The 72,089-nt window shown below is 38.1% G+C and overlaps 3 protein-coding genes across 6 annotated transcripts in view; 1 reads left to right on the top strand and 2 right to left on the bottom strand.

Annotated features, from left to right (window-relative positions):
- LOC105051075 (ATP-dependent Clp protease ATP-binding subunit ClpA homolog CD4B, chloroplastic) overlaps nucleotides 1-1,314 on the top strand; it is a 20,723-nt gene extending 19,409 nt beyond the window's left edge. For both annotated transcript variants that reach the window (XM_010931355.3, XM_029266438.2), the window contains one exon: nucleotides 1-1,314. This exon is cut by the window's left edge and continues 125 nt beyond it. In XM_010931355.3, the coding sequence (XP_010929657.1) occupies nucleotides 1-1,048 (1,048 nt within the window). In that variant the 3' untranslated portion in view covers nucleotides 1,049-1,314.
- A 1,338-nt stretch (nucleotides 1,315-2,652) lies between these two features.
- LOC105051074 (serine carboxypeptidase-like 45) lies at nucleotides 2,653-5,979 on the bottom strand. The gene is made up of 10 exons (XM_010931354.4): nucleotides 5,648-5,979; nucleotides 5,360-5,461; nucleotides 5,151-5,246; nucleotides 4,448-4,540; nucleotides 4,276-4,355; nucleotides 3,875-4,156; nucleotides 3,647-3,771; nucleotides 3,345-3,437; nucleotides 3,128-3,245; nucleotides 2,653-3,023 (listed from the first exon to the last, which is right to left on the bottom strand). Exons 1-10 carry the CDS (start codon nucleotides 5,898-5,900, stop codon nucleotides 2,874-2,876), a joined length of 1,392 nt encoding a protein of 463 aa, XP_010929656.1. The 5' UTR covers nucleotides 5,901-5,979; the 3' UTR covers nucleotides 2,653-2,873.
- Nucleotides 5,980-38,847: 32,868 nt separating this feature from the next.
- LOC105051073 (coiled-coil domain-containing protein SCD2) lies at nucleotides 38,848-70,433 on the bottom strand. 3 transcript variants are annotated; one of them, XM_010931353.4, is made up of 17 exons: nucleotides 70,015-70,433; nucleotides 64,217-64,386; nucleotides 62,912-62,987; nucleotides 62,712-62,753; nucleotides 62,568-62,630; nucleotides 60,580-60,629; nucleotides 60,477-60,504; nucleotides 58,144-58,218; nucleotides 57,913-58,023; nucleotides 57,755-57,815; nucleotides 44,873-44,989; nucleotides 44,637-44,758; nucleotides 43,744-43,813; nucleotides 41,736-41,777; nucleotides 41,465-41,505; nucleotides 39,675-39,801; nucleotides 38,848-39,233 (listed from the first exon to the last, which is right to left on the bottom strand). In XM_010931353.4, exons 1-17 carry the CDS (start codon nucleotides 70,339-70,341, stop codon nucleotides 39,118-39,120), a joined length of 1,638 nt encoding a protein of 545 aa, XP_010929655.1. In that variant the 5' UTR covers nucleotides 70,342-70,433; the 3' UTR covers nucleotides 38,848-39,117. The 3 variants fall into 3 exon arrangements, with proteins under 3 accessions (XP_010929655.1, XP_010929654.1, XP_073099283.1); XM_010931352.4 differs by lacking the exon at nucleotides 70,015-70,433 and adding an exon at nucleotides 65,418-65,963; XM_073243182.1 differs by lacking the exons at nucleotides 38,848-39,233; nucleotides 70,015-70,433 and adding exons at nucleotides 39,267-39,537; nucleotides 65,418-65,964.
- Nucleotides 70,434-72,089: the final 1,656 nt, after the last annotated feature.

Genomic DNA, 72,089 nt, shown 5'->3' with positions numbered 1-72,089 from the left:
AGACATACAGCACATTGTGTCTTCTTGGACTGGAATACCTGTGGAGAAAGTCTCAAGTGATGAGTCAGATCGCCTCCTTAAGATGGAAGAGACCCTTCACAAGCGTGTTGTGGGCCAGGATGAAGCTGTCAAAGCCATAAGTCGTGCCATCCGCCGAGCTCGTGTTGGGCTCAAGAATCCCAACCGGCCAATTGCCAGCTTCATATTTTCTGGCCCAACTGGTGTGGGAAAATCAGAGCTGGCAAAGGCGCTGGCTGCCTACTACTTCGGCTCTGAGGAAGCTATGATCAGACTGGACATGAGTGAGTTCATGGAGAGACATACAGTCTCCAAACTCATCGGCTCACCTCCTGGTTATGTTGGTTACACTGAGGGTGGTCAGCTAACTGAAGCAGTTCGCCGTCGCCCTTACACTGTTGTCCTCTTTGATGAGATAGAGAAGGCTCATCCTGATGTCTTCAACATGATGCTTCAAATTTTGGAGGATGGGAGGTTGACAGATAGCAAGGGACGAACTGTGGATTTCAAGAACACCCTGCTAATTATGACGTCCAATGTCGGCAGTAGTGTGATCGAAAAGGGAGGGCGTAGAATTGGATTTGATCTCGACTATGATGAGAAGGACAGCAGCTATAACCGAATCAAGAGTCTGGTTACAGAGGAGTTGAAGCAATATTTCAGGCCCGAGTTCTTGAATAGGTTGGATGAAATGATCGTGTTCCGGCAGCTGACAAAGCTTGAGGTGAAGGAAATTGCTGATATAATGCTGAAAGAGGTCTTTGAGAGGCTGAAGGCTAAGGACATAGAGCTTCAAGTTACAGAGAGATTTAGAGACAGGGTGGTGGAGGAAGGTTATAGCCCAAGCTATGGTGCAAGGCCTTTGAGGAGGGCAATAATGAGGCTTTTGGAGGACAGCTTGGCGGAGAAGATGCTTGCTGGAGAGATCAAGGAGGGAGATTCAGCCATTGTGGATGTCAATTCTGATGGGAATGTTACAGTTCTTAGCGGTGCAAGTGGTGTACCAGAGCCTCCAGCTATTCCTGTATAAAGTGTAATAAACAATGTACCATTTAAATGTCGAGCAGTTTTATGCCAATATTGTCAATCTTTGTGGAGGCTTCCATGATGCAGCAGCAGCGGCAGCAGCCCAATCATCCTTTTTGCTGGCCTTAAAGTTTGTTAACAACTTAGAACATACAGTTCCACGAATATAGTAACAGTGAGGTTAATGTGTACCAAGAAGAGCAAAGTAGCTCGACTTATGTGACTGAGAATGGCAGAATCAAATCGAGGTATTTCTGTTCTTTATCAAAATTGTGTTGTTTCCTGTTTCTCTTTTGGGACTCTGTACGAACTGGCTGGATTTTATGCAAAGTAGATGTGAATCAAATGCCTATACGAGTCACCAGTGAAGTATGTCATTGATCACTTAAATCTTTAGGAGGGATGTCCAACCTTGCAGCGTTTTGGGTTTGGGACCTTTCTTTTTGAACTGCACAACCAATCATTCTTCCATTACTATGGTGCATGCAATAATATCTCGTGAGGCCTCCGTATTGCAAGCATCAGGTGCAATAGGTCTGCACAAATCCCACGGTGAAGAACACGCCATGCGACCCCTTGTATTTCACCGATTTTTGATTGTGCGCTCTCCGCCATGTATATGCTCCGGGATTTGTTCTGATTCACTTGCATTCGGTGCATGCAATAATTTCTCGTGAGGGAGGGGCCGGAGCCCATCCCATGCCCGTCCCTTGGTTTTATTTAGGCCAACATGTTCCTTCACTCAGTCCTATGTATGGTGCAATGGCCTGGTGTCAGCATACAGGGAAAAAACACTGTCTGCTTTAGCTGCAAGAGAGATTTGTCAGTGCCAGCCCATTACACTGTATCACTGGAGTCCTTTGTCTCTAAAGAAATTTTAGTCAGTGGCTGTCTTTATTGGTCCTTTTTGGCTAGCCACTTAGTTTCCTGTTGTTTGATATATATATAAGGTGAAGACCAGAAAAATTTGAAATCCAAGTTGGTGCATTTGTAGAATGCATCAACCCTCTGTTTTAAGCAAATTTGAAGTCCAAGTTAATGCACTTCTGGAATGACGAAGTCTTTGATAACAAATCCTTGTTGCCTACGCAAGCTAACAAGATGCTGGAATTGGAAAAGTTTTGTTGCCCCACCAGTGGCCTGTTCCTTTGAAATAGACCAGTCTACTAAACAAGGACGCAAGCACGCGCACTATTTGTTGATGCTTATTTATTTGTATTGATTTATTTTGCTGACAAGGTGCCGTAGCATGTTAAGATCTGTACGCATAAGCATAGTGAATGTTTTCCTTTTGCTAGGGGCATTGGACAAGTTATTTTCCAGGGAATGTTTTCCTCTTGTTAGAGGCATTGATTAGAAAATTGCCTCAAAGTTGGATATCTTTAATGAGGTTGATATGGTAGTTTACTCCCTCTAACATTAATGATTTGCTAACCACCAATGCAGTAATATCGCAAAGGAAAATGACCTTTCTAACTTGGATGACCTCAAAAAAAGAACATCTATTAATATTCTACCCAAAAAAAAACATCTATTAATAATGAAACTTCTCACTGTGATTGGAGTTCGCCCCTTCATACCTTTAATGAATCAGATTCAAAAGGATAATTTTGATTCAACTGGTAGCCATGAATGGATTATCCATCTTCATTGAGGCAATACTGCCATGCAATGGAAGTTGGTAGCTGAAAATAACACACATTCTGCGTGTTCTTCACACAATTTCTCCAACTCCCAGCTCTAACACATTGACAAACCAGGAAACGAATTTTAATCTCACTTACATACACACTCTTTGAACTACTGAAAAAACCAGGTGATGGAGTATGTCAGAATGTCTCAGGTAGCGGTCTGCCCTGTAAAAAAGCTCTGAACAGAACAAGAGACCTCTCAGGCTGTGAGAATGGAGCTTCATGAGAAGCTCCTCTAATGGTTGCAAAGGTGAGGATATCCCCATACACTTGAGTCCATCCACCAACCTGTTGGAGTCATCAAAAAATTTCAGAGTGGGAAGCATTTTAGAGGAAATAGATAGAACTTAGGAATCTTATTTTTCTTGAGAACAAATGGTGTTTGTGTGCACCTGTTTATCCTCAAACCAAACTCTGTAAGGAACCGTCGTCTTCAGTTTTAGTTCCTTCGCCAATCGTTGCACAAGTGTTCGACTACCCGTCAAAGGAATGACAGAATCCTGATCTCCACTATAATGGAAGAAAACATAGCGTAAGAAGATGAAGAAGAGATTGTAGTTCATAATCCATGTTCATGTTTTTTATGTATTTGAGCATTTTATTAGTTACCTGTAAACCAATACTGGGATTCCAGACCTGACAAGTGAGCCTACAACCGAAATTGTGGGTATTTCCAAGTTAAGCAGCTCATACTCAAGAACACTGAAAAAGCACCAAAAGCATCATTAAGAACTAGTACTCTGTAAAGACATGAATGAAACAAGGTAATGAATTGCATCACTTCACACAGATGGAATGATATGATCAGCACCACATTTGGTAATCATGTAATTAACTCAATGATGTCTCAGACTAAGTTAGGTCATCTGCATAGAATTTTTAGGGAAGGTGAAAGATTTAGACATTAATACCTGCTACAAACTGACCATTTTGGAACCCCGGTAAGGCGAGCATGCATGGCATCTTGAACATCTTTGCGGTTGAGATAGTTCACTGTTTCATCCTCCACACAAACATCGATATGCTCGGGAACTTGCTGCACCAAATTTACAAAGGGCAGTTTGAGGAAAGAACAAGTGACAAAGATGAGCAATCATGACTAGCATCAATTTTTTCAATGCAAGAGGTTTTAAACTTACTTGAGGACTTAGAACCTTGGATTGTGATAGAACTGATGATATACAGACATCAAGTGTGACATCGTATTTGTCAACAAATCTGCTTGTTTCTCTAGTCACTTGGCCCATCACTCTTGCACAAACCGGGCTTAATGAGCCTCTATAGTACTCGCTTACATATCGAGAATAGTTACAAGCATATGTGAAGATTCTATATGTTGAGTCTGATATCAATCCATGGGACCAGAAGAATTCTGCTCTTGAATTGAAGTCAGTGGAGAACTCAAGAACTGGATTGCCCAGCTGCCAAATACAGTGAGAAAAGGAGAGTTGGTTTCATTTTAAGCACAGCAATGATATTGAAGGGCATTCAATTATCTTTTTGAAACAAATGAATCAACTGCCCAAAATCTATTGCTTACAGCAATTCCTTTGAGATTGAAAACATTTTTCTTCTTGTTGAATAGAACCATGAGCTCCGCCAGTTGAGGAACATAATGACCTGATAAATAATAACACATGAAGTTATGGCTTTATCAAAATTTATAAAAGCCATCACAAGGGAGAGAGCAGAGATTTATGATGTTATTTTGCCTGCATAGCTTTCTCCTGTGATATAGAGATCCCTGTCCTTGTACTGTGGGAACTTGGTGAACCAGCGCAGCAAGAACACTAGATTATCCCTGGCTTCAGGAACCAAAACAAGCAATAGTTTCAGAGATCCCGTACTCTTCAATTTTTTCTTTCACACTATAGATAAAAGACCAATTTAGGACTCTAGTTCACAGATCTGCGTACTGAATGCCAAACCACTAAACCCTTTTTTTTTGCGAGTAAACAATGGAGCAGATGCATCTATCTTGTTTACATTGGGCTACAAAAAAGACCTAATTGTGGAGGATCAGGGAAAAAGGCAGCAGCTATGAAGGAACCAGCACACTATATAAACATCACAGCAACCAGAAAAAAAGAAAAAGAAAAAGAAAAAAAGAGCCTCTGATGCCCTTTAATTCTGCAGAAGCCACTCTATATGTTCATAGTTAATTCCAAATGCTCTAGTGAACACCATGTCAGTAATCTAAATGACTTTTTTTTTTTTTCCTTCAAAAAGTAGCACAGAATTTGTTCATATATATATACCACATGGACAAGCTCAATGTAATCAACTCCCAACAGAAGGAAGAGAGCAGGTACTTGTGGATCCATAGCTACATTTTGTTCGAAGCTCATCAGCTAGAGATATATACTGAAAAAAATTTAAATGGTAGGGGTCATAAATGAGTAAAAACTGACATACCTGTCATCTTATCATCCACACCATCATAGTAGGAAGAATCAGTGGCATAAGAGAAGCCAACTCCAGCTGGGGTCTCCAAATACAACATATTGGCCTCTGCAAATCCCAGTAGAAGTTCTTCCTTTACTCCCCACTCCATGAACCGCACCCAAGACATGCTACAGTAATTGCAAGAAATAAGAAAGACCATGATGTTAACAGTTTGATACCTTTGTTCCAGCTAAACTCATTTCTCACCAGCACCTGCCCACTTGGCCTAAAAGGACCATTCTCAGAGAATGCCCCAACCCCAACAGAAGAGCAACCAGGGCCTATAAAGAGAAAACAAGAACATAAGTAGCTTAAAAGAAGGAACTTTGAACTTTTCCCCCCTCTCTCTTTTGCTTTTATATCAGTCACATTCAGAAACCAAGAGGAAATTTCCTTCCTTCCTTTGCTCAGTCTACAACTGATATTTGGATCTAATACACGCCCAGCGAGCTTGCAGTTAGCATTACCTCCATTCAACCAGAGGACCAGAGGCTTTGTGTATGGATCTAACTCAGCTTCAGCAAAGTAGTAGAAGAGAGCCCTCTGCTTCCTGTCATCCACTGTGATGTAGCCTGAGAACTGCTGGAAGCTGACCTGTGGTTGACCAGGGAGCTTGGTGATCTTATCTTGGAGGGAGAGATTGGATTCTAACTCCCTAGACGAGCATAGCTGGAGGAGAGCTGCAGCCATTACCATGGCCTTCCATGCTAGAGTGTGCATGTTTCCAGAGATAGAGAGAGCCACACACACACACACGGAGAGAGAGAGAGAGAGAGAGAGAGAGAGAGAGGAGTGGGGTGGGGTGGGTGGGCTGTCGAGGGGGGGTGTGCCGTGATTAGTGCTGGCTTGAGACCAAGGGAGGCATTAAATAGCAAGAACTCTTGTGGGATCTTTTTCTTTAGTTTTTTTGGTGCCTTTAGTTTTGTTTTTTAGCCCTCTTTTGTTTCTGGACCAGCCGTTGGTTGAATAAAAAGACTGGAGGAGGCTGTGTGCACTTGTGCTTCTGCCCGAGTTCAGTGATAATGTGGATGGTATAGAAAATTTTTTTGAAAAATAAAGGTATTCTAAAGGGATCTTGGGAGAGTAGGCAGTCACCTGTACTATAATTTTGTTGTATCTGATCTGATGGTCCAATACTTATAAAATAGGAATACCCTTTAACAGATATATAAAAATAAATAAATAAATAACTTCAGGGTCACATGATTGTTTACAAAGAGAAAAACTTGTCTAATTGGAAAGTTGGCTTTCCTGCACCAGTTCCCTTTTTTCCAGTTGGTCAGAGAATGGGTGGAGCATGCACCAGTGCAGATTTGCAGGCAAATGACCAAAGGCAAGAGGCTCTTGTCAGGAATAAACCCTTTTCCTCTTATGGGTCTTGTCCAGCACCCACAAAATTTAGAGCTATTGACTGATTGATGGCTGATGAGAGTACCAAGCCCATTCTAAGATGAGGGAGGATTATGATCATCCAAATATCAAGAAATTCTCTTATCATCCAATCTCCAAAGAGATTCATACATATAATATTTTATTTTTTTATATGCATTCTTCTTTTGTTCTTTTCTGTACAGGTAATGATGTAAAAAGAGACAGACAAAAGGAAGTTTCTATGAGATAAAATGAGTATACGTATCCATTCCCTTTCCAACGCAAGAGCTTGTAATTATTGTTGAAATACCTTCCAAGAAAGAAGTCCCCTTTTCTTATGAAAGTATACGAAAGGTAATCTAAAAAGATGCCACTATTATGCCTTGCCTCCAAGGATAAAGGATAACAGGAGATACGGTGTCCCCCAAGAACAACCATGCTCTAATTTAAATTCTCCATGTTACTGCTATTTTGTTTCCCAGCTTATGGGAAATATCAGGGAGATGAGTTGATAACAGAGCTGATCATTGTTCCTTGGTAAGTATTTTAAACATATATCTGTGTTATGTCTTACCCCTAGGTTTGGGAAGCTACTTAAAGTTGTACTCTTGAAGGATATTGTATCAACTATATTCAAGGTGACATAATTTAGGAGTAATGCTGCATGTTTCCAATAAAGTCGAGAATGATCTCTTTCCAAATGGCAAGAAGAAATTGGTGCAGCCAATTTATTTGTTATCAAACACGGTTGGTTGTTTGATTATAGGGTTGCCAAATCAATAGTTGCGAGACTAATAAAATTTTTTGAATATACCTCGTAAGTACCCCAAAGTATTTTTCTTGTTGTATAATATTGATTAAAGCATATATCTTAGATAGACATCCCCCCTCTCTTTCTCTAGTTTAGGACTGGTAAATTTATAAGGATAAAATTTGATTTTTAAGACTATTGAGCTGTTATATCATTTTTTTAATAAACAAGAAAATAAATACTCATATTTTGAATTTTTTTTTTTTTTTTTTGTGTGTGTGCCTGGAAATTGTCTGTTGTGGTACCAAGTAAACCAAAATTTTAGCTGCAAAGATTCCAAAATCCTGAGAGAGGTAAAATAAATGCAGAATATCTATCACCCATCCTTTCAGCATCTCCACGGACAGGACTGGAGCACTTGTTTTGTTTTGGCTTGCCAGCGCTAGCTGGTAGTGATACATGCCACCTTTCCCTCCACCCTCCCATTCCTTCTCCTTTCTCTCTGTTCCCTTCTTCCCTTTTCTCTGAAGATGGGAAATGGCCTGCAAAGGTGGTGAGACCTCTGCCCCCCATCAGAGGAGAATTCCCCTGGTAGCACAAGGCATTGGGAAAAGGTTTTTTGGCTCTCCCTACATCCCTTCCCCACTAGGATTACTGACAAGGGTCATGCACACATGTGAAACCTTGGGCTTTGGGAATTCCAAGCCATATGGTCCTAATCTCATCTGGTCCTGTTAGTTTGTGGGGAGGGGAAGGTACCTTTGGTTTGGGCTCATATGGTAGTAGCCTTTAGCCGCTTCTTATAGGGAAGCTCACAGGTCTATAGACTGCAGCGTCTGAATGATTAGAATGACATTGTTGTTGTTCCCAAAACTTAACAAAATAGTAAAAAAATACAGGGATTAAAAGAAATCCTCAAAGAGGGTGAGGGGCATAGCCTTTATCATATGTTCCTCCTATGTTCCAATTTGGCTTGTGAATTTTGTAAGTGAAACCCTTAGCCTCAACAATTGTTAAATAGGAAAATTCTTGAATAGGTATAGGATCAACTACTCCATATGAGCACCACCCTTCCTCTGTTATCCTTCATTATGATAGCTGTTACTCATACCCATTATTGTCTTTGACTAGACCATAGCCATCACTTAATTTCAAGAAAAATTCAGCCTATTGTTGATTGGTTGAATATGACCCATAACTTCTGCAATAATGATAATTCATATTGTCACACCCTAAATCCGGAACATAACACGATCATGCTATCGAGAGATGGAGCCTACGATAACATGAAGCCAATCCATCATAATCATCTAAAATCTATCAAATAAAAAGATTCAATTCCATTATTCATCAAATAATTGAACCAATATTGGTTCAGAGCATCTAAATCTAAAAGCAAGTACCAACCCAAATCTCAACATTCATAAATAACTACAAATCTGTGATCATAAAATAAACTAAACTTTCGCTACCAAATTTTCAAGCTTACTATGCAGATCTTCAAGCCTGGATTTTCTTCACCGGTCCTAGCCATTTCTCTATATAAGAGAAAAAATAAAAAGAATATGAGCTACACTAGCCTAGTAAGTAGAACTTGCGCTTCCTTATCAGATCAAGTATAAGTTTTTCATGATAATACAATATTTAGAAAATAACAGATAATACAAAATAAAGCATTTCATAGAGCATATAATAAAACGAGTCATAAACCAATCATGTATACATAAAATCATGTATATTTTACAATCATGAATCATAAATCATTTTTGTTATGTATTCATTTCAAGTTTCGAAACATTACTCTCAGATATTCGTGCTAAGGTCACTATTATACCCATGACAGGGCCATATTTCTTAATCGACAGAGTTCTTAATTCATGTGTCAACTTTATACCTGCTGGCAGGATCATATTTCGTATGGATACTAGCTCCGAATGTCGATCTTCCCAAAAAAATTCATTCATAGCCATCTGAGAGTCTTTTTGAAATTATTATATCTTTTTTCTTAAAACATACATATACATAGATAGAAAATAATAAAATTTTATGCTTCATAATCATGCAATTTTTTATAAAATATATTCATGCAATCAATGCTCATAATAAAATATACTTTTTCATATCACATATGCTGATCTCTATTTTATGAAAAATATGACTTCATCAATAAGAGATCATATGTATGAAAATCATGAAGATTTAAAAATAAATAAAGAGCGTAAGATCCACTTACCTCGTTCATTTTAGATCTTCAGACTTCGTTGGAAGAATCAGCTAATCCTATTTAAAATATCAAATCATCATCAATTTTTATTTCATAAATATAATAAGATTAAATCATAAGAAAAGAGGACTGTTGACCGGATGTGTCGGACTATCCAGATACCAGGATAATTCAGGGCCTCTGATCTGAGGGTCAGATTTAAGTGATTTGATCGAAAAATTATGAAGCACGGATTAGATCAAGATCAATCAATAGAGTTTATTAATAATGAATTTGAAAGATACTTTAATATAATCAAATGAGGTTGACATATAGCATGGATATCACAGCAACTTCGGATCACCTTGTTAGAGTCAATATGAGCCCCTAAAAGATGAAGGCATGACTCAGTACAGGATTCATAGACTTTTTTAGAGAGAGAGTCAATCATGAGAGAAAAAATAGAGAAAGTAGAGAAAGAAAGTGGAGATAGAATCTTTGTATCTTTCAAAAGTGGTAATTATGATTGAGATCATCAGAGGTCATATCAGGACGACTTAATATGAATTAACCATGATTGATATTATCAATTTTGAATAAGAATCGGATCGGGATCCAATCTACTGTATGAATTTTGGAGCAATCTCAGATCATCATATTTTCATTTTAAATTTATCCTAGGGTTTGTGATGCAATCAGAGAGAGAGAATGATCCTAGAGAGACAAAATTCATAAAAAAAGATCAAAGATCTAGAGAGAGAAAATAGAGAGAATTTAGAGAGAGAAGGTAAAGAGAGGAAAGAGAGAAAATTCTCTCTTTTTTTTTAATTTTTTTTCTTTTCCTTTTCTTTTTCTTTTTCCTTCCTTTTTCTTTTCTTTTCTTCCCGTGGTCTTCCCTGGCCAAAATAGGGGACCGACAGGTCCTCTCCCTTTGACCGGCCATCCGAACTACAGCCGGCACGACGAAGGCCAATGGCAGGGGGGCAACCCTCTCGAGTTCGGAGAGGCCAAGGCCGGTGGTCGGCAGTGATCGCCGGCGTCGGAAGATCAAAGAGAAGAAGAGACCAAATAGGAGGTCCCTTCTCCGATGAAATCTGGAGACATCCGTCACCGACAGTTGTACACAGAGGTATGAGAAAAAAAAGAGAGGAGAGAGAAAGAGGAAGAAGGGCTTACCTCAGCCTCTGATGACCCCATCGGTGAGAAATTACGGCGAGCACGAATCGAGGGGCCGCGGCTTCAATCAGAAAAATCTGAGAGAAAATACCGACGATCGTCGGTGATTGCTATGTTTTCTCACAGAGGAGAGGAGGAGGGTTCTTATAGGGCTCATCTTAGGGTCCTTCAGTGGCCCTAGAACTTTGATTTTCAATCAGAACCGAGGAAGGAGAAGACTCCGATCGGGAGTCTTCTTCTCCGATTTTGTTTTGTTTTTTTTTTTTTTTTCTGGGTGGGCTTAATGGGCTTTAAGCCCAACAGGCCGGGTTATCACACATATATTTACTAAGAGTTTGCTATTGTGAAGATAGATTCAATAGAACTTTCAAATTTTTTTTTCTACTAGTAAAGGATCTCATTTCAGAATTTTTTTTTTCTTAATCTTTTGAGAATAATACTTGAGCATGTTTTTAAGGTGGTAATATAATGCTATGTATTTGCTAAAGTGAATGTAATGCTTTGTAAATGTCAACCACTCTTATAATTTGTATTCTTTTCGATAGAACAATGGTTGCTCAAGAAATTTAAATCACTGAATGAGACCTACAATTCATTGATCAGGACATCCATATGGTTGTCTTTTCTCTCATTGTCAAAATGCTCCATCAGTCCATTTGCACAAACCTGCGGTCTCCTTGCACTTTATGTTTTGATAATACCCATATAAACTTTAATTTACTAAATCGAAGATCATATTTGTCCTGATCACTGCTTGGTTATTTGATAGAAACACAAAGTTTTCAAAACTTCTTTTGACAATTGTGAACATGGAAGCGAAGCTTGGACATACCTGTTGCTGCAAGATTGGTTCAAGGCGAACATGGTTGAAGGTAGATTCCTTTCGATTCGGGAGCTTGGCGCCGATCCGATGATTGGGATGTCAAGGAAAATGTACAAGAAAAGTCTACTATTACCGAAGATTCTCTGATAAAGGATCCTCTGATACTTAAGTTAGCTAGAGCTTGAGAATAATAGATGAAAAAGAGAGACAGAGCAAGAGCAGATTTATTTTTCAGACTAGAGCTTACATGAAGATCCTCTTGTTACCTCTTTATATAGAGGTGTTGCCATAGGTCATTAGGCCGTTAGACCCTAATTTTCTAGATTGCTGGGTCTCAATCTAATAGGCTATTAGAATAGAAAATCTATACACTAACCTATAAATTAAAGTTGTTAGTCATGGATATCAGTCATAGGTCATGCCCATGTTCTAAAAGCTCTTGGAAGATTCCAAGAATTACCCACATGGCTGAGTAGACTAACAGCTTAAGGTCGGTAGCCAAGGCTTTGCCTTAGATGTGTTAGCACCCATGCAAGTCATTGAGCCCTATTTCTTATCATTGATTGGATCCCGATCTTGGAGTCGATAATTATCCGATCTGGAGGTCGAACAGAAGCTGATGATGTAACATTGCTTCGCCTTAGTCTTCTGGATCTCTCCTTGACAGTTGATGTAGTCTCGTTAGATCATCGATAAGTGCTTGGTTTGTAATTTGAAGAGGAAAGGTCAGGTCGAATGGCAGATAACCTCTACAATACTTACTCTCCACTTCTGAGTCTGAAGTGATTTCACTACTTCGGATGAAGGGCATAATTAGTTCTATGGTTAGTCATCAGTTGTTGATCTGATCTTTGTCCTCGAAGTATTTATTCTGCAATATCTGGTGAAAAAAATCTCGAGACCTCATTAATACATTGCTTCACCATTACCACTATAATTATGAAGGATGGGGAGTTCAAGGCATCGTGACGTAATGGTTTAGAAAAGAAAAAAAATCTGAGGATTACTTACAGGCTCGTCGGAGTTTGCCACATGTCAGATGTTGGTAGGCCTTGTGCTGTGCGTCACGGATCGACCTGCATGGTTCATTCTAAAGGCGGTGCAACGAAAAGTCATGCTATTTGATGGTCTTAATGTGCATGATCTTTAATGCTTACAATCCCCAAAATGATATTTTGTTGAAAGGGATGCTTGGGGTACTTTTTCCTAGAAGGTGAGACTTCTAAAGCCATTCGGGTTGTGACAACTGATGCACGGCCTAGGAGGTGAAGGGGTGCATCCCTACCAGGATCCCTTATAAATGGAGGGAAAGGGCTACTGTTTGCGGTCAAGTCCTTTTTTTTCAATCTTCATGATGTCATCACTGTAGTCTTCCATCGAGGTACAACAGCCGCCAATATTTGCTACACCATGGAGGGGTTCTCTCTAGTACCCTCTAGCTAGCTACAAGGTGTCTGGAAGGGGTATGTCTGCAGGAGTAGCATCTTGGCATGGGAGGTATCGAAACCATCATCACTGTGGAAGATGTGGAATCATGGCTGCTATTGATCTAGATGGTGCTGCTAGAGACTAATCACCTCGCAGGATTTATCATTAAAATTCTATCGTCCTAATGCAGACTTTGTCAAGAGTGCAGCAGCATTGGCCATTGGTCTAGACGAAGAGCGAGCGATGACTCAGAGGGTCTTCTCAACATCGAACCCTCCAGAAAGAACTTGAAAATTTCCTTAGGGCTGTCATTCCCTCCTAAGCAGGCTTCTTAGTCTGAATGGGTCGATCCTGGGGGAAGCCAACCCCAAAGAACCATGCCATCCTTGATATTCTTTGATATGAACTAGTGACTACCAAGAAAATTTTCTCAAAGTGGATGTCGTCGGAGGATCTGTTGATCAAGATCTTGATCTTGCCACGGAGCCTACGCCCAAGGATGTTGATTGAATTAGTACTTTTTGCTTTCTTTCTCGTTGTAGTGAGATTTCTTTGAATGGAATGAAATAAATTTCTTTATCATTTTATAATGTTTGTATTGAATGATCTCAGTCTTCGGGATTGATTGTTTATTTGTCTGGTATGGTCATCGACTCGATCGACCAATCGAGCTAGTGGTGAAGTAGGAATCCTCGATTCGAGCCTGGGTTTGAGGCTATTCTATCAAAAGTCGCAATATTTGAGATCGGTCTGATGTGGGTCTTTGGAAATAGATTTTGCCAAGGAATGATGTCATCTCTACTTGACCATCAATATGTGCTAGGGAGGACATTGATGAGAATTTATTCGAGATCAATGCAAAGTCGATCTATGACAATATTTTTGCCAAGTCACTATCACTGTCCTCAACTCTGCTTGATCTATCCGAGGATGAGGAGTGCTAGTGGGCCATATTAAAAGATTCTCAAAGGTTAGCCCTTTCGTCATCATCCTTGACCTCTGCTCGACTCATCCGAGGATAAGGAGCACCGGTTGGTCATGTCGAGAGATCTTTCGAGGGTTAGCCCCTTTATTATATTCTTAGTCTCTATTCGACTTGTCCACAGATAAAGAGTGTCGGTTGGTCATATCGAGAGATTCTCAGAACATTAGCTCTTTCGTCATCATCCTCATCCTTGGCTCGACTTGCTTGAGAATGAGGAGTTTTGGTTGGCCATGTCGAGGGATTCTCGAAGGATTAGCACCTTCATCATCATTCTTGACCTCTGCTCGACTCGTTCAAGGACTAGAAGTGTCGGTTGGCCATGACGAGGAATCTCCAAAGGGTTAGTCCCTTCATCATCATCCTCGACTGACCTCAAATGAACCAAAGATAGTCACATGATCCATCAGTTGCTGCATATCCCTCTTCATCCTTGGGTGCTTCATCTCCACCAGTGCTCAGATCTTCTTTAGATTCATCTCAATCCCTCGATGGGTCACCATGAATCCCAGAAGCTTATCCAAGCTCATACTGAAGGTGCATTTGTTGGGATTGAGCTTCATTTGGTTTTGCCTTAGCTTGCTAAATGCTTTTTCTAGGTTGGCGATAAGGGTGGCAATTAGATCGAATTAGGTATAAATGAATCAGATCAGATATGGGTCAAGTCCAAAAACTCAGAACCCAAATCCAATCTATTTATTTAAATAGATTAGATTTTAAAATTTCAATCCGATCTTCTTAATAAATAGATTATCCGATTCGACCTATTTATAACCTATTATAACCTAGTTTAAAAAAACAATGACCCATTTGTGGTCTGTTTAAAAAAAAATAAAAAAAATAAAATCTGCTTTCACCTCTCAATCTCCAATTTTTATGGCTCGTCATGCTCTCAGCCCAACCACCCCTCAGTCTTTGCCCTCTGCCTTCACGACGTTGCCGTGTTCTCGGCCCAACTGCCACTCCACTCGATTGCCCCTCAACCCTCATCCTCAGCCCTCGTCGGTGTCATCGCACTCTCTGCCCGACCACCTCTGGCTTCGCTCTAAAAGGCTTGACCCTACTCTCGACCACCTCTTCACCAACGGGCCCAACTATGCTCTTGCAGCCTTCAGGCTCTAGCTAGCTCCGTCCGACCATGCCCTGCCTCTAAACCTCTGCCCCATCGGGATCTCCTTGTCACCTCCGACTCCATCTTCGGCAAGCCTTTATGGTCATGGCCTCAGCATCATCTCCGAAACGACGGCAATGCGAAGAAGAAGGAAAGGGAGGGCCAAGGGAAGAGAAAAGAAATCTTAGCGAGATGGGGACCTGGGACTCGGTGGCTCAGATATTGATGAAAGTCATGAAATGCAAGGGGTAGCATGGCATGTTATCGATCATGGGATTTGACACGATCCAATTATGCCTATAGAGGTGGGGGGTACCAGGTAAATTTGGGAAAAAAGTACGCACTACACATCATAGGCCTACATGGGAGGAGCCTGCTAGCCTGTTATCCAATCCATTTAAATAGCCTAGTTCATGACCAATTCAAAACTTATATGGATTAAACGGGTTAAGCAGGTTAGATATATAAAATCGAATATGATGCAAATAATAAATAGGTTAAATGGGTCGATCTATTTACAATCCAAATCTATTTAGTTCAAATCCAAATCTATTTATGGTGAGTCGAACATAAGTCAGGTTGATGGGTCAGATCATATTTTGTCACCCCTAGTTCGTGATGTGCGGATCAGCCTTGATGCTCTTGACCAATATATCATCAATCTAGACTTTCATATTGCATCCGATTTGATATTTAAACACCTTATTGATGAGGCATTGGTATGTGGCTTCTACATTTTTCAACCTAAAAGGCATCATTTTATAATAATACAAATCTTTCTCAATTATGAATGTAATCTTCTTCTCATCTTCGAATGTAATTTGAATCTAATTGTAGCATGACAAGGCATCCATAAAGCTCAAGAGTTGGTATCCTGAGATGATATCTACAGATTAGTAGATCTTCGAGAGAAGAAAGCTATCCTTTGGGCATACTTTGTTGAGATTGTTGTAGTCAATATAGATCCTCCATTTGCCATTTGCTTTCTTCACCATGGTGACATTGGCCATCCACTCTGGATAGTGTACTTCATAGATAAATTTCATCATCAGGAGTTTGTTGACTTCCTGCTTAATTACTTATTGCCACTCCAAGATAAAGCTTCTCTTCTTCTATTGAACTGGATGATGATTCGGATCTACGTTCAACCTATGAATAATGACATCAGAAGGTATACCTAACATATCAGATGCTAATCAGGCAAAAATATCTTTATTGGCCCATAGAAATATCATCAGATGATCTCGAAGCTCTAACATCATCTGTGCTTCAAGCTGAACAGTTCTATTCGGATTGTCTCCAAATTGCACTATAATAAGTTGTCTGACTAGTTTACCTTAGACTTATTTTGACTCCTCCCTATGGTCCTTAATTGGCACAGTCTCCATTGGCTGTTTCTCCTTTATTGTCGCTAAAAAACATTGACAACCAAGCATTTGGTCTCCTTAGATTTTTCAACCTTATTCCTAGTCAGAAACCTTACGAGCAAATGGTACGTGGAGATTGCGGCTTGCATGGCATTCAGTTCTAATCATCTGAGGATTGCATTGTAAGTAGAGAGGACTCGAACAATCAGAAAGGTGAGTTGCATAGTTTTGGCCTAAGGTTCCTGACCGACAATCGTCAATAGGGTTATCTCTCCTTCTATGACTATGGAACCACCAAAAAATCTGACCAAGAGAGTATTAACCTTCCTTAATCGATCAATAAGTAATTTTATTCTTTGGAAGGCATCATAAAACAACACGTAAGCTGAGCTTTCATTATTGATTAAAATTTTTTTATATTATAACTTGCTGTAGTCATAAATATGATGACAACATCATCATGAGGAGTCTAGATTTTTCAAAAATCATCATCGGAGAAAGAAACAATGCCATCCATGCGCTGCCTTTTTTACCCCCTTTGTCCGGTCTTCTACCTCCCCCCAACTTGCGAGACCGAAAATCATGCTGATGGCACAAGTTGTAGGTCGGTTATTGTTATTCTAGTGACTCCTATTCTGGGCCTCGTCGAGATGATGCTCAATATCCCAGACTTTTTGCTAGAGATCTTTCTCTCAGCAGCATCTTTTGGGCCATTGAAAGTAACCCAGAGTCGAATTTTCGTTGGAAAGGGGAATCACTGCTGTCAGTCCTCCTTCCTTAGACTCAGATGAGAAGGTGGCTAGTGGTGAGTAGGAGCAAGAGCAGAGTGGAGGGTATGCAGGAGGTTGATTTCAGACTCTTGGGATGAGATTGGTGACTGTGTCAAGGGAGCCATCTGAGGTGCCAGCTTCGGAGATCGAGGTTGCTCCGTCACCTATTGGAGCTGCTGTATTGTGCAAGTCAATGCCTATGCCTGGATTTGTTGGACCAGGGCCTCAAGCAGCTATAGATCCACTGTGATAGGGGATTGCGTAGTGACGGGCTCTCGGACAGTACCATCTTACCTGTAGTGAGAGGATTATCGGCAGGAGGCTGTGGAGTTGTGAGCTCTTGTTCTCGCCATATCCTTTTTTTCTTTTAGACTTAGGACCTTTCCTTTAGCACCAGATTGTTACTGTAAGACTCCGATTCAAGATGAACATGACTGAAGGCAAACTCCTTCTAACTTGGGAGCTCAGCACCAATTTGAAGACTGAGATGCCAAGAAAAATTTGCAAGAAAAATCTACTCTCATCGGGGGTTCTCTAGTATGGGACCCTCTGATGCTTAAATCAATCAGAGGTTGAGAACAATAAAGAAAAAAGAAAGAGGGAGATAAATGCAGGATCTATTTTTCTGGAGTCGAGCTTATTTGACGGTCCCTTATTATCTTTTTATATAGAGATGGTATCGTAGGTTGTTAGGCCATTAGGCCCTAATTTTCTGAGTTGCTAAGACTCAATCTGACAGGCCGTTACGATGGGAAATTCATCCATTTACTCATGAATTAAGGTTGTTACTCATGGGTGCCAATCACGGATAGTGCCCATGTTCTAAAAGCTATTAGGAGATTTCAAGAATCACCGACGTGGTTGAGTAGATTGGTTGCTTGAGGTCGGTGCAAACCCAAGATTTTGCCTTGGATGTGTCAGCGCCTGTGTAGGATATTGGGCCCCATTTTCTATTGTCAGTTGGATCTTGATCTTAGGGTCGGTAAGTATCTGATCTGAAAGTCGAACAAAAGCCGAAAATCTAACGTTGCTTCGCCTCAGTCTTCTGAATCTCTTCCTGACGTTCGAGATAGTTTTGTTGGGTCATCAATAAGTGCTCAATTGCAACCTGAGAAAGAAAGATCAGATCAGATGGCACATAACCTCCACAATAATATCAATCTATATCATGCCAATATTAGAGTGATAAAATTATTACCGAACGAACTTCATACAAAAAAAAAAAAAAAAAAAAGAGAAGAGACATGCATCCATATGCTTCGACAACACCAATATCTCCTCATCTCTGAACTAAAATTTCTGAACACGATATCATAAGCGTTAAAACAGTCATTATCAGACACCCTTTTTTGGAAGCAGCAATAGATAGGTACAGTGAAATACCATTATCATTGGAGTATTTCACTGTTTGCAAATATTATTATTATTTTCCTTTTTGAGCTGACATGTGGTAGGCAAGCAATGAACGGCCATTAATTATTTCGGACTAAGAGAGAGAAAAAGTAGAGAATATATATTACTGATGTGCACTGTAGTCAGGGGACTGTGGATGGGAACAACACTAGAAAGCTCCGTTATTCCAAACTATTTGTATGTATGTCGCTCCTCTGCCACCCTTGGCAAAGGCCAGCTGCTTCTGAGGGAAAGAGACAACTCCTTGAGGGGGGGACATCTCCAGGATTGCATGCAGTGTGCCCTGGTTCTTCCACGGCTCATGTAAAGTGATGCCACTAATCCCATGCATCTTCTCAAAATAATAACCCAAGCTGCGCCCACATTTTGGTACAGGGACAAAAGGGTGTGCAGCAGTTTCTTCCACGACCCTTCGCTTTCTTCCTGCGTTGTATGGTGAATCCATGCTTGCTCTACGTACGGCGCCATTGCTTGGCCTGTCCCTTTCAAGGCTTCATCAATATTAATTATTTCCATTCCGTTTTATCCAAACATAGTAGAAGTATAGACCATAAGGAGTTGCATGTGTTTAAAAATTGAGTGTTTATGTTAATGAGTACAATGCTATGCTCCTCATGAAAATCATTTCTTTAGATTGTTTATAGCACCATGCTCAAATCCAAACTCATCTAGAGAGAGAGAGAAGTCCTGCTGTATATGTGAATATAATTTTTGTCCTTTATGTACTAAATCGAGCATATTTGCAACTGAATAGAGATCCATTAACATAGATCTTCCTCAACAAAAACTATAGTAGGTGATGCATGAACTATATATTTATTTTTTTTAAAAAATAAATGTGAATTAAATACAACAATCTAACTTGCATCAAACCTTAAGTTTAGCCTTTAACTGTAAAGAGATATTATTGATTGGATCAAATCCATTAGCTCGGTGTGGATCAGTCTAATCATAAATCAATATGTACGAAAAACAGAGTATATAATATAAATATATATATATATATATGTTGGTTTGTGGTTGGATTTGTCCATTATTGAGCTGGCGGATCTGACTCAAACAATAATTTTTTTTTACCAAGGGGTAAGATCTAGTTCTTGATGTATACACGGAAGAAGCAATAGAATCCAAGTAGATTCTCTGAATGAAAAAAGACAAAACAATTATCGACGATGGTTACGGCAGAACTATTGTCACATTTTTTTTTCCTGCCTGTACCCATCAAGACTGTAGCTTGCCGAAGTCTTGCTGGACATGGAGAATTGCGGTCAACAATTGCATGACATCCATCTCGTGAACTAAAGAAAAGGCCTACGGTTCTACCTAATCACACACTCTCTTTAACCAAGCATTTATTTAGACCACATCCACGTTGCTGACCCTACAACCAATATTATGTTTCTTTGGAGCCTTCAATTTTACTTTCTTCATCCATTCACTGCCTTCTATTCAATGACTCGGATATCCATCCACTCCCGTATATAGGCTCTCTTTCAAATCCATAGCTATGAGCTTATGATTTAGAGTCAAAGAGAGTAATATATCGTACTACAAGAGATCCAAACAAAAAAGATCGCCTACAAAATAGATTTTGAGAAGGCATTTGACAATGTGGACCGGGATTTCCTTCTATCTCTTCTTCGAGCGAGGAACTTTGGTCCTAAATAGTGCCAATGGACAGGGAATATTTTTCAATCGAGTAAAATGGTAATTATCATCAATGGAGAACCAACAAAATGGTTTCAAGCTAGAAAGAGTCTCAAGCAAGGAGATCCATTATCTTCAATGCTCTTCATTTTAGTTACAGATATACTTAGCAGGATGATGGAATTGGCAGAAGCAAACAAACTAATCAGGAGAATTAGGCCACAAAATAGCACAGGTAAATTTCTTTGTCTGCAATTCGCCGATAACACTTTATTTCTCTGCAATGCTCATAAAACTCATTCCTTAAATCTAAAATTTCTATTATACTCATTTGAGCTTCTTTCCGGACTAAAAAAAAAAATTTGAGAAGAGTACAATGGTAAGGATTGGAGTAAATAGTAAAAACAGTGAATTATATGCAAAACTCATGGGGTGCCAAAACACAAATCTTTCTTTGAGATACTTAGGTTTTCTTCTTCATTACAAGAAACCTAGAGCAAATGATTAAAGGTTTATTGAAGAAAAAATTAGCAAAAAGCTCGTTCGGATGGAAAAGAAAAATCTTATCAATGGCCGTAAGATTAGCACCGGTGAATTCGGTCTTAGATGCAACTCCTATTTATTGGATGTTATCCTTTTTATTATCCATAGAAGTGATAAAGAGAATAGAGAGAAAAAGAATAGCATTCTTGTGGAGAGGAGACAATCCCTGTAGGGGAGGATATTGCTTAGTTAATTGGTCAAGAATCTGTCATCCAAAGCATCTGGGAGGAATGGGAGTTATTAATCTACAACTGTTCAACAAGTACCTACTTATGAAATGGTGGTGGAGATATTTTAGAGAACATCAAAGGCTATAGAGGAAATTAATATCTCAAGACTATTTTGTCTCCAAAACACCAAGCCAGCCCTCCCAATCCTCCTAAGCTACCTTCAAAAGAGCTTCACCAGAAAAGCATCCTCAAAATTCAACAATGGTTCTTCACAAGCAATAAATTCAAGCTGGGTAAGAGGAATGAAATTGCCTTTTGGAATGACCAATGACTTTTACAAGGAACACTTAAAGAGATCTTTTCAACCCTTTATGCCTTATCCTCAAGATCAAATGTAAATATTTCAGAAGTCATTGGCTCCACAGAGATTCAACTATACCTCACTCTAATCCCAAACCAAAGAGGATAGGAAGAACTACAGTACGTCACGGAGCTCTTAAAAGAAAAAAACCTCCCAAAAGAGGAGGACGGAATCAATGAAAATTGAGTAATAGAGATCTCACTGATAGAAATGTCTATAGATTTTATAGTCATGGCAGCATCATATCAAGTTTTGCATTACTAAACTGGAGGATGCCACTCTCAGAGAAAATCAAACTATTTAATTGGTTGGCATTCAATAACAAATTATTGACAGCTAAAAATATGAAAAAGAGAAAATGGAGAACATTGGAAGCTTGCATATTACGTAGAGAAGCTGGTAGACCATCTTTTCTTGACATGTGCGTTCATAAAGATTGTTTGGCAATATATACTCAGAAAGCTATCGATACCTTTCTTATCAGAATCTATGGAGGCCCTTTGGACTTGGTGGAGGAATGAAAAGTTAAAAAAAAAACACAACAACGACGTGGGATTGAGTGGTAGCAGTCATTTGCTGGTACATATGGAATGAAAGAAATGTTAGAATCTTCAAACATGAAGCAATCTCTTCATGATGGATGATCGACAAGGTAGTCTCTCTAATACAAGATCGGACGTCCGGATATGATGGAAAATTGAAGCCAAGTATCACTTCTTCAGTAGGTTTGATGAAACTAATGCAAAACATTTCTCAAATAAAGGAGCAGATGATATGAAGCGGTGGGACCTTCTAAAGTACAGCTTGACTAGCGGTGAAGTGGATGCATCGGAAAGCCAGGAATCTGGTTCCTGAAGGTTCATTGTTAGGTATCTCAAATACTGAATAGTTTGAGTACTTAATTATACTTTGTAATGGATTTTATCTTGAATCCCTTATACAACCAAAAACTTCAGTAACTAAGAGGACTCAACTTGAGTCCTCTCTTTACTTAAACTATGTACTCTAGCTAATATATCGGGTGGTTTAACCTTCTAGTTTCATCAAAGAAAAAACAAAACAGTGACACCACTAGTTTACAGCATCCTCTACCTCATATTTCTTTACCCTCGTACACCCTTGGGAATTGCAAGCTTGAGCATGACCCCACATGTTCCCACTCTTATCCATATCAACCACTCCACCCTTCATCATACCTTATGATATTTAATCAAGCAAGCATAGGTCCATGTTAGTAGTCATAATTAATTTGAAAGGAGCCGGCGTGAAGGTTGGAAAATGTGGGGGTGGAATGCTCTCGTGCTCTTCTTCTTTGGAGCCTTGCGGAGAAAGCAAAGAAGAAAGCTTTTGCGTTTCTTTTCTCCTTTGCCTCCCTGCTGCTTTTCTAGTGCGAGTCTCCATGGCATTATTTTTGTTGGATAAGAAAAAGACCTTTAACTTTTATATCATTTAATAACATCCACCATTGTTTTTATTCTGACAATTGCCCCCCTTGTCCCCATAAACAACCAAAATAGGCCTTGGCTATTACTTCTAACCCTTTATGGTGTATCGGTTAATGAAGAGGGATTATTTTAGTGACTACAATATGCCAGTGCTCAAGTGTGTTGCAGATCATCTGATCAATAATTCAACATTGTAGAAAATTATTATCCGTACAAGAGCATGACCTTGTTGATGCATTGATTTTTAATTATTATTAGTATATATGTATTTATTTCTATGTTAGCAATGTTCAAAGATGCAAGCAAAATCGTGTACTTGTGGTCAACATTGCACTAAAGTTCAAACAATGGTATTTTCTAATCATTATCCTACAATGTGAATATTATTTAGCCACAATCTATGACTCATAGTGGTCAAAATCATCGCAACGAGTCAAAGTTATGACGGGAATTCTAACCATCACTATATAAAAGTAATATTAGTGATTTGTAACCATCATTATAGCATAAAATTTGTTCGTTTACAATTTATTCAAAATTTATAGCGGTGGTTAAAATCATTGCTATAAATTGTTTAGTTGTAAATATTATGATATAATGGTAATAGTAGTTCTTTGCAATTATTCTTTTTGAAAATAAATTTATTTACTTATACTTTATAAGTTGTTTATAGTAACGGTGAAAACTATCGTAAAACAAACTTGTAGCAAAACTGCAACGATCACGACATAACAGCAATACCTGCAATTGTCTAGTTATTATTAGAAAAATTGTTCATTATAATAACACTTTAATAGCGTGATGGTGGCAACTGTTGCAATAAGATGTACAAATAATTAAAATTATTACTATAGGATAGCTTACGACAGCCACAATAGGGTTTTATATATCAACAATCGTCTAAATTGCAAAGATAACTTTTAATCTTGCCACCTATTGCTTATAGTACAATGACAATTGGTAAAGATTTATCAAAAGTTTTCTTTATTTTAAGATATGATTTTGGCTGATGCTATAGATCCTCTCTATTGTGGTGGTAGTTTGATCACAAGTATCTTTAGATCACTTGCATGATTTGAATTGGTTGGTTGAGATCTTTATTTGTGACTCTTATACGATGGAATCAAATAGGCGTGGCTAAATCTTCCTTTAGTCTTTGTATGGATGTTGCTTTTTGTAGTTGTCGGATTCGTGATGCTGTTAGTGGAGCAATATGCACAGTTAGCCTTAGCCAATTATCATTAAAAATGTACAAGTATTCATGGTTTCTATCATGGTAAAAAAAATAACCATCAAACTTAATGGCCGAGATAAAGAAATTAAACAAAATGTAGAAGAGGTCAAATAGGGCAAAATTTGAAATTAGAGTTGTACGCCGGTCGAGATGCATGACGTTGGAAAATGCTTGTAAAGGAAGTCCACACTTGCAAGTTGGAATCCATATTTGTTAAGCCTAGCTCTGCAAGCTATTGAGCACGTTCTGACCTTCATCATGGAAAGAATCTCTTCCACTTCTTCGTATCGAAATTGTTAGTCATGGATGTTAGCTGCAAGCTTCATCTGCACGGCTGGTTGAAAGGATGGTATGGGTTCATAGCTGGTATGACTTCATCACATTATCTTGGATACGTCTCTGTGGAAGATTGATCTCGACCGGCAAGTCTCTCCCGCAATAAATAAATAAATATATATATATATATATATATATATTTTTTTCAAAGATCAAAATCTTAACTTGCCTTTGAACTTGTTTCAGCCACTTTTTCGAGCAGATCTTTTATATATATATATATATATATATATATATATATATATATATATATATATATATATATATATATATTCATACTTTGCAAAATGAAGTTGTCGGTCTACCACCTTTTATTAGAAAACTAGATATATCCTGCATCAAACTTTACCAAAAAGTAACATGTTGTAAAAGTGTCAGAATACAAACCAAATCTATCCTTCTATTTTTCGTCCGATTCGAATAGAAAGAAAAAGGAATCCCAACATCCAGTTTAGTCAAAATAATTCTGCGGCCAATGCTAGACCAATGCCTTTTTGCATCAACAAAGCTGACCCTAGGTCGGCTCCAAAAAAATTAAGGTGTTCAACTAAATAAAAAGATTTTGAGTAGGATTAACCGCCCATCGGTGCCAATTTTAAGATCACATTGACATACTTGGAAGATCATCACATTGGAAGGTTAAGGAAGATCGTTCTGTGACAAGGTTAAACATCTCACATTTTCCTATGAGGGGGAGGCAAAAACATGTGAGGAGAAGCTGAGGTGGGGGCATCTGTGGGTTATTTTTTCTTCCCTCAATCTCCTTTTTACTTTTTGGACCCTGTGATAATTTTGTCAGGCACGTAATGATTTCCAGAGGAGGGGCCCCGGGGTGGGAAAAAAAAAAAAAAAAGTTGGACAAGGCGTGCGGGAACACGGACATGACGACGTGGCAAACCCTGGCGGAGTGCACTTTTTAGCTCGGCCTATCTTTTTCATGGACCCCACAGTTCATTTAGGGTGGGCCCAGAGAAGTTTTTACTCGCCAACCAATGAATCTTGGGCCTCCAATGATCCCTATGGGCTTGCATCTGCTCTCGTTGTTGTTTTATGGGGGAAAAAAGCACCAATTTTTTTTTTTATACCATGCTGTTCTGCTTATAATTTGTAAGGAATATTTATCATGATAATATCATATTGTTATTAACTATTATATGATTTTTATACATGAAATAATACAGAGAGGCATGATGAGATACTTGCCCAGAGGACAGAAAAAGAGAGGGTCATAGCCTGCCTTGTTTGCCCTATAACCATGCCTTGTGGTCCTAGAAATAAGGCAGGAAAAAGGAAAAAAAAAAGCTTTAACTCTCTTGATTTCTCTATTGGCTTGCTTGTACGTCCTAGGAGCTTTTGATCAGGAAGGGTACAATACTGGTCATTATGAAGACTCTGTATAAATATATATTCATGGTGGTCCTTGGTAAAGAATAAAGATGCTTTACTTGCATGAAAAATATGAAACTTTTAAAGATGTTAATCCAGTGCCACACACAGCATGGATCAGGTTTTGGTTGAATATATTTGCAACTTAATTTATTTGATCAATTGGTGTACAACTTAAAGCACCATTTATATCTGTTAATAGGATGGAGCAGCCAAGGTGTCTGTTCAGGTGTATTTGGTCCCTTGTGTTCAGGTATTCTGCTACTAGGAATGTTCTAATCTTGATCTGCAAATAGAATTTAGTATCATTTGGCCCAAAGTTCTTCTGCTACTTCATCTTCTTTGCTTTATATGATGCAGATTAATTAAGAACTACGAGGGGTAAACCATCACTAATGCAATTATGGATATTATGAGACAACATTTCTCTTTGTTTGGCCTTATGTAAATCATGATTATCTTCTTCCTCTAGGCTCAATAATACTGAGGAACGCATCATTTTGTGATGAAGGGACGATACTTTGGCTAGTGCAATTATGGTTATTATGAGACAAATATTTCTTTTTTTCTTTTTACATTTTATGAAATCATAATTATCTTCTTCATAAAGGCCTAATAATATTGAGAGACAACTACGTGTGCCATTAAAGAGAGAGCCTTTGTTTGTTCTCACCCATTGTTTCTTTATACAGGATCCATGTTAAAGTTCTCTATGTTGTTCCGATTTAAAAAGAAAAAAAAAGTTGTCTGCAATTTTAAAAATTTACAATTATGAGTTGTTTTTACTCCCTCGTTAGGGTAAACTTTTCATGCTCTTTATTTTATTTGTTTGGAATATTTTTAAATGCTCCATATGATTCCTCCCAAGAAGAATGAAATGTGTACATTCTACCAAACTACATGAAGCCACCTACAAGAACAACAACATTTTACGCCATGTCAATTTAAAAGGCAAATAATGGAACGCGGAGCCCAAAGTGTGCACAAGACACCATGGCGTGGTCGACACTGTGTCCTCTCTGGCTCACAAACAGCCAGCGACCACCTTCCATTGTTCCACCAATAAGAGGCTAAAGAGAGGGGATTGTTTCCATTGGAAGTTCACCCCACACTAAGGTCAGGTCACAAACATATCTGAGGTCATTGGCGTTACAGAATATCCAAATGATAAAACCAAAGAACAAGCGGACATTTGCCAAAACGGATTCCTGTCGTACAAGAATAGCAACAACTGCCAGCATTTTCTTCGCAAGGGGAGCCCTTTTGTTTCTTTCAATAGAAATTGGTGAAAGAAAACTTTGAGTACTAAGTTGAAGGATGGAGAAAACAAGGGAAGGGTGTATGATTGATTTCAGTATAGATTTGGCAGATAAAGATATGGACTCAATTTTGGATTATAGACCATGAGTAATCTTTCTGCATACCTCTCAAAACCTCCAACATTTGTAAAGGCAAAAGTTGATGATTGTTATTTGATACAATCACCATGAAACCCTAGTAGTTCTAATTAGGATTTTGAAAGATATGCTAAGGCTCAGATTGGCAAAGCTTTTGGGAAGTTAAGAAGCAATTCCTGATCATCTAAAAACACTTTGGGACAATGTAGTCCAAAAATTATTTTGACTTTATTGAAAAGATTTTCTTGGGAAAAAAATTTTATAAGAAAGAGATAGAAGGAGCTTATAGCATACATATATTTTTGCCCCGCATAAAATTATCAAACCTCTCGGCACTCATCTAGACGGGAGACATAAAAACATCCTTCAATAATGATATAAATTTTTTTAAAAAAAATCCGATTGGGTGGGTGGGAGGTGTAATACAATAAGATGTGCGCAATTTATGGTTCCTCACGGGCTAAATTAGCTCATGTGTACGCCTGACAGGATCAAGGAAAAGACTGGACCTTTTGGCTTTTAAATGGTCATGCTTTCGGACTGCTTTAAACAAATAATAAAGCACACCGGTCTTGCATGCTCGACGGGGCAAATCAAGGACTCATTTGGTCCGGGAGCGTCGGAGGAGAGCCCTTCGTTGGTTAGAAACTTAGAATTTAATGGGAGGGAACGAAAATTTTTTTCATAAAAGTATATTTTTTATATTTTATGAGAACTAAATATTTATAGAAGAGGTAAGTTTTAGAAACACTAATGGGATGGAAATTAATAATTTTTTAAAAAAATATATCTTTTAAGATCCACGATTGATTCTTTTTGCGTGATCAACAACGATCTGGTGGCCATCACAATTGTCATCGTCGAAGAAGATGCCAATCAATCCACGGGACTAACGTAGGGCCTTAAAGGAAGATGATCGATCAGAATTGAGTTGGAGAAGGGCGATGTAAGGATGTACCATCTGGATCTCGGTGGAGCCGTCGTCAAAGAAGGTGGACGCACTGATTCGGTAGTTTTTGAAGGTCGTCAAAGCCCTGACAGAATTCTTGAGGGAGAGTTCGGAGTACTGGGCCACCACTGCAGTAGTGGTGCAGAGTCTGGGCCGATGGGTGGCGCCGGATCATGTGGCAAGCGAGTTCCTCGAACAAGGATCAAAGGGGAGGTGGCGGCATACGAACTGGAGAGAGGATTCCTACTTTTCCTTTTCAAGGAGGTCGGGGAGGGGGATCTAATCCTCCAGCGTTCGTGGGTTGTCATTGGGTAGGCTCTGATGGTGGACCATGGCGACCAGGCTTTTTTTCGATGGAGGGAGCTATCGGGACGGCCCTTATTTGGATCCGTTTGCCATAGCTGCTGGTGGAGTATTGGAAGAAGGAGGCAATCTGGGAAGTGTTACGCCTTGTCAGGGATTTGGTCTCGATGGATGAATGCACATCGGAGCTGTGATGCCTAGGATTTTCTCATGCGTGCGTGAGGATCAAGCTTTCCCGACCACTGAGGTCGAGGGTGCTCGTTAAAGGTTCGATTGGCATGTTTTGGCAAAGGTTCATCTTTAAGAACCTCGACGGTGTCTGCCTCAGTTGTGGGCACTTCTACTCATCGAAGGGGGTGTGTCGGGTCGAAGGGAGAGTGGGGTGCTCGGTAGTCAGTTTGTGCTTGAAAAATATCACCGAAGTGATAGGAATGGATGGGAGGTTTGCTATGGAGTTGCCACACTTGGGGCCATAGTTGCTGGCCATCCGGTGGTGGCAGCCTGAGTCAGAGGCTTTAATAGGCAAGAGGAAGAAGATGACTAAGTCGACTGGGCCAAAGTAGGCGACGAGTCGATCCGAATCGAGATCTATGGATGTAGATTCAAATCGGGCTAACTCAATGGTCAGATCTGATGATTGGATCCAACAAATCAAGATCGTATGGTGGAAATCCCCAGCCAGATCTAGGCCAGATCCAATGGTCGGATCTATGGCAAGGGATGTGGAGATTCGGGCCGACAACATCATGGGTCTAAACTCGGGCACGAACCAATTTGGTCATTGGCTGGTTTCGGGAGGTTAGGCATTGATGCACGTGGGCATAATATGGGCCAAGGCGTAGAGGGTACCAAGTTGATTGGCCCACGTGGATATAGAAAGGGGATGGATCGGGAGGCGAATCGAGCCCCTGCTATTGGAGGGTGGGCTGAGGTGGGGGGAAGGGCTTGGCCTAGTCCAAACAAGCCTGGCCTCCAGATTTTGATGCGGGCCAGGGACCTATTAGGCCCAATGGGCTAGAGTTGGGTCTTGAGGGGCCCAAGAAGGTTTCTACAGAGAAAAATAAGGCCAAGGGCAAAGCCTTGGTTCCTTCCGAGGCCTGCATGGAGGTGATTGTCGACTCCAAGGTGCCTGGGGTCTTTGTTTTCTCAGCTAGGACCTCGAGTGAGAGGGGGAGCACATCGACTCGATTGGAGAGTGAGGCTCCTGAGTCTGATGCCCCAGTTGATGATGGGATGATTGAGTAGGGGTCAGAGCATTGGAGGGAGAGTGATCCTATGCCTCTTAAGGGAGAGAATTTGATGCATGTGGAGGCATTGGTGGGGGGCCAGGATATTACTCACGAGGATGTTATGGCCAGATTGAGATAGGCCATCTAGGGAGAGGGGGTGAGCTCAACGATGCTAGACTCGATGGCTGTTGGAACTGAGACAAGTTTTTAGGTGGAGGGAGCACTAGTGCAAGCACTCTTTTGTGCAAGTCTTTACCATAAGGCTTTTGATCTGGAACACCCAAGGGGTAGGGAAGCCCTTCTTTCGGTTGACCTTTGGCGGTTTGATCTAGTTGCACAGCCCTGACGTTTGTATCCTGCTTGGGACTCGTCTCTAAGAGATGAGTCTTGATCGGGCTAGATGGTGGATTTCAGTGGCATGGAGTACCTACACTGTGGAGTCTAGGGGTTTGTCGAAGGGTATTCTGATAATATGGCGATCTGGATCGATCAGGATGGATGCATTTCATAGATGTGAGCAGCATGTAGCCTTAGTCATCTTGAAGTAGGCGAGTGGTCCTTAGCTTCTATCAGGAGTCTATGCGAGCACCGAGTACAAAGAGCGGAGGGTGCTTTGATTCAAACTTTTCAAAATGGTGTCGTAGGATTTGCCGTCCCTCATCTTCGGAGACTTCAACAGTATTATGGGGTCCCATAAGAAGAGGTTGCCTAAGGACAACATTGAATCTAGAGAATTCAAAGACTTCATTAGTGCTACGGGTCTGATTGATCATAGCTATTTTGGTCTCTGGTTTATCTGGTGCAACAATCGATGGGGAATAGTTCAGATTTGGGAGCGAATTGATCGAGCACTTACTATTGCTGAGTGGCTTCAACGATTCTCAAGGCATCAGGTTCAGTACTTTTTGAGGATTGCATCAGATCACTATCCAATTCTCATTATCATCAATGACTTGCATGTGCCCAGGGGCCCACTTAAATTTGAGAAGTTCTAGATATTCTATCCTAGGTCATGGGATCTGATTTGGGAGGGGTGAAAGATGCCGATCTGTGGGAATGTGGGGTACCAAGTGACTTGAAGATTAGAGTTAACTAGATGCAGACTTCTTCGATGGAACCACCGTAAGGTTGGTGACATCTTCAAGAGGATCGAGGGGGTGGACGTGGACATTATGGAGCTGCAGCTGAGAAAGGATCAGGAGGGGGTATCCAAGAGCATGATTTGAGGGAGCTCTGTCACAAGCTCTCAATGCACTACTCCTTACTTAGACTACATGAGATATTATGGAGACAGAAGTCTAGAATTCAATAGATTAGGGAGGGAGATCGGAATATCAGATTTTTTTATTAGTCTATTATGATTTAGAGATTTGCCAACCAAATTAAGCAACTATGGAAGAGCAATGATAGAGTTGTGGATGATAGTGAAGGGATCAGAGAGCAAATCTTTTATTTTTTCAAGGATCGTTGGATGGTGCCTTTGGGTGATGACTTTTCCTTTTAAGGGGCCTAGCTGATGACTAGCATCTCTGATCTTGAGAATGCAGCCCTGATTCGCTTGGTGTCTATCAAGAAAGTGCATAGTGCTCTCTGGTCCCTCGAAGAGGATAAGATCCCGAGATCAGATGGGTTTTCCTCGCTTTTCTTCTATCGATATTGGCCTATTGTTAGAGATGAGGTGGTGGAGAAGATGTAGCTGGCTTTCGAGTCTAGGGGTATTTCAAAAGAGTGGAAGAAGATGCTAGTCACTCTCATCCCAAAGCGATCTGATGCATCGATTTTTGGACACTTCAGACCGATTAGTCTCTATACTACTATCTATAAGGTATATGCTAGGGTCCTGATCGATCGTCTGAAACTGATTGTGTCTCGATTGATCAGTTCGGAGTAGGATACCTTTGTCAATAGTCAGTGTATTACTGACAATATTTTGCTTGCCCAAAAATTTATGCATAATCTGCAACGAGCACCTGGTCACCGTAGTCTTATGGTAATCAAACTGAACATAAAGTGAACATATGATCGGATGAGTTGGCATTTTCTTTGACGGATGCTTCGGAAGCTGAACTTTTAGGAGAGGTGGATTGATTGCATCATGGACTCTATAGTCTCCGAGCTTTGCTATTTTGATCAATGGTGTTTCAATAGAGTTCTTCAACTCATTTGTCGATCTTCACCAAGATTTCCTTCCCTCCCCCTATCTGTTCATTTTGTGAGCTGATGCTTTGTGTCGGATGTTGAGGGTGACGGTTCAGGAGTCAGTGTTGGAGCCCTACTGACCCGCCCTTGGGGTTCAGCCACTCTCGTACCTTCTTTTTGTAGATGATTGCTTTCTTCTTGGATGAGCTTCGATCCAAAATGCGGGATGCTTTGCATTTATTGTTGAAGCTTATTTTTAGACTTCTGATCAACTAGTGAATCTACAAAAGTCTACTATCATCTTCAACCCATAATGAGGACCCAGGTGAAGTAGTGATTCGAAAGAGGTTGGATATCTAGGAGCAGTCTGGGATCTTGACCTATTTAGATTTTTCTATTACAAGATGGTGATTTCGGAAGGCCGACTGTAGATTCATGGAGCAGCACGTTCAAGATCACCTTGAAAGGTGGCAGGCTAATTCCCATTCAATGATGGGCATGATCACTCTTGTGAGATCAATGCTTAGCTCTATGCCAGTGTATCTCTTGACTAATACGATTGTTCCAAGTTCTTGTCTCAGAAGACTGGAGTAGTATTTTTGAGACTTTCTGTGAAGTTTGAGGCATGATGGTCATGAGATCCACTTGCTATCCTAGGAGACGGTCTGCCAGTCGATGGTGAGGAATGGAAGTCTAGGGATTCAATCTCTGTTGGTTGGGAGGGAAGTTATAATTGCTAAACATACTATCAGATTTCTTGTCTAAATCGATTACTTATGGAGTAGGGCGATAAGGGCTCGGTATGGGGCATGGAGCCAGAGATCCCAAATTCAAGCTTCTCATGGATGCTTTTTCATATATAAGGAGATATGCACTCATGGGCTTGCTATTCTGGCATAGGTTAGATGGTTGATTGAAGATGAAATTTCTACAGATATATGTCAGGATGCCTGAATATCCAATCTACCTCTCTCTCACTGCCGACCTACGTTAGTAGTGAGATGGATGGTAACCTATGCATCTGCGACTTGAACACTACTAACGGTAAGAGCTGGAGAGCTCAAAAAATCTTGCATCTCTTTAGCGGTCTGCTCGCTGATTGGATTCTTGCCACTCCAATTCCGATTCATCGTAGCTAGGATTTGAGGGTGTGAGGTCAATCCTATTGCCCTAAGGTCCCCTTGAGAGATTTGATTGAGATATGTAGATCGACGATGGATAGGAGGATCGAGGCTGCATAGATTTGGAGGGCGACTATCCATCTCAGAGTAAGGCTCTTTCTTTGAAAGCATATTTGGGATTGGCTTCTAATGTGCATGCTTCTTAGAGGTAGAAGTATGGAGATTTTGGTCTTGTGTCTGATGTGCGGGTTGGAAAATAAGCGGACGGAGCATGCCATCTTGTGTTATCTGAGGGCGAGATTGATCTGGAGTCGGACGGGCAACCAACCCAAGGAAGCGGACAGGGGCCATGGTTGGAGTCCTTCCTACGCTCTGTCTGTCAGAATATGACTGAGAAGACGACCTCTATCTAGGGGATTCGAATGGCTTATTTTGTCTATCAGATCTGATTTTTCAGGAATAGCTTGGTCTTCAAAGATGAGGTGGTACCTGCTCATCGGGTACTGGAGAGAGCCACATGTTCGACCATGGAGTATTATCAGTTCGATGCTATTGGCCCATCCCTTGATGACCTTGACACCTGAGACTCTCATGCTGTTACTGTAATGACTCACAGGGTTATCTTAATCTCTTGGGAGCTCCTTCTTCTGGGATTTGTTAAGGTGAATTTTGATGGCAGTGTTAGGGATGGTAGGGGCGGTGCAGGATTTGTCATTCGGAGCTCTGATGCTAAATTACTGGTGGCTGGAGGCTATCATATCTTTAAGCCTTTAGTCTCGAGAGCTGAGTTGCATGCCATTTGGGCTGGTATCATCTGTGCCAGACTGGAGCTGTGGATGGAGAGGATTTTCATCGAGGGAGACCCTACTACTTTCATTGGTTGGATCAAGAACAACATGATGCAGTTGGAGGCTCATCCCCTCCTCCATGACATCTGGACTGCTCCTCATCATTCTGCTGCGGTGTCGATATGACGTATTTTTCGGAAGACGAACAGCGCAACAGATTGGATTGCATCCTTTATGGCTAAACATTCTGAAGACTGGATCTGGAGATAGGATGACACTTGCCCGCAGGCCTTGCGGGATATTTTGTATCTTGATTTTATGGGCTGCTCTCATATCTGAATGGTAGACCATCTATTTGTACCAAAATAAATTTTACGAAATATCAATAAATGATTAAAATGAAGTACCGAATAGTGATATATTTATATTAATATAAATATTATAATATTTGTATTATATTAATATAATAAATTATTATAATTTAATATTATATTAATATTAATATTAATATAATATTTATATTTATATAAAATCTAGGAGCAAAAATATATAGTCTTATATCGGATATAATAGATATTTTTATATAATTTTTTTAAAAAAAATAATTGTTCAATCAAACATAAATCATTTCATAATAAATTATTTTTTAATGACCAATTAAATATTTTAAAATTATATTTTTAAAAATTAATTTTATAAAAATAATATTTTTAAGAAAAAAAAAATTCAGCAAACTAAATGAATCTCAAGAATCTATAATTTTGGAATCCTCCAAGCGGCTCAATTCCGATATTTAATGCTGGCGAGTCATATGAATAAATTAATACCAGAGGAGCAGGCAATTCAGTTCCATTCAGTATTATTCACTTTCTAAATCCACCGCAACCATCCTCACGCCCTCCCCGGGAAACATCTCCCTTAAAGTGGTTTATTCATTGCTCAACCTTTTTCTTTGCTTTCTGATGGAAAGGCAGAGAAACCTACCCCTTTATAATCATCCAGATTCAAACTTTTTTAAAGGTGCATTATCCGGTATTCAACACAAAATCTTAATTATTTTTTATTGATTAAAAAATTTGAATTTATATTTCTATATACAGCAGCAATTATATCGCATATTATATGCATCGTATGGACGTATAATCACAGCTTGTTTCATCAAGACGAGCGTTGGATGAATGAGGTCTAACTGCGATTATTGCAGGGTATAATTTGGGGCATTGCTTACCTTCTCAAAGGCATCTTGCCCTGGAGAGGGTGGATTGGTTTCAACATCATGCCTTCGCACGCTAAGTCAAAGTCCAATTATTGCCGGGAGTAATGGTTGGCCAAGCCCACAAGGCATTTACCATCATCCCGTGTCGGGGTTTGCGGAGGATCATTAATGATGATGCGACACGCAGCCATCCAGACCACAAGCACCACTCAAAGGTCTGGGAGCTTTAATGCCATGTGTTCCGATCAGGACCAGTGGTAAGTAATAATCGTATGGGGCGGTAACCGACGGGCATCGTAACTTCTAATATTTTTAATATTAATTAAAAAAATAAATTTAAAAATAAAAATTATTTTTTTTTCCGATACATATTTTTTTTTAGAGATACATATAAATAAATTAATCAACAAACAAATTAATATATGTATACGAATAAATAGATAAAATTTTTAGAATATAAAATTTATCGATATATAATATATAATCAAATAATACGTATTATAAATTTTCTTGATATACATCTAATAATGATCTAATATATATTTATAGATAAACTGATAAATAATTTATTGAACTTAGTTTTCGTCAGTACATCAGTTGATACATATTTAATAAAATATTTATTTAACATTCCAATATATATCTCTAAATAAGATGATATATAATTTTTATAAATTTTTAATCATAAAAATTTTAAAAAAAATTAAAAAAAAATTTAAGAAAGATCTTATGGATACGAGAGATGACGCATAGAATTTGAAAAAAAAAATTCAGAAGAAAAATCTAAAAATTTCTTGATGAAAAAGAAATAAATGGGAAGACTTGACGAAAAATATTATATATATATAACTGATCATGAAAAATCTCTCTTAGATGTATTTTTTTTATTTTAATTATAAAATAAATAAATTTTGCTAGCAAAATAAATCTAATATTTATTTAGCTTCTAGAGAGAGAGAAAAAAAAAAGGCATGAAACTAAATCCATCCCGTATGATCTATAATGTCCGACTCGTATGATTTTTTGTTCACCAGACCCATTTAATTAGAACTCAAAACTGGTCACCATTTCGATACATGCCTGAGCCGGTAAATTTTTGGTTTGGGTCAGATCCATGGCAGGTTTTATGAAATAGGTCTGTTATGACCTGGCCTAATTACCCAGCCCACAAAAGCCCATAAAAAAAAAAAAATAAAGAAGACTTCTGTAGGGAGTCTTCTTCCTCCCGACCGGCTCCTAAACAGAGTTGGAAAGCTCGCCAGGGAGGAATTAAACTCCTCCCCTCCGACTTTATTTAAGGGAGAGATTTTTTCTCCCTTTCTCCCATGAAGAAAACCAGAGCCAAACGACGAGGATCGCAGGAAAATCTTCGTGGAAGACTGACTCTGTCCATCCAATTTTCTCACCGAAAAGCCTCATCGATATCGAAGGTGAGCCTTCTCTCCTTCCTCTCTTCTCCTCCTTTCTTTCCATGCCGGTGTGCATGCTCGCCGGTGACCGGAGTCACCGGATTTCTTTGAGAAAGGAGTTTCGATTTCGTTTGGGTTTGGATGCCGGTGGTCACCGCCGGCCATCAGATTTGTGTTTTCTTGGGCGGCGGGTCACCGCCCTCCTGTCGATGGCTGCCCCCATGCCGGCTGTGTTACCGGTCGGCCAGCCAATGAAGGGATTTGAGATCTCCTGTTTCGGCCAAAAGAAACCGCTGGAAGAAGGAAGAAAAGGACAAGAAAAAGAAAAAGAAAGGAAGAAAGAAAAAGAAAAAGAAAAAGAAGAAGAAAAATAGAAAAAAAAATATAGACTCTCTCTCCTCTCTCTCTCCCTTTGTTTTTCTCTCTCTAAATTTTTTCTTTCTCTCTCTATTCTCTCTTTCCACTTTCTCTCTCTATTTTCTCTCTAAATTATTTTTCTCTTCTAAAATTTCTAAAATTTTGAGAAGAATGATAATGAATTGAAATTGATCTTAATAATAAATTTTGATCTATGATCGTCGGACAGTATACCGGCATCCACCTTGATCAGACCTAATATTTTTTTAAGATTCTATTTTTTATAATTTTATTGAATTATTCATATGATAATTTCAGCATGATTTGATCTGATCGATCAGATTTGTTGAATCATATCGTCTAAAGAGTCTCTCTAAAATTTTCTCTCTAGTATTTTTTCTATCTAAAACTATTTCTCTCTCTTGATTGATTTCTCTCTCTAAAAAAGATTAGTCAATGGAATTTTTTTTTTTAATATTTCTGATCTGATTCTAATGAAGAATCTTGATCGATGATTGTCGGACAGTGTGCTAGTACTCGTCTTGATCAAACTCGATATTTCTCAATTTGATTATCCATGATCCTGATTTAACCATGACTTGGATTAGATCATTTTGATCACATCAATTGAGATGTTGGACTATGGCACCTGATTAATTTGGATTGTATTTCATGAATTCTCTCTCCTCTGATTTTCTTTCTCCACTTAATTCATGAACCCAATGAAGGAACCTCGATCTTATCACTTCGAATCCGATTTGATCTGATAGTCAAACTTTGGATCGTTTATGTCCTAATTAGATTTTGATTTGATGAAATTAGATGATCGGATCCAATCTAAACCGTTGAAATATGGTATTCGTATTCTTTCTAATTATTGAATTTGATCTCGTATAGGTATCATTGACATTTGATAATCGGATATTGTGATATGATTTATAAACCGAAGAATTTTGCAAAAAAATATATAAAAATATGTAGATTTATTGGAATGCGTTCGAGGTAAGTAATATTTTACTTTTTTTAGATTTATCGATAAATTATAATATATTTTTCTGACATAATTTGTGAAACGATGCATGAATTAGATGAATGATATTTTGTTATGAAAATATCTTATTTGAAATGTTATGATGAAGCATGATTGAACATATTGATTTTATGATGCATTATATTGATTGATTTCAATACTACATGATTATATATTTTCTTATCGAAATTAAAATATGAAACATAATTTATAAAGAATTTTGATATAAGAATAATATGAGTTAATAACCTGACTATGTAAAGGATCCTGCCAATGGGGGCATATATGTTGGCAATTGATTTGTCCTGAGAATTTATATCGCCAAAGAGACCAGCGACATGTCGCCAGAGAGACCAGCGACATGTCGCCAGAGAAATCAGAGGTTCCGAAGGACTTTGCTATCAGATGATTCGCAGCTCACCGCAAGAAGATATGCGGTATTATGACTCTTCTACAGAAAAAATGTGGTCATAGCTCATGGTTGATGAAAAAATTTAAGAATGAAAAAAATTAAAATTTCGAAAGAAACTCAAATTTTTGAAAAAAAAATAAATTTGATATAAATTATATTGCATAATCGAAATTGATTTCGAATTGATAAATCTTATATACTTATTTTTTATAAATAATTATTTACTTAAACACCTCATGAAATCTGTTGAAAGTGATCATTGCTTATTAAGCTGTCTAGCTCATTACTTTTTATTTTACTATTTTTATAGATATTGAAGAATTAAAATAATACAAGATATGAATGGAAGAGTGATTAGAAGCAGAATCTTCATATTTTTATTTTACATTGAAAATCTTATTGAATTTGATGTAAGACCTATAAAACTTTGTTGACTTTATTAAAATATTAAAATTAATATTATTATATTTTTTATTTATATTATTGATTAATTATTTTACTATGAAGTTTTGATATGCATGTAAGGAAAGAGTTTCCTATGAGTATAAGATAGTTGTCATGATCCTCAATTTATAATTTCGGATCGAAGACGTGACAGGATCCAATCCAAATCTACCAACAAAGCCAATCATCTCCGAGACAGATTCTTATTTCTTCATTTTTTTTTCATGCTGAATCAAAATTATATATAGCAATAATACCAACAAGTAACAGTTAAAAACTTTGTAGCCAGAGACTTGCAAAAATAATCCAGGTGGTATTATGTTGCGCCTTCGCATCTTAGACAATGAAACTCTCAATTAAATGTATAAAATATCAATCCCTGTATTATAAATGAAAAATTGGCATATATCAAATATTCAAAAAATGCAGCAATTAACATAAAATCCACAATATACATGGACACTAGCACAATCTAACCCTTAATCATGATTGTAGGGGCACGGCACCTGCAAGCAATTGCAAGCAAGCACAGCTGATGAAGAGGTGGATTATCTCATCTCGGAAATATAATAATAAATAAAGAAATAATTAAACAAATGAATACAATAATGGGCATGTTTTTCTTCCTAAGAGTTTTCTGCATCAGCAGGCAGTTTTTGATTGACGTCAATTTCTCTACGGGAAGCTTCCCACAGCTGCAGTTCGATGCTCAGCTTCTTCAGCTCCATCAGTCCCCTCTCGACTGAAACAAAAAGGAGAAATGAGACAGCACACATATACAAGGTGCACGATTAAAATGTCTTTCTGAATCTCCATGCATGAATAATAATACATTCAGGGGTGCCAATTCAAGGGACAGATCAGGGCAATGAATGGTTCAACAGAAACCATCAGATAATCATAAGCTTATTAAAGTGTAGTAATCTACATCACAAAAAAGAGAGAAAAAAAAAGGAGTGCTCTATGAATATCTCTCACACAATATTTCAAGGTGATGTCAGGAGGAGACAAATCCTTCAATCATTGTTGATCTCATCCATGCGTGGCTAATCTTGCAATATATATGGTTCTATGAGATTTTATGCAATGATCATTGTCTTGCTGAGAAATTAAGAGCTTTGCTAACAATGAATTCATTTAATACTTCATGGGAAGATAATATAAAGCAGTTAAGCTAACATACCATCAACAACATCATGAGATGTTGGGGGCTGGCCAATGCGGCCAATCCAGAATTGGAGCCTCTCATCAGCAATATCCTCTTCCACCACATGCGTGTTGGCTCTTCTCCAGAAATATGTAAGCCATGCCTGCAGTAGATGATAAATGTGTACTGTCACCACTAGAAGAAAGATTATAGGAAAAAGAAATGCCGAAATACAGTTGCTAGGGAACCTTTTTCAAGGCACTGCTACTGGTACTTCCATATGAAACTAGAGCAAGAAATTACATACTCAAGCACTAAACTACATAGCTATTATGCAAGAAACAGTACTTCAGAAGAAAAGCTTCCTGCAATGATAATCTGATTGTAAAGCACTGGAATAGGCATCCATGCTTCACAAGCTTATTCGTAATTCTGATACAGGATCCACGTCAAATGTTTGGTGATGGGGTTCCACATGCGAATGTGTTGGGGTGTAGATTTCATAGGTTGCAGGTGACAATAACTGAATTTTTTACTAATTGGTGAACATTATCAGAAGAAACAATCCCAACCATAACAGTCGTAAAAGGTATAATAGGTAAATAGATTAACAAATTTCTGCACAGATCATTATCGCTAACACCACATGGAAAACGAGAGAGGAAACATCACCCTCTCAAGAAATTTCAAAGAAACTTAACCAAAAATGCACAAAGAGAACAAGCCAAAAAAAAAAAAAAAAAAGGCAATCATGGTCTTTTTTGAAAGTAGGAGAATTGTACAAGAGCTCCTAGAGACCATTCATGACAGGAAATAAATCAGCTTCATTTGAAGTGGTCACCACAATGAGGCCATATAACAGATTAGGCTTCTGAGATCCCTCCTCACACCCATCAACCACAAAAACTACACGGTCCAAGTCAAATAGAACACCAGCCATGCAAGTCTTCAGGATATGAATGACTGGCAACTATGCTGGCTAGAGAGGAGAAGAATAAAGCTTGTCAAAGAAAGCTAACAGCAATCCAATTCTGCTTCAATGTCAGGTCAATGTTGCTAGCATACAAGATGCATGAACTGAAAAATAATAGTTATCTACCTTAAAAAAACAGTGACCAGAGTAACCTAAAAGAAATTTTTTCCCTAAATCCAACATGACTCCACTCAAGATCAAGCACCTAATCTTCTTCATTAGACATAAATTATAACACTGCTGCAATCTATAACCATTCCACATTTTTTAAGAAGTTCAAATTCATGGCCCCACCCCATTCCCGATCATCCGTGATCTGAATCTGATTTTTAATAGCACCTGTTTCTTCTCAAGGAGGGGGAGAGAGGGGGGAGGAATGGGGTTGCTAAATCCAATTTCATCTGATCATTGGAAGACCAAAAGACCCAATTTTTTTCAATTTAAAATAGCATAGGTGTAATAGGACTAGGGACACCACTGCCTTCCCTATGATATTGATCTGATTTTGATTTAAAAACACCTCTTTCTTCTCAATGGGGGAGGTGGGGAAAGACAAAAGGGGGGGGGGGGGGTGCGGGGAGGGGAGGAGGAAGGGGGGTCACTTATACATAATATATAGCATTTGTCAAAATATGTTCATGTTATATTTGTATGAAGAGGCCGATGAACCATGGAAGGCAGTGTTTGACCAAGAATGCCAGAAGGAAACAAGATAGTTTTGAAATTCAATGAAGTAATGAAATCAGATGGAGAATAGTTAAAACCCGTTATGAGCGTAGAAATAATAAAATAGGCAAAAGTATGCTTTGAAACAAGGTGACACAAAGATAGCAAACCAAGAAGTCTACTATACCTGCTTAAATAAAACATCTTGTGCCTCCTCCTCACTTAGTTCTGCAAGAAACATAAACTTTGTAACATTATGTGCTAGAAGCACATCAACCAAATAAAGAAGCAAAGAGAATGAAACATGAACAGACAAAACATATATGATAGCCAAAATATAACTAGCATATACAGAGATTACAGATAAGTCGTAGTTCCCAAGCAACTGTGATGAAATTAAAAAATGATCTCGATGCTAACAATAAGCATTAATTCTAAGTTAAGTTTTCAGAAAATACCAAATGCTTCTGTGAACTTCTGATCATCAGGTGACTTGAGATCTGCATACAGAAAAGAAAGCAGAAAAGATATCGTGTTAGGTGCCGTTAACTACGAAGGGAGGAAAATAAAGAGATGGTGTAATTTCCATCTAATGACAATGGGGCAACATCCTGTTATATTTATAGTTTCAGCCTATTCTATGCTTGTATGTAGGAAGGGGATGAGAAGAAAGTAATTGAGCAAACATCCAAGAATTTTTATAGCTGCACTTTATTCTATGCCAAGATGCAAGTATGTCCCAATATGAGTGTGGTTGCTTTCAACAGTATCACAACAGTAATGACAACTAAAAACTAAAAGATGGTAAACTTCTTTTTTCAAGGAAAGCATGACGAGCAAATTGCACCAGCAAAAAGGTGTAGATGCATCAGACCACATATTAAGAGTGCTTTGGAATTTTTCATTCAAATAAAGGTGCTCTGGATGTATTGCAAAAGCTAGAGATAGAAAATGTTTTAAAAGTTATTGAATGAGAACTTTACCAGAGCAATGGTTCTAGCAAAGAGCAATTTGGAAGGGAGTAAATGCGATACCATTTAATTTGGATAAGTGAAGTAGAAAAAACATTCAGATAAAAAATGTAGGTAACATGTCTGTAAACTAAAAGGGATTGTAAAATCGATGGGATTAACATAAAGCAACTCAGTATGCACAAGCCATAATCTTTTAAAATAATTAATTATCAATTACAACTTTAATTAACCAGTGGAGGGTTAAGTTCTGGCCCTGCATGACCATTGCACTTCATAAAATAAGTGTAGCACTTGGAGGGCACCATGGATTCAGACAACCTCTCTATGAGGAAAAGACTGCAGTACTTTCTTTCCCCTGGAGAATGGATTTCATCATCTGTATTCTACAAGCATACTGTTGCCAACCTCTTCTTTAGGCACTTACTGTCTATTGATTCCTTTCAAGGAAAAAAATGTAGCCAAGCCAACCTCTTCTTTAGTTCCACCTCTTCTGCTGAAGTGGTTAGGAACCAACACTTAATTTTGTGAGTATTTTTGAGTCATCTATTTGCTGTAATAAATTTGCTGAAGTATCATTGCTGCTGTAGAGGTGCAAAGGCCCATTATAGTGTCTGATTCATCTTTTCTACCACAAGAAGAGGGTTCAACTTGAGATATCTGGCCAGGATTAAGTCTACATGTTACAAGGAGGTGTGTAAACATAGATTTATGTTTGAATCCCATAGAAATGACTAATTTTTTGCTTTCTTCCTTCCTCTGCATGAAAAGCAATAATCGGGTAGGGAAAAATGATAGCTTGCTGAAAGTTTCCATCATCTATTCTGATTACAGATCATCTGGACACAGATCTCATACTCAAAATTCAGGTGGATATGGAGTGAACTCTTAGCAGGGAAGGCTCCATAAGTAAAAGGTCAAAATAACTTGGGGCCTGTTTGCTTGTCTGTGAGGTTTCTTAAAACAAAATAGTCATAAAACATAATTTTCTGTGAAACCGGCTTCTTCATGAAAAACAAAGGGAGGTTGTTTTTCATTAAGCACATTTTTTCAGGTTGTATGACCTGCAAGTTAAACAAGTTTTATAAAAGGCAACCAAACAAACATTTTTGTAAAACTCATTCAACTTTGTATATAGCAATTCCAGTAAACTGTCACAAACAAAAAGTCCATTAAGGAACCAAGAATGCATGAGTCATCATTTTTGCTGTCAAAATTAACAAATTCTAGATATATTAAGCTACAAAATGATTAAAAAAATAAGACCTATTCTAAATGACTTAGAAGATTCTCACTCGATTGAATAAAATACACAAGCACATGCACACATATATACACGTACGTATAAATATGAATACAAATATATAACAGCCTGTTATATAAAGCCGAGAGTAACAGAATTAAACATGGTAAATATAATGAATCAAATGAGAAATATGATTCCTTTCTTCCAAATGTAACATTCAGGATAAGCATATATGCTACAAGAACAAACCTGAAGCAGATTGTCGAGGTAAATTAGGACGTCGATATTGAGCCATTGCAAAAACAACAGCATCCTCAATCTGTCATCAGCGTCAGCAAAAAGTGAGAGAAGCTATGCTACTCAGAAAATTCATTTTTTAGGTTTCTGAAGTATTGATATTTTTGGACACAGGGACTCAACATGCCAGGATAAGGCATGGTACAACATGGCTGGACAGTCCACTATGAAATAGCGTGCTCATGTTAGCAAGAACTATCCACCACTTCATTTTTTTTTCCCAAGTGTCATACAGGAGACTAAGTTTCAAGTTTTGGACATTTAAAGCAAAGTGCCTTTATGCTTTTAATTCAAAGTAATCAAAATTATTTATTAACTATCTTAACACAACTGAAGGAACAGTAAATGCACAGAGAATGACTTGAACAACTTAAGTTTCAAGTTAACTACAATACACCTAAGGATACCTTAACATTATGTGTGTCAGCATTTATATGTGTACATTATATGTGCCATGTCCCCCTGCCTAGAGTTTCAGAGGCTGCTGTCTCTGACACTTTCGAACACTTGGCCACTTGGCAGCCATGCTAACTGTGCAGATAACATGAGAAGACATGCATGTGCACGACAAGATAAAATAAACTGCAATAATTGCAACAACAAATCTACATTAAAGTTTAAAAGAACCTAGGACTCATGGTAATCACGTATCATACGAACAAGATATTTGTCCAGGGAGAAATGACTAACACTTCGGCACATGGATGCTTGGCAGCCATGTTAAGTGTCCACATAACACATCAGAAAAGACATGCAAGGGAAGATAAAATAGACTGCAATAATTGCAACAACAAATCTATATTCAAGTTTAAAAGAAGCAATTACTTATGGAAGGTTAAACAGACCTTCAGTGAAGCAAGTTCTCTTAAGCCCTTCTCGACAGAAAGCATGCTTTCTACGTTGCCTTCTCCAGTTATATCACTCAAATCTCGAACAAGTTTATTTCTTCTCTCAGAATCACCATCGCCTATTTGATATTTAAGAAAATGAAAAAAAAAAATAATAGAAACATGCACATTCATTTTTTTACATAAAAAGTAATATTGTCAGTACTTCTGGTGGTTATAGTTATTTGACTTACATTGACTCGAAGGCTTTTCCTTAGCTTTTTGTCCTGCAGAAATGACGACTTCAAGAGGAAGAGGAGCTAATGACGACCAGTGCTCATGCTTTGACGCAGCAATTTCAGGATAGATGCCTATAATTTTATGTGTCAATGAAAACCCAACAAGGAGGCAGTGGACACCCAATCTAAACATCAATATACTTGTATTGGGAGCAGAAGGCAAAGTAAACAATAACCTTCATCCCATCTAAAGTAGGTTTTACAAGACCTAAGCATTCAATTCATGTTGATGTCAAAGAACTTGAAATGTAGAGTGCCTTAAAATACCTTTTTGCCAATACCACCAAACTAACTTTTTCAGTCTTCCCCTTCTCTAACCAGAAAGTAACTCAAAATGTAGAGTGCCTTAAAATATGTTTTTACCAATACCATAAAGTAACTTTTCAGTCTTCCCCTTCTCTAACCAGAAAAAACTTGGGAAATGACTAACCTTCAATTTGGTGGACACGATCTAACCTGATTTTTTTTTTTTTCTGTATAAATTTTGCATGCAGTGTTGTACCACAGGAAACAGGTACGAAGGGTGGCTCTCATGTGCAAAGGAACAAGATCAGTGTCTCCTTTGCTCATAACAGAGCCCTTATAGCAACTAGATCTTGGCACTTGCTTTGCATGTGAGATAGAAAAAGGTTGGATCTATTATCTTAAAGATGAGATTAGGACAAAGAGCAATTAAGAATTGAAATCATCTTTTAGGAGGGATTACCTTTTTTCAGAGTTTTGAGTTTCAGGATAGGTAGGCTCTGGATTTTCTCTTGTTATAAATACAAAACTTCCACCCATTCCCATTTTATAGTGGTAAGGATTATCAGGATAATAGCCATTTGAGATTTAGCAGTGCTATTATTATTTGGTTTTTAACCCTGTGCTGTTCCCTTTATACTTGGATACCATCTCACACGCAGGATTATAGGGATTTGAGATTTAGCAGTGCTATCTTTTGGTTTTTAACTTTGTGTTGTTCCCTTTATGCTCAGATACCATCTCACATGCAAGCATGAGAGACAGTTGAATGTCCAATGACTCTGGATGACAGTCGGTCATGCCCAGAGTTTTCATTATAAATGGTAAGAGATGAAATTGACTATGGATGAATGAAAAGCACCATGGTAATAAAAAAGTTATGTCACTTTATTCTTCGATGGTATGTTGACAGTTTTCAGGCCAAAAACTTTACGTGCAAGGTAAGTGCAGAACTTCACATTTTGTCAGATTTAGCAGTGCTATCTTTCAGTTTTTAACCTTGTGTTGTTCCCTTTATGCTCGGATACCATCTCACATGCAAGCATGAGAGAGTTGAATGTCCAATGACTCTGGATGACAGTCGGTCATGCCCAGAGTTTTCGTTATATATGGTAAGAGATGAAATTGACTATGGATGAATGAAAAGCACCATGGCAATAAAAAAGTTAGGTCACTTTATTCTTCGATGGTATGTTGACAGTTTTCAGGCCAAAAACTTTATGTGCAAGGTAAATGCAGAACTTCACATTTTGACAAAAGAATATGAAAAGAGAAATTCAATCAAATCCTTGATCAAATAGTATAGAAATTCACTAACCCCAAAAAACAACCTATTGTAAACATGGAAAGCTTGCCAGAGAGAAAGAGAAAATCATCCAAAAAAGTATTTTGGGAATGGCTAAATATATAGGTCATTAGTTAAACCTAAAAAACTTGACCATTGATTTAATTAAACTAACGTGGTTAAGTTTATGATTAGAGAAAACAAAAAAGACATGCATCCTTAACCCTATCACAATATTTTCAAGCACACTAACTGGGTCTAATGAGCCCACCCAGAGTTTCTAACATTTTGGAAATGTTTGTCCTATTGATGCACCCAATTAAAAAGCTGAATTAGATGCTCAGATAGCAACTTACAATCCAAAAACTTTGATTATCCTTATAAAAATTAAAATTTATTTTTATTATAAACCCTAAAGATTCATTTAAACCTAAGCTACAAGCCTACAACATTCAAGTACTCAGCAACCAATGCAGAAAATGGATACCTGAATATATGCAAGGGGTACCAGACCACCTGTTTTGCCATTACTGCCCCTAATAAGTACGATTTGTCTACCACCAAGAACCACATATTTTGGGCTTTCTTCAATGTTAAACACTAAATTAAATACCTAGTTTTCTCTAGTTGCCCCACGTTTGACCAAATTTGTAATTTAATATTTTTAAAGTTCTTTTATGCTTGTGGGTCAATCTTCGCACTATGAATTGTATATGAGTCATGACCACAAGGAACAAGATTTTTTCCAGATGAAGATATTCTTTTTGTAATTATTAGCCCAACTTAGTTTTTTTTTTTATATACTTTTATGGCTTCTGCTGAATAAAAACCTCCAAAAACTTATCTACTTTTGAATATAATACCAAGTTTCTCAATTTGTGACCAACAAATCTTACGCCATCATTTTCCTTTCAACTATCATCCCTCTGTTTTGAGATTTTTTTTTAATTAAAAAAATATATCAGATCTAAGTTTAGAATCATTATGAAACATTCCAACAAATTCGAATATGTCATAGTTTATAAAGATATGACATGACATAGATTATCTTTTTTCCAATACTCTGTGCAGAAACCAATATGCCACTAGGAACAAATGTGTTCTTATGTGAGAATGCATTTTAAAAGCACAGTGTTGCATATATCTATAAGTTAAGATATGTTGCTCCTAGATTGATTTTGATGATTACAAAGCAGATTGAAGGGATACAAATATTTTTATTTGAAAAAGTCTTTATGCTCTTCAGGGGCAAAATCGTAATTTTACTAAAATCCTGATTTGATAGTATCATTTGGTAGAACAAATGATTTGTAATCTATTGGTGAAAATTTCATTGTTTTTGGACTTATATTTTTGAAGTTATGAATGTTTGAAGTGCATGAGTCGACTCATGAGTCAACTCATGGCACAATGAGCTGCTTGGCACGCTAAAATTTTCCTTGGCACGCTGGTTTTTTGGCTTGGTACGACCTGTGAGTCGACTCATGAGTCGACCCACAAGGCATGAGTTGACTCATGAGTCGACTTCTGCTGTTTTGAGCCAAAATATCCAGAAACCCAAATCTCTGGTTTTTGCAACGGAGGTCGACTCATGAGTCGACCCCTGAAGCATGAGTCGACTCATGAGTCGACCCCTGCGACGGGAATTGTCCGCAACTGCTAGTTTTTTGCCCGTTTTAATTGCCTTTAATGCTCCCGTTAAATGCTCTAACGGCTCTTTTTCTGCCTAAAATGTTTTCCCTTGTTTCTTAAAGCTATAAAAGGTTTCAAAAGGTGAAATACAAAGAGGGGATCCACAATATACACGAGAGAGACAGGGGATCTACAATATACACGAGAGATACAAGAGATTTTGAAAGAGAAAAGCAAGAGCGTTCAAAAGGGCATTCAAGAGCATTCAAAGAGAAAGTTTTTCAAGCCAACTTTTCAACCTTGATCAAGAGCTCTTTCAAAGCCTTCAAGAAGCCTTCAATCAAAGTTCACCTATTCCTCAAGCGTTCATTCAACTCTTCATCCACCTTGAGGAAATCCAAAAGGGGCTTCTTCATTTGAGTAAAGTGTATTTAATGTTATATTCGCTCATTTAAGGAGCTATTCTTGTACTTATTTGTGCTCTAAACTGTCTTACTCTTTGTGAGTAATTGTTCTTGTTTTTGGAGGGTTTCCAAAACAAGGGAAGGTTGATCCGAACCTGAAATCGGAGTGTTTTGGATTGGCTTGTACCCGAAAAACAAGTGGACTAGCTTGGGATAGCTAGTGTCGGAGTTTCCGACGTTTGTATTCGGGTTGAATACAAGTATAGTGGATTGGAATTCCCAAGTAGGAGCTTGGAGAGTGGATGTAGGTGCAAGGTTGGCACCGAACCATTATAAATCCTTGTGTTTGTGGTGTGCTTTATTGTTTCTCTTTATTTCTTTATTATATCCTTGCATTCTTGCTTTAGGTAATTAATCTTGAACTAAAGTCTTTCTCCTCATTCATCAAGCTTTTAACAAATACTTTTCATAAGTAATTAGTTAAGCTTAAATTTTTTAAAAACCCAATTCATCCTCCCCTCTTGGGTTGTATAGCTGGGCAACAAGTGGTATCAGAGCCCAGTGCTCTAGCCCTTCTTTGATCTAACAATCAAAGAGCCAAAGATCTATGGCAACCCATGTCGGTACTTCTCTAGCCGAGGGGCAATCTACCAACCGACCTCCACTTTTCAATGGGTCTAATTACACCTACTGGAAAGCTCGGATGAAGATATTCATACAAGCACTCGACTATGATATGTGGAGTATCATAGTGAACGGTCCTCACACACTCACCAAGATTATAGATGGTGAGGAGTCAACCAAACCCGAGAAAGAATGGGATGAGGTTGATAAGAAATTGGCACAATTAAATGCTAAAGCTATGAATGTTCTTTATTGTGCACTTGATGCAAATGAATTTAATCGCATTTCTACTTGTGCATCTGCTAAAGAAATATGGGATAGGTTAGAAATAACCCATGAGGGAACAAATCAAGTAAAAGAGTCTAAAATAAACATGCTTGTGCATAAATATGAATTGTTTAAAATGGAGCATGATGAGTCCATAACTGCTATGTTTACTCGTTTTACTGATATAATTAATGGTTTGAAGAGTCTTGGCAAATCTTATACTAACAGTGAGCTTGTAAGGAAGATTCTCAGGTCATTGCCAAGAACTTGGGAAACCAAAGTGACTGCCATCCAAGAAGCAAAGGACTTGAACACTCTACCTCTAGAAGAGCTTCTTGGATCCTTGATGACTCATGAACTTAGCATGAAGCAACATCAAGAGGATGAAGTCAAAAAGAAAAGGACCATTGCCCTCAAATCCACAGCTTCGCCTGATGATGAAACGGATGACACTGAAGATGAAGAACAGGATGAAGAGATGGCACTCATCACCCGGAGATTTAAGAAGTTTCTAAGAAAAAGGAAACAGGGAATGAGAAAGAAATCATTCACAAAAGGGGAACAAAGTAAAGAGAAAGAGAAAGATCAACCCCTTATATGCTACGAGTGCAAGAAGCCGGGACATTTCAAATCCGAATGTCCACAACTGAAGAAAGGTCCCAAAAAGTTCAAAAAGAAAGCAATGATGGCGACTTGGAGTGCGAGTGATAACTCAAGCTCCGATGAGGAAACCTCAACAGAACAAGCCAACCTGTGCCTTATGGCACACGAAAATGAGGTAACTTCTGAATCCCCTAGTGAATTTACTTTTGAAGAATTGCATGAAGCATTCTATGATTTAATTGATGAATTAAAGAAACTAGGGATGAAAAACAAAGAACTGAAATTGAAAAATCAGTCCTTAGTGAAACAAGCTGAAAACCTTTCAATTAAAAAATCCACCTTGATTCAAGAAAATCAAAGCTTAAAGAATGAAATTAACAAGCTGAAACCTATAGTAGATAAGTTCACCTTAAGTTCAAACAAACTAAATATGATTCTTGATAATCAAAAAGCTGTATATGATAAGGCTGGACTTGGCTATAACCCCTTGAAGAAACAAAAATTTCTGAAGAATATTTATGTAAATTATTCAAGTAACAAGTCTACAAATATTACTTGTTTCAAATGTGGTAGAATAGGACATAAATCATACACATGCCTTATTAACAAATCTGCAAACACAACTATAAAGAAAATATGGGTTCCAAAAGGAACCATTTTGACTAACCTAAAAGGACCCAAGAAAGCTTGGGTACCTAAGACTTGACTTTTGCTTGCAGGTGTGTCTAGCATCCCAAGGAGGAAACAGGAAATGGTATCTTGACAGTGGATGCTCGAGACACATGACTGGTGATGAATCACAATTCATCACGCTTGATGCTAAGGATGGAGGGATGGTCACCTTTGGAGATAATGGCAAAGGAAAGATCATCGGGATAGGAAGAATGAGGGTGTTGATGATGCAGATCCACTAATAGAAGGTATGAAGGAGATCACTCTGAAAGATTCAGCAACTCCAGAAGACAAAGATCAAGAAGACAAACAAGATGAGAGAGGTGAAGAAATTCAAGAATAACCTCAAGGTACAAATGACCTACCCAAGGAATGGAGGTATGTTCACAACCACCCTAAGGAGTTAATTATTGGTGATCCTATGCATGGGGTAAAAACCCGTTCTTCACTTAGAGATGTAGTTAATCATTGTGCTTTTGTATCTCATCTTGAACCTAAAACTTTTGAAGCAGCTGAAAATGATCATAATTGGATTAATGCAATGCAAGAGGAACTTAATCAATTTGAAAGAAATAATGTTTGGACCTTAGTATCAAGACCTAAAAATTATTCAATAATTAACACAAAATGGGTCTTTAGAAATAAATTAGATGAGCATGGAAATATAATTAGAAATAAAGCAAGACTGGTTGCTAAGGGATATAATCAAGAAGAAGGAATTGATTTTGATGAAACCTTTGCACCTGTTGCTAGATTAGAAGCTATTAGACTTCTACTTGCATATGCTTGCTTTATGAAATTCAAATTATTTCAAATGGATGTTAAAAGTGCATTTTTAAATGGATATATTGCTGAAGAAATATATGTAGAACAACCCCCTGGATTTGAAAATCATGCTTTTCCTAATCATGCCTTTAGATTAAATAAAGCTTTATAAGGATTAAAACAAGCACCTAGAGCATGGTATGATAGGCTAAGCAAATTTCTACTAAATAATGATTTTTCAAGAGGTAATGTAGATACAACCCTCTTTATTAAAAGAAATCAAAATGATATGCTAGTTATACAAATTTATGTTGATGACATAATTTTTGGGTCTACTAATGAATCCCTTTGTCAAGACTTTGCTAAGCTTATGCAGGGGGAGTTCGAGATGAGCATGATGGGAGAACTCACCTTCTTCCTCGGACTCCAAATCAAACAATCAAAAGAGGAAATCTCCATCACCCAAAGCAAGTACACCAAGGAACTACTCAAAAGATTTGGAATGGAGAACTGCAAACCAATTGGCACACCAATGAGTCCCTCATGTAAGCTTGACAAGGATGATGAAGGTAAATGTGTAGACTTAAAATACTATAGAGGTATGATTGGCTCATTATTATATTTAACTGCAAGTAGGCCTGATATCATGTTTAGTGTTTGTTTATGTGCTAGATATCAATCTAATCCTAAAGAATCTCATTTGAATGCTGTTAAAAGAATCCTTAGATACTTAAATGGTACTCAAACTCTAGGGTTATGGTACTCTAAGGACTCACAAATTGATTTATTAGGATATTCAGATGCTGATTTTGCTGGATGTAAATTAGATAGAAAAAGCACAAGTGGAACTTGCCAATTTCTTGGAGTTAACCTAATCTCATGGTTTAGCAAGAAACAAAATTCAGTGGCACTGTCTACGGCTGAGGCCGAATACATTGCAGCCGGAAGTTGTTGTGCTCAAATCTTGTGGATTAAGCAACAACTCGAAGACTTTGGAATCAAACTTAATGAAACACCAATAAGATGTGATAACACAAGTGCCATAAATCTATCTAAAAATCCAATTCAACACTCAAGATCCAAACATATTGAAATAAGACATCATTTTATAAGAGAACATGTTCAAAACAAAAATATAATTCTTGAATATGTTTGCACTGAAAATCAATTAGCTGATATCTTTACAAAGGCCCTTAGTGAGGATAAATTCTGTGAAATTAGGAGAAATCTAGGAATTCTAGATCCATATGCCTAAATTTTTCTCAATTTCCAAGAATTGATGTCAAAAATTCTTAGAGCTCAATTTCCAACATCTATCCTGGTCCCAAAAGCTCAATTTTATCATTCTAAAAACTTATCTTTGAGCAAAATTCCTCCCAAAATTTCAAATTTTTCTGGAATTTATTCACATTTTTTCTGAATTTCTGAATTTCATGAGTCGACCCCCATGAGTCGACTCAATGGCAAACTTGTTATTTCCTCAAACTTCCCACGGGCTCATTGTTTTTATACGGGATCCTGTTCGTGAGCCGACTCATCCTTTCATCTTCCTCCTTCCAAAAGCCGACTTCTCCATTTCCTTTTGCTCCAAATCCAAGGATCTAGCTCGAGGCACTTCTCCCTCCTCTCCACCAAAAATCGCCACCTTGGAAAGGGATTTTTGTGCTTTCTCCTATTGTTTGGCACGGTTGGAGCGTGCCCTAGCACTCCACCGTTCTTCCCAAATCCACCTCTTTTCTCCACCAAAATCCCTCTTCACTCTCTTGTGATCCCTCCTCCACTCATTCACTTGTTCCTCCAAGTCTCCTTGCCTGCTACTGTAGTGAATATGGCTCCGAAGATGAAGCTTCCCCAAAGAAGAAAGTCAGTCCGTGAGCTTGAAGAAAATATCCGAAAGAAAAGGCAAGCTGCTCAGTCTTCCACTGCTCCCACTCCAGCTTCAGTATCTGCTCAAGGTCCCCCTCAATCCTCCCTAAGCCCCAGTAAGAATCCTCTATCTGATAGAAAAGTTGAAACTGGGAAGAATATAGATTTTCGGTTCTTTGAAAAAGAGGGTTTTACATTTGCAACTAAGATTAAAAACCAAGGATGGGGTTTCTACTGCTCCCTTAAGGAAGTCACCTATGTTGACCTAGTTAGAGAATTCTACCAGAATCTACATTATGGAAATGGGTCAGTGACTTCAACAGTCAAGAGTATTGATATTTGCTTGGATTCTAGTATATTGGGAGAAATACTTCATTTGCCTAGTGAGGGTTACTCTTATATGGAACTCCCAGTAAAAGAAGAGGGGATCAGAGTTATTCTAGGGGGAACTTATTCAGGGAGTTTAAATAAATTGGAAGCAAAGATTTTGTCTATTGAGATGAGGATCCTACATCAGATGGTAACGAAGCTCTTCTTTCCTAGGAGTGGTAGGCATGATTTACTTTCCAGCAGAGATGTTTGTATCATGTTTCATGTCATCACTCAGACCCCCCTGAAACTCCCTGCACTTATGATAGAGGCCATGAGAGAGACTTTGAACAGATCCAAGGCACACTTACCTTTTGGTATGGCCCTTACTCGAGTATTTAGGAGGTTTGGAGTTAGCTGTGAGGGGGAGGCTTCTACTAAGCTCTCTCATGTGGACACTTTCAACCAACACACCCTGCACCGAATGGGATTTACAAAGACTGATGGTGGTTGGATCAAGGGCTCTGAAGAAAGAGCTGAGGAGAGAGCTGAGGAGAGAACTGAAGACAGAACTGAAGACAGAGCTGAAGAAGGTCCATCATCTCCTGTCCATGACTTCAGGGCAGCATCACCAAATATTCAGTTCATTCCTGATACAGAGGCTGGCCCTTCAGAGTTTACTAGGATGCCCACACCAGTGTATCAGCCAGAGAGCAGAGCACCTCAATCAGAGTTCAGACTGGCTGACGATCAGATCGAGCAAATATCACAGCGTGTGGCTTCTTTGCTATCTAGTCAGTGGAGCAGTACTACTTTTGCACCAGGAGCCACTTCTTCTGATCAGACCATGACTCCCCACATATCCACTGTGTTTCAGATGATATCAGATCAGTCCATCCGGATTCAGCAGCTTGAGGACACCGTCTGGAGACTGACTGGCAGAGTTCTTGACTTGCAGGGGCAAGTCCTTGCTTTGGCCCATCCTCAGCCACAGGAGTCCACTATTGAGGTCACAGACCTCACTGCAGAGGCTGGCAGGCTCAGAGGAGCACTGGAGGGTGGATATGAGTTACTGAGGAGAGAGATCCGAGGATCGAGTGAGCATGCATCCACTCAGTTCACTGCTCTACTTCAGTCTGTTTCCAGAGCACTGAACGTACTTGATTCCATCAGACTCACCCTTTCTGTTCAGTCCTTAGCCTCTCAGCGTACTCAGCCACCTAGTTCATCTCGCTCTCCTGCTCATGCCAGAGGCAGACGGGGTAGAGGATGCACTTCTGATCGAGATCCATCAGCTTCTCATCCCATATCTGATGACTCCGATCCATGACTTCTCATGATCATTACTAGATCCTAGATGTTAGTGTCTTGTTCTAGGATCTGTATTTTGGGGCCATGTATTGACAATTAGCTGGTTGACTTTTATATTATGAACTATGTATTGAAACAATTATGGTTTTATGGTATCATCTTTTACTTATATTTCTACCTTTTGTAATGATGTCGATCATATTTTGGTTATATATATTCTTCTTGTTGAAATATTGTCTTCTCTTTGTTGTTGTTTGCTGTTAATAATTGCTGTATTAAGGGGGAGCAAACATCTGTGATAAACTCTAAAGAGGGAGAAATTAAAGAATGTTTCAGAAAAAGGAGGAGTTAACCATGTTTGATGATGTCAAAAAGGGAGAGAAATTAAACAAAAAAAAAAATCCATCAAAAGCAAAACCATAAATTATGAGCAATTAAAGAAAAAGCAATCCATCAAAAGCAAAACCATAAATTATGAGCAATTAAAGAAAAAGCAATCCATCAAAAGCAAAACCATAAATTATGAGCAATTAAAGAAAAAGCAACCCATCAAAAGCAAAACTACAAATTATGAGAAATTAATGAATGAATTGGAGAATTTAAAAGAACAATATCAAAAGTACAATGCTAAGTACAATGCAAATAAGTAACTTTTAAATTACTTCTTTACATATGCTCTGATTTGCTTTAAAAATTTAAATATGCTCTGATATACTTCAAAATTCCAACTTGCTCTGATACATCTTTTGAAATTTTATTTACCTTGATACATCTTAAGAAATTCAACTTGCCTTGATACATCTTAAGAAATTTAACTTACTCTGATACATCTTAAAATTTTTAACTTGCTCTGATACATTGTAAAATTTTTTTCTGATAACATTGTAAAATTATTTTTCTTGCTCCGATACATTGCAAAATTTATTTTTCTCTTGCTCTGATACATCTTAAACTCAAAATGATCTAATACACTTTCCAAATCAACTCTTAAACATGCTTTGGCACACATAATTATTTTTTGCTCTGATGCTAAAACTAAAATCAAATAAGAATGAGCAAATTTTCAAAATACAGCTTGATCTGATAACAAAAACAAGTTTTCTGCTCTAACACCAAAATCACATAATCCAATGAGCATATCTTCAAATCTTTAAGCAAATGGGCAAACTATTCTTGCATATGACCATTTATATCACATGCCAAAAGAATCATACTCTTTTCAAGCATATAAATCTATAAGGCATTCACATAAATGCTTTTGTTCAAGTGTTTTGTCATCATCAAAAAGGGGGAGATTGTTGCTCCTAGATTGATTTTGATGATTACAAAGCAGATTGAAGGGATACAAATATTTTTATTTGAAAAAGTCTTTATGCTCTTCAGGGGCAAAATCGTAATTTTACTAAAATCCTGATTTGATAGTATCATTTGGTAGAACAAATGATTTGTAATCTATTGGTAAAAATTTCATTATTTTTGGACTTATATTTTTGAAGTTATGAATGTTTGAAGTGCATGAGTCGACTCATGAGTCAACTCATGGCACAATGAGCTGCTTGGCACGCTAAAATTTCCCTTGGCACGCTAGTTTTTTGGCTTGGCACGACCTGTGAGTCGACTCATGAGTCGACCCACAAGGCATGAGTCGACTTCTGCTGTTTTGGGCCAAAATATCCAGAAACCCAAATCTCTGATTTTTGCAACAGAGGTCGACTCATGAGTCGACCCCTGAAGCATGAGTCGACTCATGAGTCGACCCCTGCGACGGGAATTGTCCGCAACGGCTAGTTTTTTGCCCGTTTTAATTGCCTTTAATGCTCCCGTTAAATGCTCTAACGGCTCTTTTTCTGCCTAAAATGTTTTCCCTTGTTTCTTAAAGCTATAAAAGGTTTCAAAAGGTGAAATACAAAGAGAGGATCCACAATATACACGAGAGAGACAGGGGATCTACAATATACACGAGAGATACAAGAGATTTTGAAAGAGAAAAGCAAGAGCGTTCAAAAGGACATTCAAGAGCATTCAAAGAGAAGGTTTTTCAAGCCAACTTTTCAACCTTGATCAAGAGCTCTTTCAAAGCCTTCAAGAAGCCTTCAATCAAAGTTCACCTATTCCTCAAGCGTTCATTCAACTCTTCATCCACCTTGAGGAAATCCAAAAGGGGCTTCTTCATTTGAGTAAAGTGTATTTAATGTTATATTCGCTCATTTAAGGAGCTATTCTTGTACTTATTTGTGCTCTAAACTGTCTTACTCTTTGTGAGTAATTGTTCTTGTTTTTGGAGGGTTTCCAAAACAAGGGAAGGTTGATCCGAACCTGAAATCGGAGTGTTTTGGGTTGGCTTGTACCCGGAAAACAAGTGGACTAGCTTGGGATAGCTAGTGTCGGAGTTTCCGACGTTTGTATTCGGGTTGAATACAAGTATAGTGGATTGGAATTCCCAAGTAGGAGCTTGGGGAGTGGATGTAGGTGCAAGGTTGGCACCGAACCACTATAAATCCTTGTGTTTGTGGTGTGCTTTATTGTTTCTCTTTATTTCTTTATTATATCCTTGCATTCTTGCTTTAGGTAATTAATCTTGAACTAAAGTCTTTCTCCTCATTCATCAAGCTTTTAACAAATACTTTTCATAAGTAATTAGTTAAGCTTAAATTTTTTAAAAACCCAATTCACCCCCCCCTCTTGGGTTGCATAGCTGGGCAACAAGATAGAATTCAAATATGTATCATCCTCATGCTGTGTATATTAATAAATGTAAACAGAGTATACCTCAAAAATTCAAGATGATAAAAATAACAAAGATAATAAACTTCATCTCCACACAATTGAAATATACATCAAAATATAGCAGATTACCATGCATAACAGCCAGTCCCCAGTACCGAGCAAGCCAACACCTCTTGAGAACAACCTCTTCCTATAATTTAAACATGCATACACAATCAGATTCTCACATTACCAATCAAGCATATGACATGATTTCCAGAGAACTAGGCAATGCCTAAAGCGCAAACCATTTCTTCTTCAGTTAAGATCATTCTCTGTGTCATGGAGCGTAAAGCTTTTGTTTCAGATTCAGCTTCTCTAAGTTGTTCCACTGCAGCTGCAGCTTCATCTCTTGCAGACTACAAAAATATAGAATGCAAGCAATTAGGAGCTGAAATGGACACCAGAAAATCACCTGCATAGTAACAGCTAAGCAAACTATAAGAATTAGCATTTCAAACATAATAGGCATATGGTACCTGCACTTGTTGTTGAAGAGCTGCTACTTCCTCACTTCTTTCACCCTTGGTCTGCATGGCAGCCTTCATAGCAGCCTGAAGTAGTTAAGGGGAAAAAAGTGACTTTCAATCCATTAAATCAGTCAAGCATCTCCATTCAAATTAAGTTAAAGAAAGAATAGTCATAGGAAAAAAGATATGGAGGCATGGAAGCTTTATTAAAGGGACCGCAGGTCATGCCAACTAATACATGCCGACCAAGCAAGTTTCCACTGGATCATCCAGACAATTTTGCTTAGCATGAATGAGAGCATATAAACTTATGATAACAATTGCAAAATCTGAAATCTGATAACAATGCACAGTTGCATCTAATGTAATCTAAGATGACCTAATATAGGAAGTATGTACTTCCTATATACAAAAGATTACTTTGACAGTGTCATGCTTTTTTGAGGCCATTGCAGTATTTTATTTAGGAGCTCTCAAGGCTTAAGAAAAAGGGATCCCCTTCCTTCTACGTCAAGGCGGAATGTCATAGTACATTGACGACAGCTTAAAGGTTGAAACATTTATGCAGTTCATCTTGCCAGATCTGCCCACAGTCATTAACATCTTTTTATGTGACCATATGATGCAGGAGCATTAAAAATTCAACAGTCCAAGCTTTTCTATTTTATTTCTTTTAGAAAATTTTTAGGTCTGATTTATGTATTTATTTTCTATAATATATGTGTTTTAGATGGGAAGGTATCTTGGAGTTACTGTTAAAGGTGAGCAGGATGTGTCACAGTAATCATGATTTTTTAGAAGTTCTAGCACAAGACAGATAATTTGTTGGTTGATGGGATTTTAAGGGGATTTTTTTATAATTTGCAATAGTCCTAGATGAATCAAACAAGGGGATTTTTTTGTATTATAATGAGTCAAAAAAGAGCATCGTACGCACAATTTCTATGAATAAATAAAAAAGCTTCTTTGAAGCCTGCTCCAGCTACCCTTCTCTCCTCTCTTTTCTCTCTTTCTTTGTCACTTCTGTTCTCTCCATTAATTCCGTTCATCATCTCCATTCATCTTATTCTATTTAAATTTTACAGCTGATATTATTTAATTTGTCATCAGATTTCAGTCAGTAAACTTCATATCCGATTTATAATCTGCTTGGTTTTATTTCAATATTTTCCTCCTAAATCCCACTACAGATTTCTCTACGATTGATTGCCAAATTCTTTGTTGAGTTCTGTTTATTTTTGCAACTTATTATTTACTGAAATCTGATTGCAACCCTACAACTGAGTTTTCAATCAAGCCCTGGACCTCTTTCTCCCACCTTCGCTCACTTGGAAACCTGAAACAACATCTTTTCTTTCGACCGACCACTGCCCTAATTTCAGTTTTATCACTGGCTGTCCTCTTCTCAGACTTGGACAGCAAGCAAGAAAGCTGATTGTACACCCTAAGGCCCAATCTATCCAATCCCTACAGTTCTCTCACACAATGCGGGCCATCCCAATTTGGTCCTGCATCACCATAACAACAGCCACTTAGGAGTTAAAACCTTTTATGCAACCTATCTTGCTATTTCTGAGACCACAGTCTTGAACATCTTTTTCCAGATAAAGTTATACGGCCATCATAACAACTATTTAAAGAACTGCATCATGTGTGAAGGAGTTCTGAGGAAATTATTGTATCCACTAGAAGCATTTAGCAGACAAGACAAGTCACCTAAACGTAATAACTGGTTGGCTGAGAGGTCAGACCTTAAGGAGACACTTAAGCTAGCAGATGAAAGATTCACCAAGAAGCTCATGACTATGATTCATCAACACTAATTAAAACAGAAGAAAATAAAAAGAAACAATCCAGGAAAATATGGATCATAATTCTGGAAAATATGTGAGAAATCTTTCCATGTGAATTAAGTGTATAAGTGACAGCCAGATCCGTTATAAATTATAACATCACTGTTTATGAATCAGTATGCATCTCTCTTTCCTATTTGCATCAATCATTTCTTTGTAATAATATTAACAAACTACTATACAATATTAAGGTGGCTTATTTTCTAACATAATAACAACTAGAGTTAAAAAGAGTGTTACCAATTTCACCAAAAAAATTATTCTTTATCCCCTATCGAACTAGAAATAGGAAGTTGACATTATGCTGAACACAGAGACAACTGCACAACCTATCACATGCACACATACGTTAGAGGCTAAACATTAACTTCAAGTTTTTAAGTACCATCAAAAGGACCAGGAATGCTGTGGCAATCTTCATGAAATCTTCTTAAAAATTATAGAAAAAAAAGTATCAACAAAGTTAAGTTCAGGCTTAGCTATGCTAACCTCTCTTTGTCGTAGTGCTGCCTCCTTTCTGCATTTGAAGCAAAATGTCATAACGGAAGCATCAAATAACAGGTGCCAATATGTTCACTCATGCAAACCTTACCTGCTCAATAATCGAGCCTCCAAAGATACCCCTTCTCCAAGAGTAGCCACCTACAAAATTAAGGACCACAAAATTTCAGACATTCATATGGAATGATGACTAGGGCTCTATCCTGTGAAGCAGGAAATCTCTCTTCCTCGAATTGAAAACTCTCAGTTCTGGCCAGTCCTATGGAATTTTGGTGCCAATAGTTTCAGCGTAAGTTTTGCACCAAGTCATAGACTTTCGGTCCAAAAAAAAAAAGTAAAAAAAAATTAAACAAAATTGGAAATTTTGAAGAAAAAATAAAAGGAAAAAAAAGTATAGCACTTTAAAAGTATTCTGAGTTATATAGGTTCTTTATTTGTTGTAGTTTTGACATTTGGACCAAAATTAATATCGCATATAAGTTAATCCCGAGTTTCTTGGAATTTTGCTCCAAGCGCAAATATGGTTTTGAACTTTGGATTTTAAAAAAATCATGATATTTAGCAAGTTGAGGCTTTCTACTATCTCACAAATTCCAATGGTTTCCTTCATGTGAACTCAAAACCATATTTAATTTGGGCATTTTCTTTCTCATATTTTGGAGGTTAAGGGGTTATTAACATAGTTATAAAATGTTACATTTATTTTATTTAAGAAAGATATTGTTCCTATGAAAGATATTATATTTATAGAATAATAAAGGCCTTTTTGAAGTCTTCGACCTGTCAAGGGTCCTCCTCATTGTGCTCCCCCTTTTAAAACAAGGAAAAGAAAGAAAAGCCATAGAGAATCGATATTGTATAGCCTAAGATTCGCCATCTTGGTACCGAGCCCCATACCAATGCTAACTTGTTACTGTGTCGGTATCGGGCCGATTCAGCATGCCAACTATCAGTACGCCCCCCATACTGCATTTCGGTACCAAGGCGGTACAGTATGTCCCATACCGTCTGGTTCGGTCCGGTATGCCCTATATTGCTCAGTTCGGTCCAATACACCAAACCTTGATATAGCCTATGTACTCAACAAACAAAAGAAAATGACCCTAATATAATTGTAGATACAAAAATAAAACATGAAAAAAAAAAAAAGCATCTATCGTTAGTTTGTTAGTTTCAGCTGAAACCGGCAAAAACCACCAAAATTAGAAAACAAGGCAGTTTTAGCTAAAACCTATCAAAATTGCAGAAAGTGACCAAAAAGAGCTGGAGAGAGAGAGAGAGATGGAGTTACTAGAGCTCACTTTAGGCCAATTTCTTCATGAATCCTGCTGTTCAAGAAGATAGACTGACTCTTTTCCTATTTTTGGCTATAGTGAAGGAAAGAAATATTAAAATCTATAAACTCCTCTGAACGACCTTATTTATAGGGAGTCTTGGAAGGAAGAAGTAAACCCTTCAGGTCTAATGACTACTAATACGGGGCCCTTGCATGACTAAACATTCAATTTTGTTTGTTCTGTCCACTGAATTGCCTAGATCTTCATGGAAACATCAACATGCGCCTCAGTAGGAGGAAGCTACTCAACCCTCCAGTTGCTGCTTCCACACCTAGAGGAGGTTTCAAATGCAGAAAGTGGATAGAAGGAAAGCAAGTTGGCCTCCATACCATCAGGAGAGATGTCAAAATGGGAGAAACATAACTAACTACAAGATGCTGCAACAAGGACTAGGAATGAAGATTCTGAAGGCCCGTGAGAGAAATATTTCTTATAAGCTTCCAGGTGGACACATGTGATGGAATTTTGCAAGAGACATTAGATGCAAGCCTAGAGTGTATCATGCAAATTATAATGATTCCAATAGCATGATCAACCAAATAAAAATAAGATGCGAGGCCTAAACAGACATGTCAGTGGCATATCTGACCATTATTAGCATTTTGAACATGTATAGAACCAATCAAACTTCTATCCAATGTGACCATAGAAGAGAATACAACTTGCCAAACAGAGAGGACAGCAATTGCCTTCTGATCATAAAACAGGAAGGAGAACAATCAGAGCTAGAGTAAAAAGTAACCTGTTTCTCAAGTTCCCTGGACCTGGCTTCTGCTTCCTCCCATCTCTCTTCAGCAATTCGTAGCTGGATGACATTTGGAAAGCAATGTCAGAGGACTAGAATAAAAGATGACAATTTCCTTGATAAAATCTAAGTACAGCACACCTTTTCAAGAAGGTTCTCATTCTCTTCTTGTAGCATATCAAGCTGCAAATAAGCAAAAGTTAGCCTAACAACAGATTCTTCAATGACTTGCTCCTATTTCTTATTAAGAAGCCAATTTTTAGCATCTTCCATTATTCAACAAGCTGAAACAATTCCAAGTGTTTGGTTGGACAAATTGAAATAACTGACACAGTTCATACTTCATCTCTTAGTGCAGATGCCTCGCGTTGATCTGCTGGTTCTCTTGAGTTCAGATGCCCCAAATCTACAAGAAACCTGCAACATATGTTAATGGTTGCTAGAGATATAACAAAAGTATTAAGTTCTGAAACCTAGGATAGATTGCATGGTGGAAGATTTATCAAAATGTTTCTGTACTGAAAAGCATGCAAAACTACACATGACAAAGCATTTTTGAATTTCATGGGCTCACGTATGATTCCAAGAAAAGAAGAATACAAAACAGCTGAAAGCATTTTAAAAAAAAGGGGGTGATATTTGCTTTATACCTTCAACACCAACCATCCTTAATGAAGAGAGAAATTGATGCATCTAAATCTTGTGATGACACTAGATCCTTTTTATATTTTCAGATAATTAAAACATTAATATTTATCTGGAAATACAAATAGAAGGGATGCAAGCATTTGCTTCAATATTTCCAGAATAGAAATTAAAAAAAAAAAGGAACAAGGGTCATTGCTTGGCGTAATGGTAAAGTCTAAGGCTGATAAGTGCAACGACATGGGTTCGAGTCCTGGGCAGCTATTTTGCATAAAAAAAATGCCAAAGGTTAGATCTGAACAAGGGTTAGATCTGTCCCCAATTCGCCCCTCTAGAATTCCCAATTCTTGGAACAGAACTGGTAACCTGTTTTACTAATTAAAAATAGAATATATATTAAATCAGTATTTGTTTCATAAATAAATTAAAAGCCAACTTAGAAGCATCTTGAAATTCTTGAAGGTGGCTTGACCTATGGAATTAATCTAAAGCAAATAGAAACTAATCAGTACAAGGGTTGCTAGTTATGGTAATAATTTTCAGGCCATAGATTTTGAAGCTTCTTATATGGGGGCTTTCCCGTTGGAATGGAATCACAGGCTTCCCTAATAATACAAGATGTGAACTGTACACGTATAGGATGCAGGTCTAACTTAGCCCTATAGAGGTTTCATCTCGGAAGCTTATTCTACCCTGCTAACCTAGATTGGCATGCAGATAAAACTTCTGGCAAATTAGGATGGTTATACTGCAAATTCCCATTTTTTTTTTTTCGCAGTGACAGCACGACAGGTTCATCTGCTACCCATAAGTTAGCTCCAAACCAGGGTGGCATTAAAGAAACAAATGAATGACACACCTTGGTTGTGCATCAAGATCTCAACAGTAACTTGATCATCCCGGGCCAACTTTTACAGCTATTGAGACAGAATTTGAAAGAGCAGAAACATTTCTTCTTCATGCAAGGATACCACAATATGAGAGCAATCAAATCATATTACCTTCTATCCCGTCGCCTATCAACTGGAGGTTCTACTGCTGGAATAGGAGATGGAGATCTCAGTGTTGTTCTGTTTGAAGGCACCAGTGGTGCTGTGCGAACTGATAATGATGGTCTTCCAGCTGATGTAGAGCGAACTGTTGGAGCTGGTTCTACAAAGTTCCGACCTAACTAATTAAGATATGACAATATCAAAATTAGACAAGAAATTAGTGAGGTTTGACTGATAAAATAAGCCTCACGTAGCCATCCAAAAGAAAATTTCTGAGAAATTTATCAGCAGAAAGTTATCATATTTATGAGACCAATTGCCCATGCTTTAACAGCGTACAACTGTCTTGTACAGTCATCACAATTCCACCATGCTTTAACATGCTGACTTTTTCCATTTCTAGTCATCGGAAAATAAAAAACTAATTATTCCCCCTTGTTCATTTGGTTGTAGGGATTTTATAACCAGTTCATTCCATTAGAAATGGCTATATAGGCAACTGCCTCTCTCCTGCATTTTTCAAAAAAAAAAAAAGGGGGTACGAAAAATAGAAAAACTCTAAAACACTAAATAATGGACTTAGATGGCGTATAACCAACCATAAAGGCCCTAGATTTGAGACAAGAAAATAGCAGACAAATTTGATCCCAAAGCTGAAATTGTAATTGGATCTGATACCCTTGTCCTGAAAAATTACTTTAAACATATCTAGATTATCAAAACCCACAGTTTGAAGATTATATATGACCTTAGAAAGGTGTGCAAAAGCCAAATCAATATTAGATCGGTCATCTACTTGTATAAACAGAAAGACATCCAGAGAGCAAGAAAAATGAACCAATACTGCTAAATTTGAACTTGATAGAGATTAAGAATTCATATAAATTCAAATCAACCATCCCTAATTCACGGATTCATCCAGGAAAGCAACAACTATGATCAACATTTAAAAAAAAGGAATCAATTGACAAATGGGAACTTCAGGTTAGTCGCAGATACTGATCTATATCAGCATAATCTACCCTCATAAGCACAAAATATTTCTCTAAACTCAAGAGGAAACCATTAGGAAGCCAAAAATAATTTGGAGTTCACAGAATTGAATGGAGATCTAGTACCCCATCAACTCTCTCTTACGCCAAAATATTGGGAATAAATCAAAATTATACTCAGATGAGATCTCTCCTTCAACTAGAAATTCCGGAATTACCGCGGGCGAGGGGGATCTAGCTGTTCTCCCGAACAAGGAAGCGCCGCCATTGCTGCTGGCTCCCGGCCTGGGAACGCCATACCGGAAACCGCCGCCGCCGCCGCCGCCGCCGCTGCCGCCGCCAAATAGCCCGTCGTCATCCTCATCCTCGCCATCGTCGGCGGCCTGGGACGCCATGACCTGCGCGAGACGGGCGTTGGCGGCCTTGGCGGCGAGGTTCTGCGTCCGGCGGAAGCCGGAGAGGCCCGACAACGCCGACGCCGAGCGGTGGTGAGCCGGCGACATCGCCGGCGACGACGAGCCCGTGCTGCTCGACCCCCCGCTCCGCTGCCGTGAGTACACCGGGCTCCTGGCCCGCATTCGATCCATCAGCGGCGACGGCGGTGGCCCTTGTTTATAGGCCAAGGAGGCCGGCAAAGGGAGCTAGATTTGGGGGAGCTGGTGGGCGCGCTTCGCCGTCCGACGGGTATCGGGCGGCGGGGATTTCGCGTCGAGGCGGAGAAAGGGGGGAGACGGCGTAGGAAAAAGGAGGACGGAGTGGTAATGATCTCGGCGGGAGGGGATCATAATGCGAATAGTAAGCCGAGAGGAGGATCGGATGTGCTATTGCGAATAGCAAACAGTGATATTCCCTGACGTTTTCCTTCTTCTGAGGTGGGCCCTACTTGAAGTGGTGTGAATTGATTGATAGGATGAAACTATAGAATGACACGTTGCAGAATCAGGGTGAATGCTGTTTGGGAAGAACAGCTGGAATTGAGTAAGTTGTTTAGGAGACGGTGACACTGTAAAACAACTGAAACGTGGTCACGTTCGTTGAGTCGAACTTTAATTACGTACGGTAAACGTATGATGGATATTTCGGTGTTGCATGACAGCTGTTAATCGGATTTTAAAAAGATATTTTGCGAGAAACTTTTAATTATATCTCGTGCCTATGATTACGTTTTTTTTTTTTTTTTCTTTATTCTCGTTCTAAATTTAAAAAAAAAAGAAAAAAAAAAAAGAACAACTAAGGTTATGGCTTACACCACTTGGGGGTAATTTTTTTAATATCTATAAATTTTATAAAATTTATTATTAGTGAAAATATCAAATTCAACAGCTTTAAAATTAATATTTGGTGGATCAATCTTAGAGTCTTGCTATATTTAAAATATGTATAAAACTATGAGCTCATATGGGAAGACATTTTTAAGTTGATGAGAATGAGCTAATAAGGCTTCAATTACTTTAACGATTAATTTTATTTTTACATGCATATTAAATTTTATAAAATTTTATTGTATCTATTAGCTTAGTGTTTACTAAACTTTACCAAAATAATCAAAAATACTATATGTTATAAAAATAACAATACTTTGATATAATCCTTCTAAAATATCCTTTATATAACATATAAAATCAATTTACATTATTTGTCATAGCATTTAAAACTAGAAAATGAAGATCCAACAGATGCTAATCAGGTTGCAAATATCCATATGCTTAAAAGAAGAAAAGAAAAGAAAAATGTTACAATTCTAGGGGGCAAGTTTTAGTTTGGTCCCAAATGATAATCCAATAATAACTGAAAATTAGAGGGAACTTCAACTCATCTATGTCATTAAAGTTTAGCTTATTAAGATCCATGTGAAATTTCAAAGGATCTTGTGTCGCATGCAAGTAAATGCACATGTAAGGATTAATGTGTTATGGATGGGAGTGGGAGGCAGGTGGAAGCTGCCTACAGTACTTTTGGTATAGTTAAATGTAATAACAAAAATATGTTGGCACGTCAGAGGATAAAAATCTCTTTGATTAATGAGTTAGATATATTTCTATATCAAAATAAAGAATTCAAAATCATATTTATATAAGTAGTATCTTCTTTAATCTTAGAACAAGTCATGTTCAAGGTCAATTCAATAAGCAAAATATCTAATTTAACTGCTCTTTCTTCATTTAAAATTGGTTTAGCCATCAAAACCAACAAACCAAGGTCTGGGGTCTGGTAGACGGTGGCCCGTGGCCGTAAGGCCCGCGAGCCCGACGAGCGACCCTTATCTTAAAAAAAAAAAAAAAAAAAAAAAATCAGGCATGGTACATTTAAGTCCTTTACGGACCGTGCCTCGTTTAGCACCGATCATGCTTGATCCCGCCCGTTTAATGCCGCTATGAGCCGGATCCAGTTAATTTCCTTTTTTTTTTTTTTTTTTTGGTGAGGGGTTGATAACGGCTATTTCTAGGCTTTTGATCATTTTAACCCTCCCAATATCCACAAAATAATTAATTTAAAAAATATTTTAAAAAAATAAAAATATTAAATTTTTATAAATACCTCCCTCCTCTTCTATTTTCATCACACTCAGTGAGATTTTCAATTATTAATTTTTATATATATAATTTTTTAGATTTATCTTTTAATTATTGAGGTGAGACATCATAATTTTTTCTTTTTTTCTTATTGTATTCGGAGATCAGACCTAGTCCCTTTATTTTTTTGGACCATTTTGATTGTTATTAATAAACCAATAGGAGTCCATGTCAAACCTCCCATCATTATAAGGTAGTTTTTTGTTTTTACAAAAAAAATCTGACATCTATTTTTAATTTTACTTCTTAATTTTTTTATAATTTATAAAAAAAAATATATTTTTTAAATTAAAAAAGATCGGACTAGCACGTGGGTCGTGCCTGACTTGGACCGTGCCTGACCCGTGGGCCGTACTAGCCCGGACCCTTATGGCCTATGGGCCGTGCCAGGCCTAGGTTGTGGGCCACAAACCCTCAGCCCGGCCCCTTCTAACAGGTCGTCGTTTTGTGTCAGATCAGACTGTGTAATGGTTTTGTGCCTGGCACGGCTCGTTTTGTGCCAGGCCTAGGTCGTGGGCCACAAACCCTCAGCCCAGTCCAACCCGATCTTTTTTAACAGACCGTGCCTGGCACGATTCGTTTTGTGTCAGATCAGACTGTGTAATGGACGGCTTGGTCTGTTGCCATATCTACTTATGAGTAATTTTTTTAATATCTATAAATTTTAAAATTTATTATTAGTAAAAATATCAAATTCAATAGCTTTAAAATTAATATTTCGTGGATCAATCTTAGAGTCTTGCTATATTTAAAATATGTATAAAACTATGAGCCCACGTGGAAAGACAATTTTCAGTTGATGAGGATGAACTAATCAGGCTTCAATTACTTTAACAATTAACCTTACTTTTAATTTTATAAAATTTTATTATATCTATTAGCTTAGTGTTTACTGACCTTTACTAAAATAACTGAAAATACTATATTTTATAAAAATAACAATACTTTGGTATAAGTCCTTCTAAAATATCTTTTATATAACGATCGTCAAGATATATAAAATCAATCACATTATTTATCGCAGCATTTAAAACTAGAAAATGAAGATCCAACACCGTTTGATGCAAGTCAGGTTGCAAATATCCATATGCTTAAAAAAAAAAAAAAAAAGAAAAGAAAAGAAATATGTTCCAATTCTAGGGGGCAAGTTTTAGTTTGGTCCCAAACGATAATCCAATAATAACTGAAAAGGGGGCAAGTTTTAGTTTGGTCCCAAACGATAATCCAATAATAACTGAAAATTAGAGGGAACTTCAACTCATCCATGTCACTAAGGTTTAGCTTATTAAGCTCCATGTGAAATTTCAAAGGATCTTGTGTCGCATGCAACTAAATGCACATGTAAGGATTCATGTGTTATGGATGGGAGTGGGGGGTAGGTGGAAGCTGCCTACACTTTTGGTATAGTTAAATGTACAGAGAATAACAAAAATATGTTGGCACGTCAGAGGATAAAAATCTCTTTGATTAATGAGTTAGATATATTTCTATATCAAAATAAAGAATTCAAAATCATATTTATATAAGTAGTATCTTCTTTAATCTGAGAACAAGTCATGTTCAACGTCAATTCAATAAGCAAAATATCTAAGTTAACGACTCTTTCTTCATTTAAAGTTGATTGAGCCAACAAAACCAACAAACCAAGGACCGTTTCACTGCAAAAGTTTATACAGTATAGATGTTAGTCTAACTAAGAATTAACATCAGCATTACTTAAAGAATAATTTAGAATAGTCAAAACTACTACAAAATATTAAATCTGAACCACACAATGTTAGAAATAACCAAGAACTATTAATTTCCAACTTGATAATTTTCTAAGCAATATAGACATTTTAGAAACCACTCAAAAAAAATACACTATATTTCAACCTTTTTGAATAGAAAAAAAAAAAGAAGGTTAAAAGAGGATAAAAAACAAAAAATATAAATTTTTACGTCTCTTCACTGTTCGTTATGTTTCCGTAGTCCATATATATACAGTGGTCCTTCAAATATTGTCAGCCTTATTTCTTCAGATTAATGTCAAAAAATATTTCATATTCATATTTTTCAAAATACATCTATCCTTCTTTCACGTAGAAATCATACACAACCATTAAAGCTAGAATTTTTATGAACAGCTGGATAATTGGAACCATTTTTTTTTCGGGGGGTAAAAACCAAAATATCTTTTTAAAGAAAAAGAAAATACAGAAAGAGAACGCATGCTATATTTGCCAGGGTTTTCCGAGATTACCCTAGGCGACGGATGCCTAGCCGCCGCCCTCTCCAGCAAAGAAGCGGCGCTGACGCCGACGCCGGCGGCGGCGGCGGCGGCGGCTGAGGGGAGTAGATCGCCGTCGTCATCGTCGTCGTATGGGTCGTACTCCGGCTTCTGCCACGTCATCATCTGGGCGAGGCGGGTGTTGGCCGCCCTCGCCTTATCCGCCCGCTTATTGTGCGCCAGACCGCCTCCGCCGGCCACCGCCGAGAGCGGGTGCGCCGGCGACGACGGCGCCGACTTGCCGACGCCGTACTGCCGCCCGTACAGCGGGCTACCCGCCCTCCTCTGCTCCATCGCCATCACGCTCGATATGAGCCGTCGGAAGGGAATCGAACAGCTGAGATCCCAGCGGAGGAGAGTCGAGGGGGAAGGCGTGGCGTGGGAGGAGTACGAAGGGAGAGGAAATATTAGTAATATAAGGACATCGAGCGCATCGGATTCAGATCCCAAGCTCTACGGCGGGATGGCGGATCGGCTGTTGTCTCTTGGACAGCAACCGGGACATTCGGTGGGCGTCGAGAGATGCTATTGGTTGTCATGTGGGACCCCAAGGTTGTGGATGAGATTATTTCATGCGCGACCAATAAAAAAGTGACACGCAATATGCAACCGGGGAAGGGGGGGAGTTGACAATGATCACCATCACGTGATGATCATAACAACGTGCGACGACTTTGTAAACGTTAACCAAAAACCATTTTTCTAATCTTTAATCCTCTAATTTCTCCCGTTCCACCGCGAGTCCCATGTATCATCTCATATCTCCCAAACAAGGAAACACCATCATGGACATTTTATTTTTCTAATCTTTATATCCCATCGTGTTCGTGTATCTATGACATCCAAGTCTTGCCAACTCCAGCTATTAACCTTCCATTTTTCTAGTACATTCTAGAACCTCCGTCAACCAATCCAACCTAGCCCTTCTTTTTCACACACACAGGATTTAGGTCGGTCAGATTTAAACTTAAATCCGATCAACTGCTTAGCCTTTGGATCAACATGGATTTCAATACATTCAATTATAGTTAATAAAGAGGCTGCCACGATCGTTTGGCTGATATGATTTTATTTAAAAACAAATTTCATTGATGAGAAATTGAATTGCTTTGGCCTTTGTTTGGATGAGATGGTGTTTGAAAAAAAAAAAAAAAATTAACAGGGATGGGATATGAAAGAGATGAGCTCTTTGGTCTATAAACCTTTTGTTTAGATGAGATAGTGTTTGACAATAGTTAAAAAAAAAATATGTCAACGGGGATGGAACATAAAAAGAGAGATATTTATGCTGTCCAGAAGGAGAGAGAGAGAGGAGTTTTATAGGTAAGAGGCATAGGAAGAGAGAATGTCTCATGTTTTGCTCATGAGAGAAAGAAGAGTGCCATTTGAAAAAGAGCTCATCCCTTTCGTATCCCATCCCCATTAACTACTTTTTTTTACCATTGCCAACACTACCTCATCCAAACAAAAGATTTACAGGCCAAAGAGTTCATCCCTTTTATGTCCCATCCCCATTAAGATTTTTTTTTTAATTTCCAAACACAACCTCATCCAAACAAAAGCTAATACAATTCCATCCTCATCGAACTTGTTTCTATTTTTAAAAAACAAAGCCACATCAACCAAAGAGCCTCTTCATTAGCTAAAATTGAGTCCATCAAGATCCATTCCGATCTAAGGACTAGGGAGTTGATTGGATTTAGACTTAGATCCGATCACGATCGACTTGAGCCTAATCTCTCTCTCTCTATATATATAGAATATTACATTTACCCTAAAAGATTAGAAAAGTTTAGCAAATAGCCATGCGGATGCTTATTTAATCATTTTTATCTTATCTTCCATCTCCTTCCTCTACTTGCATCTTGGTCCAATCAATCTCTTAAAGCCCTATTTTTATACTCCTAACTTTAGATTTAATTTTTTTCTCGAATGATATCCATCTTCAAAACCTTAAAGTGTGGTACTCTTAGCATTTGATCTGGCCTTTTATTTGATGAGATCCATTTCATAAAATCGACATCAAAATGAAATTAACTTGCATGTGT

This window comes from Elaeis guineensis, chromosome 9 (genome assembly GCF_000442705.2).
Source record: "Elaeis guineensis isolate ETL-2024a chromosome 9, EG11, whole genome shotgun sequence".
NCBI lineage: Eukaryota > Viridiplantae > Streptophyta > Magnoliopsida > Arecales > Arecaceae > Elaeis > Elaeis guineensis.
Note: the sequence above shows the minus strand (reverse complement) of the source record. Positions and strands in the feature narration are given on the sequence as shown.

Excerpts from the sequence above, each read along its gene's own strand:
- LOC105051074 (XM_010931354.4), bottom strand. The coding sequence starts at position 5,900 with ATGCACACTCTAGCATGGAAGGCCATGGTAATGGCTGCAGCTCTCCTC. Across the intron at positions 3,246-3,344 it reads ATCCCAGTATTGGTTTACAG|TGGAGATCAGGATTCTGTCA; the intron begins GTAACTAATAAA and ends CTTCCATTATAG. Across the intron at positions 3,024-3,127 it reads TTTGGTTTGAGGATAAACAG|GTTGGTGGATGGACTCAAGT; the intron begins GTGCACACAAAC and ends TGACTCCAACAG.
- LOC105051073 (XM_010931352.4), bottom strand. The coding sequence starts at position 65,786 with ATGGATCGAATGCGGGCCAGGAGCCCGGTGTACTCACGGCAGCGGAGC. Across the intron at positions 62,754-62,911 it reads CATCTGCACTAAGAGATGAA|CTTGATATGCTACAAGAAGA; the intron begins GTATGAACTGTG and ends GCTTATTTGCAG. Across the intron at positions 39,802-41,464 it reads AAGATGTTTTATTTAAGCAG|GCATGGCTTACATATTTCTG; the intron begins GTATAGTAGACT and ends CATCTACTGCAG.